Source organism: Pleurodeles waltl, chromosome 8 (assembly GCF_031143425.1).
Source record: "Pleurodeles waltl isolate 20211129_DDA chromosome 8, aPleWal1.hap1.20221129, whole genome shotgun sequence".
Taxonomy (NCBI): Eukaryota; Metazoa; Chordata; class Amphibia; order Caudata; family Salamandridae; genus Pleurodeles; species Pleurodeles waltl.
Window position 1 is genome coordinate 790,838,841 of NC_090447.1, and position 72,089 is coordinate 790,910,929.

The window sequence follows — 72,089 nt, forward strand, 5'->3', positions numbered from 1 at the left end:
TGTGAGAGAAGGAGCGTCCTCCACTTCTGCTTCGGTAGATGTGTGGAACATGGGCAAGTAAAAGGGAGTCAGAGCGTAGTCTTTTCAATGGTTGGTGAAGGTTCAGGTGGTGGTTAATGTACACCAGCCCTTGATTGTGTAAAGCCTTGTGTGTGTGGGTCAACAGCTTGAATTGGCATCTTTCTGTATGGGGAACCAGTGGAGTTGCCTGAGGTGGGGTGTGATGTGGGTTCATCAGGGAAGGCAGAGGATGAGTCTGGCTGTGGCGTTCTGTATTGTCTGAAGTCTCTGTAGGAGGTGTGCAGAGATTCCTACATAGAGGGTGTTGTCATAGTCCAGTCAGCTGGTGATGAGGGCCTGTGTAATGGTGCGCCTCGTGTGTAGGGGTAGCCACTTGTAGGTCTTATGTAGCATGCACAAAGTGAGGGAGCAGGTGGAGGAGTGGGCATTGATCTGTGATTGCATTATGAGCTTGCTGTCGATGATTCTGAGGTTTTTGGCATGGTCAGAGGGAGGCGGTGCGGGTCCTAGGCCTGATGTCCACTAGGAGTCCTTCCATTGATTGCTGCTTTTGCCAAAGACCAGTCCTTCCGTCTTGTCTGTGTACAGCTGCAGGCAGTTTTTCATCCAGTCAGCGATGCTTGTCATGCACCTGTAGAAGCTGGTTCTGATGGTGGAGGGGTCGTTGGTGAGTGAGAGGATGTGTTGGGCATTGTCTGTGTAGAAAATTAGGTTGAGAACGTGGCATCCGTTGATGTTGTCCAGCGGGGTCATATATGCGTTTAAGAGTGTGGGGCTGGGAGACACCGCAGGTGATCTCCTTGGGTTCAGAGGTGAAAGGTGGGAGGTGGATCCTCTGGATTCTTCTGGTGAGGAAGGAGGTGCTCCATCTGAGTGTGTCCCCTTGGATGCAGATGTGGTGGGGTTTTCCGAACAGCATGTGTTGGGAAACAGTCTCGAAGGCTGCAGAGAGTTCAAGAAGGATCAAAGCTGCTGTTTCTCCTCTGTCAAGGAGGGTTTGAATGTCATTGGTGGCTGGGATCAGGGCAGTTTTGATGCTGTGATTGCTGTGGAAACCAGATTGGATGGCGTTGAGTAGCTGTTTCTGCTCCAGGTATGTCATGAGTTGTTTGCTGATGATCTTTTCCAGTACCTCTGGTGGGAGTGGGAGCAGGGAAATTGGCTGGTAGTTTTTGAGTTTGCTAGGGTCGGCTGAGGGTTTTTTGAGCAGAGGTCTGACTTTGGCATGTTTCCAGGCGACTAGGAAATGTTGCGGTGATGAAAAAGGTGTTGAGCAGGGTGGTTGAAGATATAGTGAGGACGTGGGTCTGGGGTACTTCCAAAGTGGATGGATTTTATGGTGGAGGTCATGTCCTGGTTGGAGAGGATGTTCCAGGTGGTCAGTGTGTGGTTTGCATCGGGTATGGTGGTGACATAGCTGTCAAGGAAGCCCATGGGTGTGGGTTGGGGTTCGAAGTTTCTGTATATGGTTGTGATCTTGTCATGGAAGAATTGGGCGAGGTTGTCGCACAGCTCGTGTGAGGGTGTGATGTTTTCACAGGCAGCCAGGTTGGAGAATTCCTTAATGATGATGAACAGTTCCTTGGTGTTGTTAGTGCTGGATTTGATGTGTGCAGCAAGAGCTGTCTTCTTTGTTGCATTCAGCAGGTGGTGATAGATGTTGAGGGAGGTCTTGAAGGCTGCTCTGTCGGAGGCATCCTTGATGGTGTGGCACTTCCTCTCCAACTGTTTACTGTCTCATTTAGCTGTTCTGAATTCTTGGGTATACCATCTGGCCTTTTTGGAGGATTTTCTCTGGTTGTTGCTCTTGATGGGGACGAGGCTGCTGCAAAATTGGTGATCCATGCGTTTTTAACTCCCTGATTGCGGTTGGTGGCAGTAACAGGGTTTGGAGGTGCTGATGGTGTCTGCCCAGCTGGTTTCTTAGATTTTGTTCCACCTCTGGTGGGGGCGCTGGCCATCTTAGGGTGGAGGTGCAGGGGCTAGACATGCTGAAGTGAATGACAGAGTGATCCGTCCATGTGAGTTCTGTGACATGGCTGTAATTGACACGGTTGCTGGAGGTGAAAATGGGGTCCAATGTGTGTCCTGCGGAGTGTGTTGGGTCATGGATGATCTGGGTCAATCCGAGGCTCCTCATACTTTTGAGGAGGTGTGCAGTGTTGTGCAGTGTGCATTGTTGTTGTCGTTGGGAATGTCGATGTGGAAATTTAGATCGCCGAGGAAGATGTAGTCCTTGGAGTCTAAGGCTAGGGGCGCAATGAAGTCTGCGATGGGGTTGCAGAAGCTAAAACATTGGCCTGGGGGTCAGTATGCTAGGGTGTCTCTGAGGGTTGTTTTGTCTTTGGTGTGGAGCTTGAAGTTGAGATGTTCTATGGAGGTGGTGGTGTTGTCGGTGGAAGTGGTGCACTGATGGCTGTTTCTCTTCCCAGCTTGTTGGTGCACTCCTGGTGAGTGAATTTATCTTTGTTGAGGATCGCTGTGGCAAAGTCTAAGGCAGATGTGGGGTTGAGCAAGGTCTCAGTGAGGAAGATGATATTGGTGCAAGGGTGTCGATGAGGTCCCATATTTTAGTGGAATGCTTGCATAATGAGTCTGTATTGAGAAGGGCGCATGGAAGTTGATGTTTTTGTTTAGGTGGTGTCTGTGGTGTGTTTGGGTTGGGGCTGGTCGTGGGCTGGTGTGTGCTTCAGCAGGTGAAGTGGCAGTGGATGCAGGTGAAAGATCCTAAAGTGGAGGGTGGTTAGGCACACTGTTTGTTGGCACCGTTGAGTGTAGGTTGGCGCAGTATTTTTTGAGCGTCCGGGGTTGAGGGTCTAGAGCTTTGCTATGGTGTATCTTTGGGGGAGGAAGGACCATTGGTTGTGGTGCTGGGCGTGGTCCAGGCAGGGGATGGGCGCAGACGGGTGTGCCTTTGGTGCACCTTTGGTGTGCCAGTGGCGCTCCCTCTGTGAGCATCCACTGCACGGTCACGCTGCAGCCTGTATTAAGTAGGTCCTGGGGTGGGCGGGGCTTCTGTTGGCAGAAAGAACGGTGAGTGGAAAAACCCAGTTGGAAAAACCCAGGCAGCTATGGTGTCACTTGAACAGTATGGAACAAGCAGGAACTGGAAGCCACAGACAAGTGTCAGGCTAGGTGTCCCAGTGCCACCGGGTAGCTTTAGCACAACACAATTTAAGCAGGGAAGCCACAATTTATCCCTGTTTTCTAATTTAACTATGCACAAATCAGCCAGGAAATGGGTATTTGTCTTTCCTTAAGTTAAGGCTGTTTTTATTTCTTGGTGCATTTTTCTTCAGTTTTGATATAGCGTGAACTAGACCCAAAGGTATTGAAGCACTTTACATGATCACCACTTTTACATGGCACAAGGTCGCATTCATGGTTTATAGGCATGGAGAGATTAAGTGTTTACCCAGAATCAGAGGATGTTGAGCCAAGTCTGAGACTCAAACGTGGTTTCCCAGTTCCAAAGTCGGCAGGCCTGGCCCTAACGCCACATCCTGGGTAGAGGGGAGAAGGCAGGCAGAAGCCACATGAAATCTCAGCTAGTTATGGGCTTCAGATTCCAATTGGACCTTGAGCTAAGACAGACCCCGGCTTCAGGCTCAAGCCTGGCTCAAGATTTCAGTAGCTCGCCCACCTCTAGAATAGCTATATAATGTAAAAAAAAGGCAGTGATATTAGCATATGATGTCCTGTCTTCCCTTACCTTCATTATTTTGAGAGTCCTACAGCATGCCACTGACGAACTTGCCCTGAGCAAAGCAGACCTGGGTGAGTGGGGAGGCCCAGCAAAGGTATTGCAGAAAAATAGGATGTCTTCATGTTAGTTAGTTTATGGGTTCTAGTATGCTAAGACAAAACCGGGTGGTATAACAGTTAATGGCATTGGGTAGAATCGTCTGTAGGAAACAATGAGTAGTGCAGTAAGCCCTCCTTAAAGTCTTTACGGGTTAATCCCCGCTTATGCACGGGGAAGCCAGACAACCAATGAAACACTGATTGGAGCTCTGACGCTAAATAATGGCATTTTATGCCCAGAAACACTAAGCCACCCACAGTCACGGATAGCTTTAGAGTAGAAAAAGCTACCCGTGGTGCCCCAGTCCCCAAATTAGACGTGGAACATGTTGAGGTGTCTGAAGAAGGAAAGAGGGCTAAGCAGGTGACGATTTGCAGAATAATGCAATAACTGTGGTAGCACCTCCATCTTCACTAGTGCCACTCGGCCCATACTGAAAGTGAAAGAGAAGACCAAAAAGCAAACTGGGGTTGAAGGGGCTGAGTCGCTCTGCCCAGATTTCCATCCTGTAAATCAGTGGGATAATGGTAGATATGAATCCCTTGGTATCAAAAGGTAACTGATTCCAAGTTAAATATGGGCTCTAATTGTATATAAAGGGGGAATCACTACCATATTGTTAGACCTGACAGCCTTAGGGTTGTCATCCCCTAACTTTTTGCCTGCCTCCTTCCATTTTTTCTGACCCTGTTTTTGCTGGTTTTATGACTCTGCACACTTTACAACTGCTGGCAATTCTAAAGTGAGTGTGCCCTCTCCCCTAAACATGGTAACATTGGTTTCTCATCAATTGGCACATTTCATTTACCTGTAAGTCCCTAGTAAAGTGCACTACATGCACCCAGGGCCTGTAAATTAAATGCTACTAGTGGGACAGCAGCACTGATTGTGCCACCCACATAAGTAGCCCCTTAACCATGTCTCAGGCCTGCCATTGCAAGGCTTGTGTGTGCAGTCTCACTGTCACTTCGACCTGGCATTCAAAACTACTTGCCAAGCCATAAACTCCCTTTTTTCTGCATATGTCACCCCTAAGGTAGACCCTAGGTAACCCATAGGCAGGGTGCGTTGTGAGAAAAAAGGGCAGGACATGTACCTATGTGTTTACCATGTTCTGGTAGTGAAAAACTCATAAATTTGTTTTCCACCACTGTGAGGCCGCCTGCTCCACTCATAGACTAGCATTAGAACTGCCCTCATATACTTTTGAGTGGTAGATTCTGATCTGGAAGGAGTAGCCCTGTCGTGTTTGGTATTGCCAGAATGGTAATAGAAAATCCACTTACTGGTGAATTTGGATTTAATCTCATTATTTTAGAAATGCCACTTTTAGAAAGTGGCATTTCACTGCTCTTACTGCCATCCGTGCCCTACAGCCCTGTCTTTAAACCACATCTGGTCTGTGCTGGTTGACAGCTCCCCTTGTGCATTCCACCCAGACAACCATAAACACATGACACTCAGTAACATCTGCATTCATCTGCATACTAAATGGGTCTCTTTGGGCACCAAGAGTGGAGTGGCTCTCTCTTATACAAAGGACTGATAACACCCCACCGGGATCCTGGCAGACAGGACTGGGCTGAAATGGGAACTTGTGCACTTCAAAACCACTCTTTGAAGTTTCCCCCCCTTCAAGGCATTTTTGGGTATATAAACTGGGTCTCTGACCCCACCAAATCAGACACTTCTGGATCTACATCTAAACTCTGTTAGAGGAGCAGCCTGGCTGCCAAAGGACTCATCTGGACTGCTTTGCTGAGAAGGACTGCTGCCCTTCTGTTGCCCTGCTGGCCTATGACTGTGCTGGAGGGACTCGGCCTTCCCCAAAAGATCTCTCCAAAGGCTTGAATTGAGCTTGCCTCCTGTTCTAAAGTCTTAAGGACAGCAAAAACTTAATCTACCAGGTTTTAGCTAGCTTTCCGACTTCAGCGACGCCTGGAACTACTTCAGCGACGCTAGTGTTGAAGCTGCAGCCTGCCCCAGCCCCGTGGACCTCGTTATATGCAGCGACCGCGGCCTGCAATGCAAGTCTGACATTGCTGTGATGCCGCTGATGTCCAACAGTGTTATCGTGACACGATGAAGTCGACACATCATGTTTTGACCGGCTGGATCCATCGACCCCGCCGGGTCATAAGGAACCAACGCCTCACCACCGACGCCGCACCAGCTCCTTCTGCAACCAGACAGAACTGACACCTCACATCCCCTGCCTCGCAGTATGGAACTGACTTCTCATCTCCCCAGACGCCATAAGGGACTGACACCACATTGGCCCTAGCTACACCTCATCTCCACGACTCCGTGCAACATTTTGTTTCTTCGTTTTCAAAGGTACTCTACCTGGGGATCCATGCAACTCCATGACCAAAGCCTGTGGTTTTGAGCTATTGGGAACGACTCCATTAATGATACTGTGATAGCCCCAGTTGGAGCTATTGTGTTTCTAAGCACTTTAGTGGGATGTAATCCTTAAAAAGTCTTAACTTTGCTTTTGTACATTGGATTTTCATCGTTCCAACCTTATTTGATTCAGATACATATTATCTATTTTTCTAAACCTGTGTGATGTATTTTTGTGGTGTTTTCACTGTGTTACTGTATGAGTTATTGCACAAGTACTTTACACATTGCCTTCTAAGTTAAGCCTGACTGCTCAGTGCCAAGCTACCAGAGGGTAGGCACAGGATAATTTGGATTGTGTTGTTACTTACCCTGATTAAGATTGTGGTCCCTACTTGGACAAGGGTGTATACCTCTGTCAACTAGAAACCCAATTTCTAACATGACACTTCTTACATTATAAAATCTTTATCATGTTATTACATTTTGCTTGTGTAATTTGCATTCCAAATATCTTGATGAATCTGCATGTACTTTGGCACTTAGGGATGAGTCAGGTCACTGGTTCGGCCTTGGCTCAGAAGCAGAACCATTTTAGGACAGGGTGGGCAATTGCCCAGCACACCATCCAAAGGGTCAGGCCCTTGCTTACCCATCACAAGCATGACCAGCGGACATTTGTTCTAGCAGAGGTTGACAGAGTGGGTGGGTGCTGCTTGATCAACCACTTGACAATGCCTCTTCTGTTTCTCTCTCCTCTGCTGAGACAAATCCCCAAGTACTCAATACTTTCTGATACCCATTGGGGTCCCATCTTGTCTGATTTTATGAATTGTACCAACTCAATTTTATCCTGCTCTTTAATTCTATTTGTCTGGTATTCTGGGCTCCCAATTCGGAGCTAAATGTAGAGTTCTGGAAGCACACTCTAGTTCTATGAGACAACGGATAGGTTGAGGGTACCTCACATCCTCATATTAGGTTAGAGACTGTCGCCCACACCATATGCTCTGCCTCATTAAATCTTTTAAATTTAACGTTGACTGGAGGTTGAGGTGAGCCAGATGTTTTTGTTCTGTTTGTCTAAACTAACAGATTTTACTTACCTTAATGTTTACCAAACTGTTGGCAATACATTTTAAAATGTTTAGAAACATAATCAAAATTTTGCTGTTGCTTTCTGTCCAGGAAAGATTGGGTAAATCTGGATAGGGGTGATGCCCTTGACACAGTGCTCAAAGGCATACATTTTATATTGAAAAAGGACATAATGCGTTTCCTGAATGTAGCATACCTAGAGGCAATCACATAAAGACCATATTGAATAAATAATGCTATGTAGAAAATAGTGAATAAGTGCACTGATAAAGTAATGGGGTATGGCCTCTCTTTGGGTGAATTTGTAAAATTGACCTGGAGGCAATCACATAAAGACCATATTGAGTAAATAATGCTATGTAGAAAATAGTGAACAAGTTCTCTGATAAAGTAATGGGGTATGGCCTCTCTTTGGATGAATCTGTAAAATTGATCTTCTGCCTTGAATTTTTGTCTTGAATTTCGACACTCTGTCCTGAATTTTCATCCTGACGTTTGACCCTTTGGACACCCTTTTTTACAGTCTTGGCCAGAATTTGCCTCCATGTCAGGCTCCCATCTCGTCAGTTTCTATAAACGGCCTGATAACAACAGTGAAAGGTGCCAAAGGGCTCATTATTACACTTGCCACTTCCACCACCTCTGCCTATATTGCCTCTTCCCACTGCTCTTGCATGCGAAGCTCAAGGTCATTCCCCCAGTTGCTGCCATAACTGCCCCATTTTAAAGCAGCCACCCCTTTAAAGGCACAGTTAGTTCCTCTCATCCAGCCAGCTTTTCCCCCTTGCTCCTATTTTTTTGTGCCAGGCAACCCGGTATTATGACAGCTGAGGCTACTGGTAAGTCAGGATTGGTGCAAAGTGGGCTGGTGTTCGGTTTGGGCCTTTCTAGAGGTAGGGCCAAACCTGGGACATTTCTAGCTGCATTTTGGCTAATTTCTTGGTCTCCTCAAAGGGAATCCCTAGGATGTTGGAAAAAAAAGGACGCAAATTTGGCGTGGGTAGCTCATGTGGACAAAACGTTATGAGGGCCTAAGTGCGAACTACCCCAAATAGCCATAAAAAGGCTCAGCACCCAAGGGGGAAAAGGCTTGGCAGCGAAGGAGATAGTCACGTTTGGCTGTTTATTTCTTGGTGCCTTAGCATCTCTTTATCTCTGTCCTGTTATGCTTAAGGCCAATTTAAGTGTATTCTTTTAACTGTCGGAGTTTAGCTGGCAGTCATCATATCGATCAATTGTTTGCTACCGTCATCACAACGGACAAGTTCCCTGGCATATCTAATTTGCCCCTGCTCGATCATGTTTCTTCATTTTCTTCCTTTAGTTTATCTTCAGTCCTAAAATAACTATGACGGCTAAGAATCTATGCTCTGTGTGGTTAGTTTATCTATGAGCTTGTAAGAAAACTAAATCAAACCCCATGAGAAACAAATCCTTGCATATAAATGCTCTCAAGGGTTTTATTGCTAGTTCAACATTCTTTTCTAATTGCGATTTTGGAGACAAAGGACTGGCCTTAATAGAGGCAATCTTGTAGGTAGCATTGGAATTTGTAACTACTCAATGTGCTCTTATGCCACTGGTTCCAGATGGCAAGTGTGTGTACGCAGTCTAAGTGTCCAGTGACTGTGGAAAAGCACCTCCTGTTGAAGATTTCACCCTACCACACTTGGATATTGACCTTAAGCAGCACCAATTGGTATCCACAGTATTCCCCCTTCCTGGGAAAGGCTCCACTTAGTGCTCCACCCTGCAACGTAGGATGCAAATCTTCAGCAGTACTCCTAGTGATAATCTTTCCATCACTTTCAGAAAATCTATCACGCCAGAGTTGGATTTAAATCTACATTCATTATGTAATCTCTCTTGGAATTATGTACAAGCCCAGAGAGTTCATGTTGGAGAATGGGTGAAAATAAAATGTCCAGGGGTGTGTGCCAGAAGATCAGAATTCTCACAAGTCATGAGAGTAATAAAGTTGTTCTGTGGTGCTGTTAAAACAGAGGAGGGCAGAATATAGAATCTGGGGAGGGTAGCGAAGATCAAATGCTCTGTGGCCAATGATAATTCAAGCCAGCATCTAGTTAGGGGAAGCAATAACAATAACAGTAAGCTAGATAATTAAACTCACGTGATGAGTGAAGGCACAAATGAACATTCATTAATTGAAATCCTGTTTAGAGCATGGGCACGACTTTTTAGACCACCTGAGTACTTAAAGGACAGTGTCAGGGAATGTACGCCCCCTTATAATTAGGCATTCCTTAGGTCTACATGGTAGATTCTGGGTTAAATTAACTGTTGGTGGACCAGCTTCTTTCATCTCCATGCCACTCATTATTAATTTCCTTGTTGTACTCATGTAATGTTAAATGCAAAATATATATTCAGTAAGGGTATAAACTGTTTGAAAATTTAGCATGTTCTCCATATGATTTCAAAAGTTTATCCTCCTCCTTCCCCTTTTCATGTGATACCTATCCCTGCCTTCCTCATCTGTTTTATGAAGAAAGGGGAATGTGTGGTGTCTCCCGTGGTTTCCTCCCTAAGCACTTCCCCCCATCCATGTACAATTGACTGTCCGTTCCTAGGGGTTCCATGCGCCGTCATATACAATTGCATTCTGTCAGCTGTGGCTGTGCTGTTTTTGTAGTACACTTCTTCCTCACACGTTGGGCTCCTTTTGATGATTTCAGCCCACATTTCCACAATATGGTTCAAAGTAGTGATATTTCCCCAGTATAAATCAAAAGCTCAGGGCCAGATACTAGGGCCAGAGTAGCTTTTAATTTCAAAAGCTGTATCAAATCTAATCCTACTAAATAATGACAAGCTATGCAGTTGAGGCATTGATGTAATCACCCTGTGGGAAGAGAAGGAGAGAAATGTTTCCACTTAAAAAAACATGAATGATGTGTTTTAACTTTGTGAACGTGGGGGGAAGACAGGATGGTATCTCTGCTTAGCAGGATTGGGAAGGGGAATGATTCAGATCCAGATGATGAGACTTGGAGTTGGAGCTGTGTAGTAGGTATCCTTAACTCTAAGGGTGCCATTGGCTTCAACAGCAGCAGAAGAGAAGTAATGGCCTCAAAGTGGTTTCCTGGAATACAGCAAGGTTATTGACAGATGATAATAAAATGTTTCAGAATAGTCTGTTTGCCAATATAAAATGTATCCAGGAAACCAGGTATATAAATGATTTTGTGATACTTTTTTCTAAGTTTTGCTGCAATCCCCTCTAGAAGAAGGTATGCAATAAGGGAGTGTTGTGATTCTATGAAGTAATAATTACAGCTGGACCAATGCTCATGATTCGAATTTAATTCAGAGAATAAAAGTATTTCTGAAGGGAGATCAGGATATTACCAAATCACTTCTGGTAGTGAGACATATATCCCTCCTGACTCTGTCCATGGGCAATTGGTAAATGAAACTTTCTCTTTTATCTCTGGAATTAGGAAGGGAGAAAAATGTAAATATACATCATTTTTAGGCAATTTGAATTCTAAAATTTCTAATCATGCTTTATAGTTATTTGCAAATGAGGTCAAAGAAGAAGCATTCAAATTCCTCCCCTCAATCGTCCCTCCCAATAGTAAAACAAAAAAAAGAGGTATCCCCTTGTTGGACGTTCTAAGGAATAAAGAATTCCTAATAGTTAATGGAAGAATTGAGTACAATACTTCAGCAAATTGTACATATAAATCTTCTGTTAGCTGTTCAATCATTGAGTATGTGATTGTTCCTTTCACTACTTTTTTTATGATCTCAGAAATGAATATCAACGATAATTACTTTAGTGATCGTAGAGCGCTTGCCTTCTTGATCAACTTGGTTCAAAAGCAAGCAGGGTTCTGTAACCTCTAAGAAACAACAATAAGCTTTGATAGATCAAATGGTAGAACACACTGGAATTCTAAATTTACAGCTAAATTGAAAGAATCATTGACAGCACTAATCACTGAGCCACTGTTTCATACCCCAGAGCCATTACTTAAGTGTTAGAAATTGGGTCTCTAGTTGCAGCAGTGTGCACTCTCTCCAAATAGGGACCACAATCCTAGTCAGGGTAAGTCACAACACAACCTAAATTATTCTATGCTTACCCTCCAGTATCTTGGCACAGAGCAGGCAGTCTTAACTTAGAAGGCAATGTGTAAAGTATTTGTGCGTACTCATACAGTAACACAGTGAAATCACCACAAAAAGATTGAGAATTACATTAGACAAATAGGTTGTGAATTTATAAATAAGTCAATACCAAAATTACAAAAATCCAAAATGTAGATCCTGAGATCAGCAATTTTAAAGATTTAGGTGAAAATAGCGCATAGAAACGCAAAGCGAAAACTGTTGTTATCTGCTTGTGCTTGACCGGGAAAGAGTCACAAGTTCAGGCCGACCACGATGGAGCACTGGCTGACTACAGGGACTCACTTGGCCCCGTTGAACACCATACCTTAAATACTGGTGCCTCGGTCTACATGGCATTGCTTTGTGAGGCTTCACATCGGTCGGTGTCGGTTTCGAGAATCTGTCCGGCGAGGCTTTGTGGGGCTTGGTGTCACTTTGCATTAATCCTAGGGAGCTGTGCAGCGAGGCTTTGCAGGGCTTGGCATCACTTTGCCTTGATGCTGGAGAGCTGTGCGGTGAGGTTCTGCTGAGATTGGCATCTCTGTGCACCAGTTCTGATGGGCTGGCAGCTGTGCGGCGAGGCTTTTCGGGTCTTTGCACTGCCTGGCATTGAGTCTGGTGAGGTTGGCAGCTGCACAGTAAGGCTTTGCGAGGCACTGCATTGTTTTGCGGCAGTTCTGTTGAACCCCACAGAAAGTTGAGCGCCTTAGGTCCACTTTCAAGGCAGGGCAAACTCACAGCTTGTAGAGTCCAGGTGCAGATGGTTCAAGTCTTTGATGTCCTGGAGACTTTGGAGCAAGAGGCAAGCTAACAAGCCCTTGGAGATCACTTGTGGTGGGAAGGCAGAGTCCTTCCAGCAGACTCAGGAGCAGGGCAACAAGCAGAAAATCAGTCCTTCCAGAAAAGCAGTCCAGTTGAGTCCTTTGGGCAGAACCACAGTCATTCTGACAGAGTCCAGTTACAGGTCCAGAAGTGTCTGATTTGATGGAGTGAGAGGCCCAGTATTATACCCAAATGTGCCTTTGAAGTGAGGAAGACTTCAAAGAGTGGTTTTGAAGTGCACCAGTTCCCCTTTCAGCCAAGTCCTGTCTGCCAGGAGATCTGTGCAAGGTTACCAGTATAGTGCATGGGGTCAGGCCACTACCCTTTGAAATGTAAGTGAGAGCCCATCCACTCTCCCTGTCCAGGAAGACACATCAGTTTGCAGATGAGTGTTCTGTGTTCATGGCTGTCTGGATGGAACGTACAAGGGGAGATGTCACCCGGCACAGATCAGATGTGGAATGGAGACAGGCACAGAAAGCAGTAAAACAGAGAAATTCTTACATTCTAAAAGTGGCATTTCAAAAATAGTAATGTTAAATCCAACTTTACCAGTAAGCAGGATGTCTCAGTCTCATTCCAAACATATCAAACATGACAATGCCAGTCCTTGCAGATCAGAAATTACCACTTAAAAGTATGTAAGGGAATTCCCAATGCTAGCCTATGAGAGGAAAAGCCCTCACAGTAATGAAAAAGGAAATAGGCTGTTTCTCACTACCAGGACATGTAAGACTTAAAAGTACATTTCCTACCTTTTAAATATACTGCACACTGCCCTGTGGGTCACATAGGCCTACCTTAGTGGTGGCTTATATGTAATAAAAGGAGAGTTTTCAGGCTTGACAAGTCATTTTAAATGCCAAGTTGAAGTATCAGTAAAACTTCACACACAGGCCTTGCAGTGGTAGGCCTGAGACATGGTTAAGGGGCTACTAATGTAGGTGGCACAAGCACTGCTGCAGGTCCAGTAGTAGCACTTAATGTACAGGCCCTGGCCACATGTAGTGCACTTTACTAAGGACTTATAAGTAAATTAAATATGCTAATAGAGTATGAGTCAATACTACCATGTTTTAAGAAGAGAGCACAAGCACCTTAGCACTGGTCAGAAGTCCTAAATCTAGCAAAAATGAGGTCAGAAAAAGAGGAGGAGGAACACAAAACGTCTGGGGATGACCCAGCACAATGGGCCAGCTCCAACATTAAGGGGGTCATTATGACCCCTGCGGACAGCGGTAAAATGGGAAAAGTACTGCCAACAGGCTGGCGGTACTTTTCCCCATATTAAGACATTGGCGGTTTGGCTGAAGCCAAACCGCCAATGTACCACACCGTCTGCCATGGTGGTAACGGCCGCCGGACCAGAGACTTCAGTCTCCAGCCCGGCAGTTGTCTCTAGACCACCTGCAGGATAATGACCCCACCTACCGCCAGGGTTTTCGTGGCAACCCTACCGCCACATAAACCATGGTGGTAGGCACTATCAGTGACAGGCAATTCCTTCCCTGTCACTGATAGGGGTCTTTCCCGCCTCCCTCCATCTCCCCTGGTTTCCCCCCCACCCCTTCCTTCTCCAGACCCCACTTTATTCATGCACCTTCATGCACACACACACATTCACACACATTCTCACATTCAAGCATGCATGCAGACATCCATTCACACACACATCCACACACACTTACATTCATACAGGCACACACGCATACACACACACACAACACGCAACACACACCCGCATTCACGCATGCACAGACATAAACACACACACAGCCCCACACACACACAGCCCCACACACAACACCCCCCACCCACCTCCCCTGTCGGAGCACCCGACTTACCTTTTGTGAGTGGGTCCTCCGGCAGGAGACTGGATGGGGCGCTGCTGCCAGCAGCAGCAACCACCAGCAGAACACCGACAGGCTGTATCATGTGTCATGATATGGTCTGCAGCGGTCTACTGGTGTGGCGCTGCTGCTGGCAGAAGCGCCACCTTACTGCCATCCGCCAGCATGGCCACATCCAGATTTCTGCCATCCTTCTGGCGGAAATCCGGCTGTGGTCATAATCCGGCTGACTGCTGGTAACCGTGGCGACGGTCTTTTGGTGGGCGTCGCCGCGGTGGCAGGCGGTATATACCGCCAATGTTAAAATGAGGCCCTAAGTATGAAAATTAAACTAAGACGTGGTGGCTAAATCTAATTTAAATAATGGGGTTTCTTTAAGGAACCCATATTTCAATCCTGTCACCTCCTTAACTAGAGAGATAAAAAGCCTAGTGAGAAGTCAGTTCATCATCCCCCAAAAATAAGGAGAGAGAGAATTATAATTGGTGTATAGCTAAAAGAAGCTCCCTCCTATAAGGATAAAAACAAGATTTGGGGCAAATTACATCCAATTGCTGTGGTTGTAGAATAAAATCCCTTCCAATTCTAATAAAGGAAGAAGAATGGAACACTTACATTGGTGACCTTTATTCATACAATACTGGCACGGAGTTGCCCTCGATTCCCCTGGCTTCCCTCACATTTTTACTTTCTGTATTTGGCCCTCCTTCCAACAAAAGAGATCAAACTATAGGTCAGGGAATGAGAGATCCCAGGGCGATGGAGCCAGATGATATTCCCATCTCCGTAATTAAGAAAGAGGCCTTGTTTTGGGCTAATTTTCTTCAATTTTCTTTGCATATTGTTATCAGCATGGAGTAATTCCCCTTTCCTGGTCAAGGAGTACTTTAATTCCTTTACATAAAAAGAGCCCCAGGAATCTCCTGTCTAATTTTTGCCAAATTGCCCTACCAGATGCAGTATGAAAACATTTGCTCAGAGTATTCTTGACCATCTTTCAGTATGGGTTGAAGAGGGAAAGATTCTTCCTGCAGAACAAGCGAGTTTTGGGAAGAAACATTGTATGTTAGACAACATCTTCATGCTGTAACTAAGAGTGGAAAGGTATGTGTCTCGTTGTGGGCTTAATGTATATGCTTTGTTTATAGATTTTATTACATCATTCAATAGGATGGATCGCCCAACCTTACGGAACAAATTGAAGAAATTAGGCATGCCTGAAATCCTTCTTACATTAGTTATTGCCCTTCATTCCTTTGTGTGGTGTCAGGTGTTATTGGGCAGTGATCGGGGTCTCTCTTCTATAATTCCAACTGAAAATGGTCTGAAACAAGTTTTCGTGTGGCTCCCCTTTTTTCTCTCTTTATGTCTCAGACCTTCCTGAAAGTTTATTGACTAGTAAGGGGGATTCTCCCAGTATTGCCGGCCATCCTTTTCCATGTCTGATGTATGCTGATGAAAATGTCATTTTGGACTACCCAAGGGTCTGCCTCACTCCGGCAGTTTGTTTCTCCTCATTTTGAAAAAAATAATGTCTCAAAAAGTAATGATTTTTAAATTTTAAAGGTAGCAAAGTTAGGACGTCTCCCAAATATCACTGGTGTTTGGGTTCAGAGAAGCTAAAGTTAGTAAAATCATACCACTACCTCGGGAAAATTATGTTTGGCAATAGCAACGAAAGAGATCACATGTTCATCTAAGGCCTTATTGCATGCCAACGGTCTAAGAGCATTTTATGGTGCAGTGGGTCACAGGAACGTTTTACACTTGCTATCTGTAAATAAGTTAATGGTTTCCCTGATGCTACTGTATGACGTGGAATCAATCAACCTAAATGAGATTTTCGTGTGAAATGGAAGGCCAACTCTTGTGTAAGTTGTGTAAATTTAATTTATCCACCCCTGTACCTGCTTTAAGACTAGAATTTTGGCTTATTAAGCTGTCATGTGCAAGGCTTTGGCTAGTATGATCAAGCAGGGCCACCATCTCATGAAGGGCAAGGAGGATTCATTGAGGGTATTTCTGCGTTCAGAAATGTTTGATTCAGTGTTAGGAAAATATTCTTTCCCTAGGGATATTAACTATACGTACAATCTCAGCTGGTTCTGTCTATGCTGTAAGAAAGACATATCACTTTGTATAATATAAAATGCGGATGACATGATATTATTCAAAGAATACATTTGATTGACAGAGTAGTCCTACTGTTGTCTACAACAGACAAAGTCTTTTTTGAGTTTTCCCTATCAATCTGTCACAATCATTTAGCAGCATCTTGCTGGGAAATTTTCCAAATGTCATTGTATGTAGCATATAAGTGGCGTTTCGTACTAAAACTCTTGTAAATCCATGGTGTCATATAGGAGAGCTAGGTGTTCTTTTACTGCAGCTAATGTGGACTGTTGTAATCAATGTTGCCATAATTTCCCCACAATGTAAGTGGTCACTACCCCTGAATGTTGTGTCTGGAAGTATTGGGGGTCTGGTCTGCTAGCTTTAAAACCCAAAGTTGAGTTCAGAAACGAGCAGGACAACCATTAGTGTCCACTGGCCACACTAACCAAGCATTATATGCATCATGCTGTATCATGTCACCTAATTCATCTTCAGAATAGTTTGCAAAGTGTTCCCAATTTTAAAAACTTGCAATAAAGGGAATGCTAGAAGAAGTCATGTCCTTAATTTTAGCCGTTGCCATGGATCTGCAAATCCTCTGCAGATTTGCTGCAAAATAAAAAAATAATTTGGCCCCAGATGGGGTCCCTGTGGGATCCCACTACCTGGTCTAGGGGGTCAGGGTATTCCCAACCTGCCCCCTTGCATTGCTGTTGGTTTTTATATGGGACTCAGGCCAAGTCCCAGGGTGGCTGCCACCACTTGCTAGTTGAAGTGGTGGCAGCCAATCACAACATTGCTGTTGGCACATGGATTTACGGATCCACCACAGTAAATCCACAGTGGATCCACGTCTCTAGATATACAAAAATATATCTTCTTTAATACCTCCAAAACTACTTAACAGATTTACTCCATTTTTCAAAAAGAGATCTTCCTAGACCAAGATTAGCTTTCTGATCTAGCGTTTAGTGGTTTGGGCTGTAGTTGTGTCTAAATTCCTGTTACTTTTCCTTCTGACCTCCTGTTTTTGGATCCTGTGCTGTAATTTGTTTTTTCTGGTTTTGATACAATATTGGTAATTGGCTTTTCCAGTATTGGCACATTTGATTTACTAGCAAGTCCCTAGTTAAATGTACTAATGGTGCCCAGGTCCTGTAAATCAAATGCTACTAGTGGGCCTGCAGCACTTATCGCGCCACCCACATGAGTAGCCCTGTAAACATGTCTTAGACCTGCCACTGCAGTGTCTGTGGGTGCAACTTTAACTGCCAGTTCGACTTGGCAAGTGTACACATTTGCCAGGCCCAAAACTTCCCTTTAACTATATGTAAGTCACCCCTAAGGTAGGCCCAAGGTACCCGCATGGGCAGGGTGTAGTGTATTTGAAAGGTAGGACATGTACTGGTGTGTTTTACATGTCCTAATGGCGAAATGCTACTAAATTTGTTTTTTCACTCTTGCAAGGCCTATCTCTCTCATAGGTTAACATGGGTATTTCCTAGAAATACCTTCTAAGTGTGATTTCCCATTGGGAGTAGATAGAGATGTAGAGTTTGGGGTCTCTGAACCTCACAATTTAAAAATACATATTTAGTAAAGTTGTTTTTTAGATTATAAGTTTTGAAAATGTCACTTTTCGAAAGTGTGAATTTCTTGCTTGATCATTGTGTGCTTCCGCCTGGCTAATGAATCCCTGTCTGGGTCAGACTGACAGTTGGGTTGTATGTGAATTCACTCTAGACAAAGGGAGTTGAGGTGTGTCCTGCATATCCTGATGACTCTTCCTGGGCTAGAGTGGGAGAGAGGCACTGACACCTGCACTTGAAGGGCTCCAACCCCCTAGTGGGTGTCTGGGGCACGGCAAGGAAGAGGCAGGGTCTTGTGCACTATAAAGACTTTCCTTTGAAGTTTACCTACTTCAAAGGCAGAAAGGGGTATACGTATTGGACCTCAAACCGTAGACTTTTAGATTACTTCTGGATCAGGAGGAACCTATGCCAAGGAGAAGGGCTTGATGCTTAAGGAAGACCTGCTACTCTGCCTGCTGCTTTGCTGTGTTGGTCTGCCGCTTCTGCCTTGGAAGTGAAATGACTGGACTTTGCTTTCTGAAATCCTGCTTGTGAAGTTTCTCCAAGAGCTTGGACTGAGCTTACCCCCTGTTCTGAAGTCCCAGGGGCATCAAAGACTTTATCTGCCTGCAGCTGGGCTGTCTTGCTGAGACCCCTCACCTGCCAAGTGGTGCCACATCCAGACCCTGGTCACTTGAAAGGAGGAGTTGGTGAACCTAAGGTGAAAATCCATGCACCGGAGCCGAACGGCAGACAATCAATGCACACCGCTGCTGTAAAATTGACGCAGCACCTGCCTCGTAGCTGGAGAAATCGACGCATTGCCCGGTCAGTGCAAATTCATCATTGCCATGTGCCTCGATTTTTCACGCATCATGGCTGGGCATCAAAAAACTACAGCCTCACCGCACAGACCTGAGGCTGTGGGCCCAGAAATCAATGCATTGCTCTTGTGCGGGAAAAAGATCTATGCATCGCCTACCCGGCGGGGAAAGAATTTGCCTCTCTTGCGAGTAAGGAATCAATGCATTGCTTGCTTTTCCGACGCATCACCTCGCCCACAGCTTTATTTTTAACACTCACACAGTACTTTGTGTTAAAACAATGCATCCATTGATTTCTATGGATTAAGACTCTTTACATACTTTTTTTTAATCTCTTTTGTATATGTTGGATCTTTGTCATTTTGTTTGATTTAGATAAATATCAGCTATTTATCTAAACTGGTGTGGTGTCCTTTTGTGGTGTTTTCACTGTGTTACTGTGTGTGGTTGTACAAATACTTTACACATTGCCTCAGAGATAAGCCTGACTGCTTGTGCCAAGCACGCAAGGGGGTGAGCAGGGGTTATCTTAGGTGTGAGACTCCCTTACCCTGACTAGAGTGAGGGTCCCTACTTGGACAGGATGTATACCGACTGCCAACTAGAGACCCCATTTCTAACAAATCCCCTCATTTTTCCCAGATCCCCCTTGATGAATCACCCCAAATCTTTCCAAACAATACCTGAAGTGAGTGGCAAACTAGTTTTGAACATTTTATGAAGATTTGCCAAATGGCACCAAAGTTATTAGCAAAACAAAAAAAATGCTTCTCTTATGAAAACTAGGTCCTAATTATATTATATGTGTGTATATATATATATATATATATATATACATATATATATATATATATATATATATATATACACACACACACACACATGATCAAGGCTGTGTATTTCAGGCGAAACATGGTGTGGCATTGCTTAAACTTTCCACTTTTTTGCAATTCCTGATGTCCTGAGTGTGCATTATACTTTTTGCGCTGTTTTGATATGTGGCTTCAGCCAAGTCCCACAATTTTTTTTTTTTTTAAAGGAAAAGGGGTCAGGGTAATGACACCCTGACCCTTAGCTCTGGTGTTGGGATCCCAGAGGGACCATCCCCAGAGCTAAAAAGCAATCTAAAAAAAACAAGTGCGGGCTCCTGAGCTTGTTTCTGTGAGGCCCTTGGGTGGGCCAAGTCCCGGGGGCATTGTTATTTTAATGCAGGGGGCCGCCACCTCCCCCTATTAACAAATTCAATGAGGGGGGGCCTCACAGCTCCCCTGCAGCCCTGGGGACCACCACCTTCCCTGGGCTTTCATCAAATGGAGTGCGGTGGGGCTGCCCCACCCTGCCCCCCCTGCAGCCCTGGGGGACTAATAACAAATTCAATGAAGGGCTGTCCCAGGGACCACCACCTCCCCGGGGCAAACATTAAAAAAAGAAAAAGGGGGTCCGTTTCGGACCCCTGCATCCCTAAAGACCATCACCTCACGGGGCTATATAGATTGTAGGAGGGGGGCATGTAGCCCCCCTCAAGGAGCCATTAATGGCCCTGGAAACCTCCACCCCCCAAGTGTCGGATCCTGCTATGTCCCGGGTGCCCACCTACAGCTTTACAGATGCCATCAAGTCACAGCAAACACTCTGCTCACAGTGAGGAAGAGCTGTCAATCAGCTCTCCCTCACTGCAAGCAGAAGCAGAAGCTTCCTCTGTTTCCCTGTCTGCAGAGATGCAGGCAGGGATACAGAGGAAATATTGTTCTCACTGAGAGGGAGCTGCCTTAGCATCTGTGACAACAATACTGACTCCTGCAGGAGGCGGGGAACCAGCTGGGACCGTGGGAGCCTTTAGACTCCCTCACGGTCCCCAACATTGAGATTGGGTGCCCTCTCTTCCCCCAAAAATAAATATTTAGGCTGCACACCGGGGGATGGTGTCCCCAAGGGCCGAGTTTGACCTGTGAAGGGGGGCCATGGGGACCTCCTCTTCCCACAAAAATGTAATATTTAGGCTGGGTCCAGGGGATAGGGTCCCTGGGGCCAAGATCGGCCTGGGAAGGTGGGCCCTGGGGCCAAAGGTTACAGGGACGTTATAGTTAGGAAATAAAATTTTAAATAAAATAAATCTTTACAAACATAGAAATTTACTTAAAAAAACTAAATTACAGGGATGTTATAGTTAGACTCACATTTTAAATGTACAAAACCATAGAAATTCACCTGTTATAGTTAGAATCTTAGAGTTATCTCAAGTAACTATAACTCGTTTCCTAAGGTATCTATAACTCGCGCCCTTGCCATGCATGCTAGTTACTCCAAAAATTACAGCACTCATGAAATCTTTGATAAAATCATTGATAATATCAATTTACTGTAATATTCACAGTAACATTTTTGATGAAAAATCTGTGCATGGCGGGGGCGCGAGTCATAGTCACCTTAGGCCATGGCTGAAGTCGAGTCCCAACATGGCTGCCAAAACTTCCTTGTTGAAGTGTTGGCGGCCAATCAGATCGCACCACGAGATCACGAGGGGTCCCAAATTCTTCAAGTCCCTATATGTACAAATTTGGATTTTCTTTAATTGCTCTAAAACTACTGAACGAAGAGAAACAGCTGTGCACCCGGGGGGATCGTTCCCCGGCAACAGACTTTGTTTGTTTGAGGGCGGAGTCAAGCCCTCGCTGATGCGCATAAAGCGCCGCCTGCACTCCCGCAGCGTGGGAAGAGAAACAGCCGTGCACCCGGGGGGGATCGTGCCCCGGCAACAGATTTTGTTTGTTTGAGGGCGGAGACAAGCTGTAGCTGATGCGCATAAAGCACCGCCTGCACTCCCTCAGCGCGGGCCAAGGGCGGCCCCGTCCTTCACCTGTCATCGCCCAGAAAAGGCTGGGCAGGGCCAGCCCCCTAAGAAAATGTATTTCTTTCATCGGGAACAAAAAAGGCGAGGTCAGGGCTGTCGTACTCAGCCGGAACCCAGGCAGGTACTTTGTTCTTTCGTGGCCCGTAGAACAGTTGTTTGACTACGGGCTAACACTAGTAACCTGCCTATTGTTGGAACCTAGTGAAACTCACCAGAGCGGAATTTTGCTGCTTGGAGCTCTCTTACCTCGAATCATTCATATTATATCATTATTTTTTCCTTTTTTCTTTCTCGTGATAGGTTGTATAATTTTATGTAAAAAGTATTACTTTGTGCAGATTGATTTCCTTGTCACTCCCAAACAGACATCGAAACTGGCAAAACGTGTCCTAGAGTAGTATTATTTTGACCCCTTGAGTGCAGGGCTGAAAGGTAGAAAAGGGTAAGAGGAAGCAACCAAGTACAAAATACATATCTCTTTATAAAGATCATACTTCAATATTAAAATACATTTCAGGAGCAATGGGCGCCATTGCCAAGCAGATCACAAATGCTGAGGAAAGGATATTAACACAGAGGGGCTCCCTGGAGACCTTATCCTCTCACAAAAATCCCCCACCCACCGAACTAATCTCTCCACAGCAGCAAAGTGTGCCAGAAAGTAGGGACCAGAAAAAGGGCCCAAATGGATGCATCCAACACTTAAATGAGACAATATCAGAGATTGAAGACTCCTCACCTCCACACAAACGCAAAAGGAAACCAAAAGTAGCCCACAAGGAAAGAGTCTTAAGTCACAATACATCTGAAATATGTAATCAGGATAACACGGGAACCCAATGCTTGGGCTTAAGCCAAATTAACACTGCTAATACGAAACTCAGTCAGAAGATCACACGAATTACAGCAAAGGCAAAAGCCTACACCCCAGACATCTCAGGCATTTTAATAGCCTTAGTACACTTAATTAAAACGTCCTTTGAGTCACTGACAAAGCGTCTAATCCAAGTGGAGAGAAATGGGGAGTCGATATTTAATCTAGTGAAAGCATGGTCGTCAGATTTAAACCCTATAGCTCCCCATATTAGTGGTGAAACTGATTTAAATACAAATCTACACTCGCCTAAAGAGCGACAACATTCAATAATTACCACCTTGCCTAATCATTGCCATCTAGGATCATGTATACACGTAAACGGCCCAAGTAGTGTTCAACTAGCATACGCAAACACAAGTGGTCTGGAAATACATAAAACACAGAGACTCCCTTTGGACACAACATCACTACCAAGTGTTACTCTACATCTCCCTCCTGCAGTGACCCCTTATGTAGTGGTCCTTGCAAACCTCCCCACTATACCTACGGAAACCCAGGAAACATGGGCGGCATTGTGAAACAAATCCCTGAATTGGATAGGAACCCTCCTCAAACCTGCCATGATAGGTACACTATTTGAAGATATTAAATTGGTTAGGAGAGTCAAATGGGTGGGAAGGAGCCAGAAAACACTAGTGGGAGATTGCGTGGTACTTTTGTTTAAAACCCCAAAACTAGTCGAAGATATTTTTAGAAATATAAGTTCACGACAGGTCCTTAATCACGGCATCTCATTACTCTCTCATAGGCTATTTTTATCAGAGTAATAGGACTCATGATCAACAGAGAAAAGAGACTTCAATCCAACAAAATAGAACTGAAATTAATTATACTGTTCCCATTAAGAACTGAATTTCAAGACCTCCCTATGGTGGAAGTGGACTGACTGTCGGCTGACCACACTGAGGGTAGATTGAGACTGATAACAGTGAAAGCTATACCTGACCCACAAAATAATAAAAACGGCCAAGTAGGGAGTGAAGGAGAGGCATTGATGGTATGGAAAAAAAGAGAACAACAAGATCCTACATTTGAATGACTAGTAGGAGGAGTGCCCGCCCACTTGATAACCTCAATACCCACTCCCCGTAAGGAGATTGAGACAACAATACCCAAATTAATAAAAAAGGCAGGGCAAGTTGATTCTCAGGGTTCTGGATTAATTACATCAGGAGTAAAATTCCTGTTCTGGAATGTGGCAGGCCTGCGTAGTAAAATTGAGAACTAGGATTGGCTAAGCTTCATTAGACCCTTTCCTTGTGTGTCTCTATAGGAGACCTGGTCTATAGAGCCTATCCATATAAATGGATATAGGACATTCCATACTCCCGCTATTTCCTCTGCATGTGGAAGGTCAAAGGGAGGTCTGTGTACATACATCTCCAACAAACTTGACTCAATAAAGGTGATTAGCTTGACCTCCAACACTTTTTATCAGCTGATTTTATGCAAACTAAAGAAAGTAGCGCAGTTAGCTATTATCAATTTCTATAACAATGCTCCACCACACAAAATTCCACACATAATTAAACAACTACAGGATGACGTGGAACGTGCTTATAACTCTACACACAAAGAGATTCTGATCGTATGGGGGGGGGTGATTTCAACACACTTCTATGCACACAACTAGCCGAGAAAGTCTGCTGCCTTTATGCAGGAGAAAATAACTACCAATTTCATTCTATTCATAATCCCTATGGTAGTTTATTGAATGATACAATATTCAAATTTAATCTACTTCTCTGCAACGGATTAGATGACAGCAAATCACAGATTAAACCTACTTTTAATGGCAGATGTGCAAATACAACAATAGACTTTATATTAATATCTAACAACCTCGTCTATAGCGCATCTGAGTACCAAATCAATGATATTGTATTTACAAAGTATACACCTTGCATTGACTCAAACCATTAATAAAGGAGCTATAGAAAATGTTCCCAATATTAATTGGGTGCAAGAAATGGATATTCCCTACAATGGTTCCAGATTGAACCAACAGGCCTCACGAAACAGCTGTTGAGCGATTATGATAAAGAGGTTGAAATCTGCCTCACACAGAATACAAGCCCACAGGACTGTATTAGAGCTTTTACAGCAATTACCACGGGAATCAAAAAGTTACTCACTGTTAGTGCAAAAAAGCCCAGAACCCGTGGAAAAAAGGGTGGTTTGATATCGAATGCACACGGGCTCATAAGAAACTCAAACAGTATTTACACACGAAAAATCCAAACAAGAATGAGATTACTGTTCTTAGACATGAGGATAAGAAGGCCATAAAAAATAGGAAAAAATTTATAAAAGAAGAAGCCTGGAACACTCTGTATGACTCAAGCCTCCAAAATAATAATGCCTTATTCTGGAAATTGTAAACTCTCCATTGATGGGAGAAAGTACATCACCAAGCATTGAAATAGCTATCACGGAAGAGGAATGGATTACCCATTTCTTTAAAATATACTGTTCGGAAAAGGCAACCCTAGACTTAGAAGATCATAGAGTTAATCCCCTGTCTATTACTCCACCATTCACTTTAAACAAGGTCATTGACGCTATGAATGACAGCAAGAGTGGAAAAGCTCCAGGTCCAGACGGAGTCCCAGCTGATATTTATAAGTCCAATACTGTGCTCTGGGGCCCCTTATTGACACAAGTTCTACGAGCATGCTGCACCAAAGGCTTTATTCCTACCTTGGCGTAGTCCATCATAGTCCCAATATTCAAAAAAGGCAATCGTCAAAATCCTGCATGCTACAGACCAATTTCATTTCTCGATTCCCTTGCAAAGATGGCAGGACGTGTTATCTTGAATAGCTTGCGGGAGTGGATGGAAGTAAATAACATATTAATGGACACACAATATGGCTTCAGATCAGGGATAGGGACGGTAGAACAGGCCTTGAATTTAGACATCTTGCGTGGCAAAACGAAGGCCAAGATAGGAAATCTAAATCCTGTTTTTGTAGATCTGACCTAGGCGTTCGACTGCGTAATTCATAGTAAACTATGGTGCATTCTGTTACAAATAGGGGTAGACAAAACAATAGTCTATTTTATCAGGGAACTATATTCTGGCAGTAAAGCAAGGGTGTGATTTGGGACACAGGGAGAATGCACTACTTCCTTTGCCATAAAACAGGGGGTACGACAAGGTTGCATTCTAGCACCTCTTCTGTTCTCTCGATACATAAACAAACTAGAGTCTGTTTCATCTACAGCATGCAGAGATTTACCACAAGTCGGCTGTCGACCAATTCCAGCTCTTATGTACTCCGATGACGCCATTCTTATGGCGCGAACCTCAGTAGCTTTGCAGCGTTTACTGGTAACCTTTGCTAATTATATGGAAGATCTAGGCCTCAAAAGTAACCGTTCTAAAACATACACAATGAAATGTGGTATACAATCGGCTAAAAAACTCCCTGTTACAATAAAGGGTGGTAAATTAGACGACACAGAAACATTTACATATCTGGGAATCATGTTTGATAATAAGGGCAAGCAATTAGCTCAAGGAAACTATACTTTGCAAAAACTATTATGGCTATAAAAAGTATTTCCCAAAAAGTTGGAAGGGTCACTCTAAAAGACATGATGAAAATGTACACTGTGAAATGCATCTCTGTTGCATTGTATGGGGAAGGCCAATGGGTACATAGAAAATGTAACGCCTTGCAGACAGTAGAAAATGACTTCTTAAAGACTACCTTAAGTGTTCCAAAGTCTACTTCAACCTTTGCATGCCATTTAGATATGGGAGTCACATATATCAGACTTAGTAAGATTGCAACCGATATTACTATGGCACAAAGTTTGGACTTCAGAATTTGCAAGTTTGAACAGGGCGATTATAGCAGACTCTCAATCATTAACCTATTCATTGCAAATTCCATGGCTGGAGTATATAAAGATTTTTTTACGGTCCTGGGTCATCCAGAGTATTATTTTACACCAGCAAAAATGGAATCACTTTTCAAGAAAGATTTGTAATCCTGGTCCGATTTAAGCTGGATGGCCATGAACAAGACACCAAGACACAAAATACATGGATGATTGAACTTTTATTCACGAGTGCCTTGACATCTGTTTGCCAAGGTTTTTTGTTTCTCTGCAGAAACATAGAAGGAGTGTGAAGGATCCTCCTGCCAGGAGCACCGTGCATACGCTAACTTGTTGTTATTATTGCGAATTTGGTGATTCACTGTGAGTACTGATTCCTATGTCTTTCTTCCTTTCCGCAATTCTCTACAATGCATACAGTCCTATTTTGCACATTATACAACGAACCGAGGAAAGCTTTTGTGATACCACTCTTAAAACCCCTGCAAATACAACAGTGCCGCCTGGCCTTTCTTTATTTGTTGACGTTGCCATCAGTACAGATCTGTAATGGCCTCGCAGCCTACCTGTGTGCAGTTTTGAAGACCAGAAAAGACTTTTAGACAAATACGAAGAGGCTTTATCTAAAAAAACAACATTAGCTAAGCTACAAGACCTCAATTTTTAACAAAATGCATGTTAACATGTCTCTTTCAATTTTGTTTTTTCTGTCATTTTTAGGAATAATTGATTTTAGCTCCTTGCACTGAATTCCATGACATAGATGATAGCTGTTAGAAAGATCTTATTAATATATTTATATTTTATTTAAATGATGCTAATCCCTTGTAGTTTGAAAGAACAATACAATATAGTTCTCTGTACTGAATCTCACGATATAGGATATAGGGCCATATTTATACTTTTCGACACACAACTGCGCCAATGCAGTTGTGCGTCAAAATATCTAACGACGGCTAACGCCATTCTGAAGCGCCATGCGGGCGGCGTATTTATTCAATGACGTTAGCCGGCGTTAGCCGGCGGCGCTGCCTGGTGTGCGTAAAAAAAAATGACGTACACCAGGCAGCGCCGGCGTAGGGGAATATGGAGCTTGGGCGCCAAAAAATGGGGCAAGTGAGGCTGAGGCAAAATTATCGCCTCAACCCGATTTGCGCCATTTTTTTCGACTCCCAACCCCCATTGAAATGACTCCTGTCTTAGCAAAGACAGGAGTCATGCCCCCTTGCCCAATGGCCATGCCCAGGGGACTTCTGTCCCCTGGGCATGGTCATTGGGCATAGTGGCATGTAGGGGGGCACAAATCAGGCCCCCCTGTGCCACAAAAAAAAAAAAACAATTAATACTTACCTGAACTTACCTTATGTTCCCTGGGATGGGTCCCTCCATCCTTAGGCGTCCTCCTGGGGTGGGCAAGGGTGACAGGGGGGGTCCCTGGGGGCATGGGAGGGCACCTCTGGGCTCCTTCCGAGCCCACAGGTCCCTTAACGCCTTCCCTGACCAGGCGCTAAAAAACTACGCAAAAGCGGCTGGACGTCATTTTTTTTGACCCGCCCACTCCCGGGCGACATTTTTGCCCGGGAGTGTAAATACGGCGCACATGCCTCGGAGTCACTTTTTTAGACGGGAACGCCTACCTTGCATATCATTAACGCAAAGTAGGTGTCCACGCTAAAAAATGACGCAAACTCCATGGACTTTGGCGCTAGACGCGTCTAACGCCAAAGTATAAATATGGAGTTAGTTTTGCGTCGGAATTGCGTCAAAAGAAACAACGCAATTCCGGCGCAAACAGAGTATAAATATGCCCCATAGTGTTTTAGGAAGATTTTATGAATATATGTCTTATCTTATTGTAATTGATTGACGTGAATTGGTGATATATGCATTATTTTTATTGCTTTTATGGTTGTTGATATACAACTGAATAAAATATTTTTCATTCATTCATTGAACTACTGAACAGATTTACATCAAATAACAAAAAAGGTTCTTTCTGGACCAAGAGCTACCTTTCTGCCAAATTTGGTCTAAATATAGAAAAATTAATTGGGAAATGCATTTTGGGACCCCTCTTCTACAGAGGCCCTGCTTGACAGATCACCTCAAAACCTTCCAGACAGACGCTGAAGTGAGTGTCATATTTTCTTGGAACATTTTGTGAAGATTCATCAAACTGTGCCAAAAAGACAGAGGCAAGTCAAAAAATGCTTTTCTGATGGTCTTAAGCGCTCAGGCTCCCACCAGTATGTTAAAGACAATCTGTTTTTCTTATTGGTACTGGTACAGAAACAAGATGTTGATTGTGCGTGTGGTCTATTTTGTAACAATCACAGTCCTTCTGTGTTGTTACGGCATGAAGTTATTAAAAAAATGTTAAGAGTGCAATATTTTGGAATAGAAAGTCACGTGTTTATGTTAGTGATAGTTAAACGTATTCTGTTCCAGCCTGTTCAGAACATACGTAGAGTTTTAAAAATACACTGGATGATTGTATGCAGGTCAGGTGATTGGTTAAAGGGCACAGCAAAATGGAAGTGAGTAAGTTGAGAAAGTCAACAAGTTTGCAGAAAGGCATTCTTCCTTGTGTCATTTTTTCTGCCAATACGGAGTTAAATTGGATATTTGCACAGCTACACTGAGTGCCTTTCCTTTATTTATTGTATGAAGGTGGTGGATAGAAAAGCTGAGGTGACGCGGCATCGGTAAAGGCACCACTGGCGATTTGGTGCGGGAGGGCAGAGTCACAAAGCAGCAGTGAAATAAATCTGAATATATATAAATATATTTATTTCACTGCTGCTTTGTGACGCTGCCCTCCTGCACCTAGTCGCCATATATATATATATATATATATTACCTTCTAGCTGTCGCCATTAGGTAGTTATAGTTAAGACCATGTTTCCTTAGGAATTTTTTTTTTGACTTGCCTATATCTTTGGCATCGTTTGACGAATCTTCACAAAATTTCCCAAAAAAGTGTGCTGATGATTCTTGTTGCGCGTGGAAAGTTCCGGGGTAATCTGTCAAGCGGGAGCCAAGAAAAAAGGGGAGGGTGGCGTCAGACAAAGTGCCATGTTTATTCCAATAGGAGTTTTGAAGATGACTGCAGCCTGAACCGCTGGACAGAATTACACCAATTTAGGCAGAAAGCTAGATTTTGTTCAGCAGATTGTGCTTTTTTATTCAGTGTAAATCTTTTCAGTAACTTTTGAGATATTAAAGGGAAAATAAATTTGCATATCTTGGCAGAGCCTCAGCTCAGTTCATCTGATGAGATCTGATTGGCTGTCTGCACTTTAACCAGAAAGTGATGGCAGCCATCTTGGGACAAATATTCATGAAAGCACCCCATTGAAGTGCATTGTAGTGAATGGCAGGTTTTGAGGGTGACAAAAAGGAGAACGTGTAAAGGGTGATTTTAGTTACAATATAAATCATTTGTTGTTGGTACCATGCTAATTTTAGGAATTGTGGTGTGCTTTAAGGTGATTTTACCCAGCTGGGATTTCAAGAATCATGTTTGAGAGAGAACTGTTTTGTCACGATTCTCCCACAGAGGTGATGGAATGTGCTCCAGAAGCTAAAATGAGAGCATATTTTCTGTAAATTCACACTATCTCTCTCAGCCATATGAGAATGAAGTCTGACATTCTCAGGTAAACATGTACTTCCAACAGGAGCAGCCTGGCAGTTGATTCCCTGTGCTCTACTGCAGCCTCCTAGAGAGCTAACAGTCTTACTTATGACAAATGTCTATTGATTGCATCAAAATAGTAAAACTAAAAACATTTAGGGCCTGATTAAGACCTTGGTGGATGGGATACTCCTTCACAAACATGACAGTTATCCTGTCCGCCATATTACAAGTTCCATTATGCAACAGAGTATCCCACCCACCAAGGTCGTAATCAGGCCCTCAATTTAGAAAGGAACAAAATGAGGAGATAATTTTCTCAAAGAAATTATGGTTAGTGTTGTGAAAAAAATTAAGACACTTTTTAAGAGAGTTTTAAAATATCTTCCTGTTCTACTTCTAATAGGAGCAACCTGTCAGATGATTCTCTTGAGTTTTACTGCTGCCTTCCAGAGTGTTCTAAAGAACAACTAGAGAGCTAACAGTCCTACTTACGACAAAAGTGTGGCACACCTGAAGCCATCTTGATTGAATCAAACTAGTAAAACTTAAAACATTTAATTCAGAAAGGAACAACATGAGGGGGTTCATTTTGCCATTGAAGTTATGGATAATGCTGTAGAAAGAAATATTAGAACCTGTTTTAAGTGAGCTCTCAAATAGCTTTCTCTTTTACTTTATTAAAACATTATGACATGCGAACTGACCGATGCACTTTCAACACCAGCAGCAGACTGTCAGATAACTCCCTGGAGATCAGCAGCTTACAGTATTCTAATGAGCAACTAGAGGGCTAACATTCTGAATTTATGCCAAAAGTGTGGCACATCTGAATGCCATCATGATGGAATCGAAGTGGAAAACAGAAGCATTTTCTTCTGAGAATACTGCAGTAAATAAGGATATTGGGGAGCCAGGCGTAACCCCCCCACCGTGCATTGCAATGGGCATCTTACTTAGCGTTTAAAAAAAACTTGAAATTCACTGAAAGGAACAAAATGTTAAAGGGATGCTATAGTTAGGAATTAGAATTAATAATAAATTTGCATTAATTTGTAATCAAAAATTGATATGAATTATGCTAATATAGAGAAATCGAGTGTTTTGAAAATGTGCCCACCTAGGTGGCAACCATTACATGTAAGACATTGATGAAGAAATATTATTAACTGCTTAGGAATAATATGCACATACAGAACTATATGTACTAGTGGACCATATTAACCTGTTAATGAAATGTATTTGCCTAATTTTAGTAGGCATAGAGTAATTTTGAAATGATGGGCCTAGTTAACAAGGCCTCATGTTAAGCTTCATGGCATAAATAAATGTTCGTAATTGTTTTCTGTCTGAGCAGAATTCACACTTGTTCTTTGTTCACACAGTGCTGACCAAATATATTTGTAATGTTGCAATGTTAAACTAGTTGATGTCTTAAACTTTCTTGTGAGAACCGGACAGCTGGGGGGAGCTGTGGAGGGCGTTTATAAAGAAAAAAAAAAAAAAAAACGTACCTGTTTCTGTCACCTCCCCCTGCTGCTTCGGTCCTCTGCTCTTCTTCTGGTGTACCAGCATTCACTGGGACACCAGCACAGGCTCCCCAGCAATCATGGGGCTGCTCTCATGCTAGACCTAGCATGAGAGCAGCCCCAGGATTGGTCTGAGTGGCTTGTCCTGATGCTCAGACAGTGCCCTGGGGTCGGTGCAGTTTCTCCAGCCCGGATGTCAAGCACAGCCGGGTTGGAGAAACCTAAGTGCGCATGTGTGTTTGGCCGGTCTGAGACAGCCGGCCAAACACACATGTGCACACAGTGCACAGACTACACTCTCCCTCCGCTCACCCCCTTCCCGTGGCCCAGCCCCGCCCTGCACTTGCTGCTGGCTAAGCCAACAGCTGTAAAATAAAACAATTATGAAATATCATTTTATTTTACAGCTCCTGGCTCTTAGCCAGGAGGGCGATGCTGCTTCGCCATTGTGAAGGTGCCACCCCTGGATCCTTGGCCATAAACCGATAGAGATGGTAGTGTATTGGGGCAACATACCAACATGGAGGATGCAAACTGTGATGATTGAAGATGCAGCCCTTAGGCATACCATAGGAACATGTATGGAACCTTTCTTCCATGATAACACAGGTGGGGCATCCTCACCGGTAATAGAATGGGAAGCTTTTAAACCACAATCAGGGGTTTATGTATTCAGACCTCTATCGGCATGTAGAACATAGAAGAAGCAATCCGTGCCACAGAGACTCACCTGGCACAATGCACTGAGTAATGTGCAGCACTTACTGATCATGTAGATCACACAGAAAAATTAGGATGTTTAGATTATGCAATTTACGTGGAGAGGGCACATAGCACTGGGGATAAAAACAGGCAGGCTCAGTCGATCAAACCACCTTAGTCCTACAGCATGCTTATGTTTGTTAAAGACAAACATGGCTAGCTGGTATACATGCAAAGTGAAATTAGCAAAGCCTTTTTCCATTTTTATTAGACTTTATATAAGAATAATGATGACTGCCAGGTAGAATTAAAAGAGACCTGCCTAGGACAGGTATGAATCCCCAGGACAGCACATGACCCTTGCGAGAGGATAGATGTATCCATTACTGACGGGCTGGTTTTAGTGCTGGTGGCACCCGGTGCAACAATCTTTTTTGGCACTCCGTCCCCCATGACCTCCTCCTCGGATTCCCTTACTACCACTAGACAAGAATGATTCTCATCTCTCCAAAGCCCATCTCATGCATACATTCCATTTGATTTAAAGTGCTGGTACATCCTGGCTTTTCTTATCCACTCAGCTAGCCACATTTAATACAGATCTGTTCTTTGCAGCAGGCGTATTAATCCTCAGTATTAGACAAAACACTGATCTCACTCTCTAGCAGTAACATTAATCACAAGAGTTATCTCAACCTTTTATTGCTGCCTGAAAGCTAGATGCACAAGAAATTCTGCAGCAGGTGTTTTTAAGTTGAAAGTCATTGCTCAACAGAGCGCCCCATCTAAGGTTAGTGCCCCCCCCACCAGGTCAGCGCCCAGTGTGGCTGCACCAGTCGTACCACCTTAAAGCCCGCCCTAATTACCGAACACAAACTTAGAGGACCATTCCATGATTTGACTACAGGCAAGACCAGACGGCGTTTATGGGATTCTGACGATGTTTTAATTTATGTTCATGCCTCAATTATCACCCATATTGATACCATTATGAAAATGCACATAGAAAGAGGGAAAGTGCCCTCTACTACCAGATAAGCTATTATTACCTCTATACCTCAACTGGGGCTTGATACAACAGACATAGCTTCGTATGGGCGTCTATCAATCCTTAATTTGGGCTATACGCTAACGACCCTTGAACTCCAAGACAGTCACCTCCATTTTGTGAGCCCAGCTTTTTCTCTGCGCTCTAATACAGCCCAGTGATCAAGGATTCCTAGGAGACCTAGGGAAGGAGCCCCAGACTTTTCTGGGAAATCTTATTATTTGTTTAAAAGTGTTTTCGACTGCTACCCGTGCCTGCTTACTGTAGACTCTCTGTGTTTCAGGCAGCATGGCCTTTTAAAAGTGCTGTTTTTTAGCCATGACTTGGGCAAATTTCCCTCCTAGTTTGTGGCAAAAGACTGCATAACACAACCCCCTTCTTTTTAAAGTAAAAAAGGCTACATACACCTCAGTGGCTAACTAGAGTGTGTTTAGGGAACTGCTTAATCTGTTTCTTTGATTTAAATTGTGTTTAGGAACTGTCTGCATCACCTGTTTTGCTTTGAAAAAGCCAAATTTCTGAGTGCGCGCCAAGCAGTATTTCAGTGTTTTTTTACAATCTCTCCCTTACCTGGAAAGTAGACTCTGCTAGCTTGGAAGTGTGGATTCAGCCTGTATGTATCCAAAGAGAGTCTGAATAGAGCAGAAGCTCCCTCCTCCCTTCCCACAGGGGCTGGGGCTTCAGTTAACTTGGCCCTCGCATAGGTTTCTATTGGTTGTTGCATATGGTGTGATAGGTTGTTGGGGTTGGTCTTTCTATTGGCTTAGGGATTAGGGTTGGGTTTGTGGTTGGGTCTAGGGTTGAGGTTCCTATTGGCTCCTGGTTTTTAGGGTTGGGTTTGTGATTGGTAGAGGGTTGAGATCCCGATTGGCTCCTGGTTTTTAGGGTTGGGTTTGTGATTGGTAGTAGGATTGAGATTCATATTGGCTCTTGGTTTTTAGAGTTGGGTTTTTGATTGGTAGTAGGGTTGAGATTCCTATTGGCTCTTGGTTTTCAGGGTTGGTTTGTGATTGGTAGTAGGGTTGAGATTTCTATTGGCTGTTGGTTTTTAGGATTGGGTTTGTGATTGGTAGTAGGGTTGAGCTTTCTATTGGCTCTTGGTTTTTAGGGTTGGGTTTGTGATTTGTAGTAGGGTTGCGATTCCCATTGCTTTCTAGTTTGAGGGTTGGGGTTGTGATTGGTTGTCAGGAATACGGGTATGATTGATAAATAGGGTTGGGTTTCCCATTGGTTGTGAGATTTAGGGTTTCAAATTTGATTGATTAGGGTTAGGACTAGGTTTCTATGGGCCAGTAGAGATATTTAGGCCTAGGGCTCAGGGTGTCTCAGCCCGGGCGTTGAGGCTAAAGGTGGAGAGGACAGCGGCGGTTGCCTGTTTGGACCTTTTTGGGACTGGTGGGGCCTAGGGCCAGAAATGCCACCCAATTTACCATTTACCAGAAATAAATTTACTTCCAACACATCCATCATCAGGCAAACACATAATCAACAAAGATATCCAACTCCTGCATCACAAACTTATCTCATACAGATTGCAATGTCTCATCAACCAACACAAAACCCCATATACCGCACCTATACACATATCCACCACAACTACAACAGTAAAACACCTTCATTCTCACAGCAAACACAACTCGGTCCATTCCCACTAACACAACCTGCCATCACCCACACAACACAAAACCACAATATACATTACTTTCAGCCTTCCAGGGACACACTCCCTGTTCATACAAACCAACAGCACAATCCTCTATTTGCTCCATAACGACCCCCTTTTATCATGACAGTACCTAAACCCAGTATTCCAACACCATCTACAAACACCCTTCCCCTCTCTTCACCAATTACACACAACCATACAATCCTCACACTCCACTCCACCACACATATTACCTCTTCCAGTCATCACAACTAACACAAACTCCCCTGACACACATCCTTCCCCTCTTATACACATCATACACTCATCACCAAAACACATCAACACCCCCTGTAATACTCTAATACCACTCACCAGCACTAACTCCCATACAAATCCTTCACAGAAAACCACTACATCAATATCCCCTCTCACTATCCCACAAAAACAATACAGACCACACACATCAGCACATTAACATAACACAAACTTTCATTATACTTTCCGTCACACCCACTCCCACCCTCATGACTGCACAAAAAATACAAATCATGACCTATCTTTACCCCTACTTCACAAACATCTACCACAAACACCCCAACATAGCAACATTCATTCACCTGCCTCTCATCTTTTGCACAATTTAGAGCTTTACATTATGATCCACATGCTCCTGCACCACCCCTAACCCATACTCCTTCCACACTAAACGGACGCAAACAATATAAACAACATGCCACTCTTAACAACTTTGCATCCCCTTGTCTATTACATAATAAGGCTAACCTTCAAAAACATGTACACTCTTCATGTCTCTCTCAGCCACCAAGTCCACCACTGACACACACAGACCCAACAAAATGCCTCCTGAGCATGCTGGAAGAGGAGCACTATACTGAAAAACAGGACTATTGTGACCCTCACACAGTTATCACAACTAACAACACACCTGCTACAAGCTCAAAATATACTGCTCACCCTTCTCCTAAACAAAACACGACCACCACTAACACACTTTTTCTAAACTGCAAGCTTATAGATGTTTGATCACTCTAAAAAAACAAACAACACATCCACGACCTGCTCACAGACACACAACCTGACTTACTATTCATAACGGAATCATGGTTAGGAGATGACATAGCCCCAGTGTTGCATGAAGCCATTCCTCTGGGCTATCAAACCATCACACAAAACCATATAGGCAAGAGAGGAGGTGGACTAGCAATAATCTTCAAACAAGCAATACATTTCAGTAAAACAGACAACATTTCCATACAAGGTTGTGATGCCCTCCTCACCAGATGCCACCCTCCTCTAACTTCCTCCTGTAACTTTCTCCTCCTTTACAGACCTCCACTTAACAACTCAACATTCCCAGACGCTTTCCTAGATACAGTCTCAAACCTTATTACATTATACTCAAACCTATGCATTCTTGGGGACCTAAATATTTGGTTTGACAAACCCAATATGCCCCATCCCAACGCTATCACTACTGGCCTAGTCACATTGAACGTACATCAGATTGTACACAATCCCAAACACATCCCTGGACACATCCTAGATGTCATTTTTGCTAAGCCTGAACTAGTTACTGTTCATAGCATCACACCAATCACATGGTCAGACCACCATTTGATAACTTTATGACATAAAACACCGCAAATCAACAAACTCCACAACTACTTACATACATGTACCTATCGACCATGGAGCAAACTCAATTTTGATGAGTTAGAAACACAACTAACAGCCAACACAAATCTAGATACAATTAATTCTGTTCCAAAACTTTCTGAGTGGGTATAGGAATCTTTTGATATCCTAATACCACTCAGAAATACTAAACAGGATAAAAAAGAACACCAACATCTTGGAGAAACATAGAACTTAAAAAGATAAAACAACAAATCAGAATGTTGCAGCGGACCTGGCTCAAAACAAACAACATTCAAGACAAACTGCAGCTACACAACCTTAACAGAATATACAAATCATCAATCAAAAAAGCTAAAAAAGCTACTACTCAGACAGAATACAAAATGCCAAATCCGCAACCAAAGAATTTTATAAAATTCTCAATGAATTTCAAAAAACCGAAATGCATGGAAGGAAGTCATCCCACTCCTCAAGATTTCACAAACAAACTGGCAACTCATTACACAACCAAGGCAGACACATTGGACACCTATTTAAAGCAGAAAAAACCATGAGCGCCAACCCCTTTCCTAAAATCCCCTCTAAGAATAAACCAACTCAGCCTCTACAGTCCTTCAAACAAATATCACAAGGTGAATTTATGGATTTGGTCAAAGCAAGCAGGCCTTCCGGTTGTTCTTCTGACCCTTGTCCACCACACATCTTCAAGAACATTCTTTTATCTACTTCTGCTGCCACACCTGTAAGAAGAATCATCACCAACTCTTTAACTGCAGGAGCTTTTCTTGAAGACAACTTTTCTTGAAGACCTGAAAAAGGCATACATACATCCGTTATTAAAGAAAACACACCTAGACATGCGGGACCCCAACAACTACAGACCAATCAGAAATGGACCTTTCCTGGGCAAACTGATGGAAAAATCAGCATTTTCCCAGATGTCACAATTCATTGAAGATAATTCCATACTTTCAGACTACCAAACTGGATTCCGCCCAGGAAGAGGCACTGAATCGGCACTCATAGCAATCTGGGATGATCTTAAATACACAGTCGACCGCAATGGAGTTGCTGCACTGCTTCTCTTGAACCTCTCGGCTGCCTTTGATACGGTTGACCATGACACCCTAATTCAAAGACTCCACGAAGCCGGCATAGAAGGGACTGCTCGCGACTGGATTACATCCTACCTTAAAAACAGAACTAATATTATCTATTCTCCCTCTTCTCATCCAAACCCTATCTCACAAAAGCAGGGGTCCCCCGAGGATTAATCATCTCACCTTTGATTTTCAACATCTACATGATATCATTACCAGAACTGATCAATGATTTCCAACTCACATGCTACAACTATGCAGATGACACACAAAAAATACTTAAATTGGAATGCCCCAAAGACATTGAAAACTCACAAATCTTCAGTTGCCTCAGAGCTTTTGATCAGTAGATGACTTGGAGCCATCTCAAACTAAGTGCCTGCAAAACGGAAATACTCATATGTGGTGACTGGAAGAATTATGACCCACTGTGCACCTGGCCTGATGATCTCGGACCACCTCCTCAATTATCCAAGGAAGCTAAATACCTCGGAATTACCATGGACTCAAAGATAACTATGAATCCCCAAGTGGACAAATTAGCACGAACAAGCTTCATCACCTTGAAGACTCTGCAACACATCTTCCCCCACCTCAAATTTCACCACAAGGTGCAATCTACTATCTCTCTTGTACTATCTAAGCTGGATTATGTCAATGGCCTCTACCATGGAACATATCTATCTATTATGACAAAATTACAATGTATTCAAAACTCCGCTGCCAGGCTACTATTACATGTAAAGCCACAAGCCCACATCTCCCCTGCCTTGAGAGCACTACACTGGTTACCTGTTGCCAGAAGATCCACCTTAAAGCTGCTTTGTATCACCCACAAAGCTATACATGGAACAGGACCACTTTTTATCAGAAACAAAATAGCCAAATACATTCAACAAAGAAACCTCCGCTCAAGATTGGCACCCCGCCTTAGAACACCACCATACAAAAAAAAGACTATAGGTGGTACATCCTTCTCCATTCAAGCAGCCAAACTATAGAATTCATTACCTCCAAATATAAGATCCACGGATAACCATCTTGTCTTCAGAAGACAACTTAAAAGTTGGCTCTTTCCTTCATGACCACCATATCCAAACAACAATGGACTACGTATGCCTGTGTTGATAAATATTTTTAATCTGACTATGTGTATATTCCAGAGATGTATAGTTCTTTAGGAAATATGTATCTCTACCATGTCATAACAATAAATTACACACATACCCTTTTACCCCTTAGCTGCTGCGCTTCACCCCCCCCCAGTGCTGAGCCCTTTTTTGGCTATTTGGGGTAGTTCGCACTTAGGCCTTCATAACTTTTTTGTCAACATAAGCTATCTACTCCAAATTTACGTCCTTTTTTTCCAACATCCTAGGGATTCTGAAGGTACCCAGAGTTTGTGGGTTTCCTTGGAGGAGACCAATAAATTAGCCAAAATACAGCAAAAAGTTCATTTAAAAAAAGAAATTGGAAAAAAGGGCTGCCGAAGAAGGCTTGTGGTTATGGAAAATGGCATCAACAAAGGGTTTGTGGTGCTACAATAATCATCTTCAGGAACAGGCAGATTTGAATCAGAAAACCACATTTTTCAACACAAATTTGGCATTTTACTGGGATATACCCCATTTTAACTATTTTTTGTGCTTTCAGCCTCCTTCCAGTGAGTGACAGGAATGGGTATGAAACCAATGCTGGATCCTGGAAAGCTAAACCTTTCTGAGAAGTAGACAGAATTCTTAATTCAGCAAGGGGTCATTTGTGTAGATCCTACAAGGTTTTCCTACAGAAAATAACAGCTGAAATAAAGAAATAAATATTGAAATTGAGCTGAAAAAAACAGCCATTTTTCTCCATGTTTTACTCTGTAACTTTTTCCTGTGATGTCAGATTTTTGAAAGCAATATACCGTTACGTCTGCTGGACTCTTTTGGTTGTGGGGATATATAGGGCTTTTAGGTTCATCAAGATCCCTAGGTACCCAGAGCCAATAAATGAGCTGCACCTTGCAATAGGTTTTCATTTTATACCGGGTAAACAGCAATTCATTTGCTGAAATATAAAGAATGAAAAAAGGTATTAAGGAAAACTTTGTATTTCAAAAAATGGACACAAGTTAAGGTGTTGAGAAGCAGTGGTTATTTGAACATCTCTGAATTCTGGGGTGCCCATACTAGCATGTGAATTAAAGGGCATTTCTCAAATAGATGTCTTTTTTACATACTCACTTACATTTGGAAGGAAAAAATGTAAAGAAAGACGAGGGGCAATAACACTTGTTCTGCTATTCTGTGTTCCCCCACTTCTCCTGCTAAATATGGTACCTCACTTGCATGGGTAAGCCTAATGCCCACAACAGGAAATGCAACATGGACACATCACATTTTCACATTGAAAACTGACATGGAAAGTGCCTAGCTGTGGATTTTGGCCTCTAGCTCAGCCGGCACTTAAGGAAGCCTACCAAACCTGTGCATTTTTGAAAAACTAGACACCTAGTGGAATCCATGATTGGGTGCCTTGTGCGGCACTCACCAGGTTCTGTTACCCAGAATCCTTTGCAAACCTCAAGATTTGGCAAAAAAACACTTTTTCCTCATATTTCGATGACAGAAAGTTCAGGAATCTGAGAGGAGCCATGAATTTCCTTCCACACAGCATACCCCCAAGTCTCCTGATGAAAATGGTACCTCACTTGTGTGGGTAGGCCTAGTGCCTGCAACAGGAAATGCTCCAAAACACAACATGGACACATCACATTTTCCTAAAGAAAACAGAGCTGTTTTTTGCAAAGTGCCTAGCTGTGGTTTTTGGTCTCTAGCTCAGCCGGCACCTAAGGAAACCTACAAAACCTGTGTGTTTTTTAAAACTAGACACCTAGGGGAATCCAAGATGGGGTGACTTGTGGGGCTCTCACCAGGTTCTGTTACCCAGAATCCTTTGCAAACCTCAAACTTTGGCCAAAAAAACACTTTTTCCTCACATTTCGGTGACAGAAAGTTCTGGAATCTGGGTGGAGCCACAAATTTCCTTCCACCCAGCCTTCTCCCAAGTCTCCCGATAAAAATGGTACCTCACTTCTTCTGTGGGTAGGCCTAGTACCCGGGACAGGAAATGCCCATAAACACAACATGGACCCATCACATTTTCCCAAAGAAAACAGATCTGTTTTTTGCAAAGTGCCTAGCTGTGGATTTTGGCCTCTAGCTCAGCCGGCACCTAGGGAAACCTACCAAACCTGTGCATTTTTTTTAAAAACTAGACACCAAGGGGAATCCAAGCTGGGGTGACTTGTGGGGCTCTCACCAGGTTCTGTTACCCAGAATCCTTTGCAAACCTCAATATTTGGGAAAAAAAAAACGTTTTCCTCACATTTTGGTGATAGAAAGTTCTGGAATCTGAGAGAAGCCATAAATTTCCTTCCACCAAGCATTCCCCCAAGTCTTTTGATTGAAATGGTACCTCACTTGTGTGGTTAGGCGTAGTGCCCGCGACAGGAATAGATCACACTATGGTCAATGTTGGCTCTTACATGAGGGCAACTATTGACCCTGGGGTGATCCATTCCTGACGCAGGCACTAGGTACAGGCACTCACTATGCTTGTGAAGGGACAGCAGGACTGTCCTCATCACTTCCCTCATAATCACTGGGAGGGGAGTTATGGGACTCCTCCGACTGAAAAATCACTCCCATTGTCCTATCCCTCAGATGCTGTCTCAGTATCTGCTGTCTCAGTCTCTGATCCTACATCAGAGCTGTCCTCTATAACCCGAATGAGGGCTTGAGCAGCAGTCATTCAACGAGATGCCATCTTTGCTACTGGTTAAACTGTTGCTTTAAAACACTAGCCTCTGTAGAGAGTCACAAAATTGATGGTGGGTGTGTGTGTGATACGTGCAACAGTACAGTAGAGGTCAGCTTACCTTCGCTTCTTCGCTCAATCAGCACGTTCTTTTAAGACACTCAAAAAAAGACACACTATTACTTCACCTTGTCACATACCAATCGTCACAGTCTTTAGCACCTCTAGCGCCCAGTCCTACAAACATTATTGGTGCTCCCATGACCTTCTCCTCGGATTCCCGCACTACCACCCAGCAAAAGTGCCCTTCATCTCTCCATAGCCTCCCGCACATACATTTCATTTGTATTATAGCGCAGGTGATGGCTGACTTTACTAATGCTCTCAGCTATTTACATAAAATACAGATTTGATCTTTGCAGTAGGCATATAAACCTTCTCCGCTACATTTTAGCATCAAAGCTGCCACTAGACAAAAGTCTGATCCTTTTGTAGCAGAAAACATCACAAGACTTACTTGACTTTTTTATTGCTGCCTAAAAGCTACAGTTGAAACGCATCAGTTGAAGTATGTGCAGTGCTTTGAAGACACAAGATGCAACTCCAAGACAACTGGTGGCGAATACATATATATATCTCAACACAGCAGCATCGTCTACTTCCGAAATTAGATTGGAAGATATAGACCACGTACTGCGGCTCACATAAACACAGTGTTTTATTTCAATACAGGTGACACTCCTTGCTCACGGGTACAGATTCATGTTTAGGGTTCACCACCCTACCGTGGGCTCACAGCATATGTATATATCTATCACATTTATATGTGGGTCCTGTTTTCATAGGGGCCGATCGCAGCCCCCAGGGAAACCACACATGCATTGACAAAAGTGATGTGTATGTATATGTATATATATATATATATATATATATATATATATATATATATATATATATATATATATATATATATATATATATATATATATAGTGAGAGCTATATATATATATACATATCTATCTAGATAGACAGATATATCTATCTACATAGATAGATATATCTATATATATATAGATATATATATATATATAGAGATCTATATATTTTTAGTAGCTGTGTGGTTTCCTTGGGGGCCATAGTGGCCCCCAGAGAAACCATACAACTACTACAAAATGATTGCCCCCAGAGGGGGTCGCCCTGCTCACGGGCGACCTACTGACAATTTCTTTTTTTTTCTTTTAAATTTAGCCCCTGGGGGTGCGATCGCACCCCCCAGGGGACCCCCACCTTTTTTTTTTTTTTAAATGCCCAGTGGGGCGACCGGCCCCCCAAGTGAAATCCCTGGTGTCTAGTGGTGCTGCGATCGAGGGCCAGGAAACTGGTTCGGAAAGGCCTCATTTGAAAGGGGAGAGTCTCCCCTTTCAAACGAGGCCTTCCCGAATTTCAGGAAGGCCGTTTGGGGCTGTTTTCCCCATTGGAGCAGGAAGCGGCTTCCTGCTCTGATGCGGATGGAGAAAACAATATGGTGACGTTAGCGTGCCTTGCGGCGCGCTGACGTCACAAAGGGGCGGGTAGAGGTTCAAGGGGAGACACTGAAGATCTTCTGTGTCTCCTGGGCAATTTTTAGATTTAAAAAAATCCTCAGGTGCGATGCACCCGAGGATTTTTTAACCTCCTCCCTGGTGTCGGCCACTGGTTGTGATCCGCACGAAGGAGGTAGTGTGGGCCTCGTCAGTGGCTGACACCCTCACTAAAGAGGTTAAACCTGTTTAACAAATGTACATTTACTCACAGTTAAATATATATGTGAATATATACATCCCAAGTCTCATCCTATTACTATAAACTCCCAATTAACACTTTTGGATTCTTCCCTCCTCTATCCCTCCATTAATCTAGTCAATCCAACTAATAAGCTCACATATCCTCTGCTCAAATTAACTCATAAAAATACTAAAAGTGAACTCATATTTCCCTATACTAATCCACCACTAATTCCTCTCAGGTTCCGGAGTAGCGGGCTACTCGCCGAAAAGCGCTTTGACGCCTCGTCAGGGGTAGTAAGCGCTATATAAATACTATTACAATACAATACAATACACAACTCAACACTTCCTTGGCCTTAGTTGTGGAAATGGCTTTTAATCCCCTCAATGGCACGGCAGGTGCTTTTGGGGAAATATGGGTTTGGAAGTCATATGATCAACTGGATCAGGATACTATACACTAAGTAAAGTGCTATTGTTTCTCTTTTGATAATGCATTTATGAAACTGATGTAAGTCTTTGTTGACTTTGCCAATTATTTTACGTGAAAGTGTTGTGACATTGTGTATTGTCTAGCTCTATTGTCTTTTAACTTTATTTTGCAACCTGCTATTGGTTTGTAATACTTGCCTTGTGAATTTTGCAAGTTTATTTTAGATGAAATAAAGTTATCATTACTTACAATACACTAACTCGAAGCCAGAGTAAAAACAGAGCACAGTGTATCAGCACTATTCAAATTCTATAGGGGGGATGTCAGGGGCGCCATCTCTCCCCCCTGCTGTTTGTGCTTCATCACATTGTATCGCTCTATGCTGATGACTTGATATACATTAAGGATGCAACAGCTAATCTGAGTATAATAGAAGGTGCACTCCAGCAATTCCACCTGGTTTCTGGGATAAACATGAAGGGATGTGAGTTGTGTTTTCCCCCTGGGTCTCCTGGTGACTCTCGAAACAATTACATGAGACTGGAACCTTGAGATGAGTGGCAGATTCTTTTAAATATCTTGGAATGAAGATCTATCACTCGAGGGCTGATATCCAGATGTTAATTTGCGAGCTGCTTAGGGAAAGTGAAGGTTACATTTTGGAGTACTACCACGTTCAATGACGGGTTGAGCTGCAGTCACAAAAATGGTAATGTTGACTCGAGTGCTATATTATGTTACTAATCTACCCCTGATATTACCAAGGTTCTTCTTTATGCAGTTGGAGCAGCTTTTGGGATAACAGATTTGAGAAACTGGGAGCTATAATCCATACTCAAGTTGCCCACGGAGCACGGAGGCCTAAAAGTGCCTGACTTCAACAAATACGTTGCTGCCCAGCTCAAGTGGCCCACCTGATGGTTGGCAGGTCACTCACTGATGGAAACTGGAATGTCCCCTTTCTCCACAGGCATTCCTTTTCCCCCGAGAGTCAATGAATAGTACAATGTTCGAGCTTGCTGCGCAAGTTAATTTCAGTTCTGAACCACGGTATCTCCATGACACCAATATGAGCATCTTACACACCAGCCCTCCCACTGACTGTCCTTTCCATATGTACAGGACAACTTACGCCCAGACCTTTCGCCCATTGGTCAGAGATGAATATTACACTGGTGGGAGAATTTTTCCAAGACGGAAATCTGCTTCCCTTTCAAACATCAGTAGATGTTTATAGAATCCATAAAGGGCAATGTATAGTGTAAGGGCAGATGATTACTTTACTTCATGAGAAATGGCAAATAGTCCAACATGAGCCCCCAACGCATTACCTACTTCAAACTTTGCATGCCATGGTGGAGGGTGTAAATTCGTGCATTGGCTATATTGACCTCAGTTGCAACGACCTGCCACTGGACTGTTGGTACTCAGAAATAGGAAACTGGCATGAGGAGAGTGATGATCGGTAAAGAACGGGATAGGGTAATCCAATACCCACATAAAATCTCCTGTAATGGAAGACTCAAGGTAAAACAGTTCGATATACTACATAGAGTCAACTTCACTGCAGCCAAATAAAGGGCCTGACTTAGAGGTCAGAGTAATCGTACTCTGAATTGAGACATGTCTACTAGCCCAGGACATCTCATAACATTGGAAGGAACCTTCGTCATGGCATTGCCTGTCAGCGTATTAAAGGTTGGATGTGAGGTTCCAATACATTGAGGCTATCGTCCATCAAACATTTTACATGTTTTTGTTTTTTCAACAACAAAATCCTAAACTGGGATTTTCATTTTCAAAAATCAAAACTAATGAACCCCACACCCTGGGAGTTCTTGCTCATAGTGTGGGGGTCATTTAACATCTTAATGTTCATTCTTGTTACATTTTCCATGACAGTAAGAGAGAATAAAAACTGGCCAATCGACCTCCAACTCTACAGTAAATCGGGTGGGCGGTCGAAGGGCCACACCTATGACGTCCCTTACTCCATTGGGCCATCGGAGGAGTATGTCAGTGGAGAGCGATTAGCCTCTGTCGCTGCCATAACGTAGGTGTGCTCATCAGTAAATCAGGCAAGTGGACCTTCAGTTTGACACAGACTGTACTTTGTTGAAGTTGGACGGAGTACTCTAAATCCGCCTTTATGTAAGGTATACCCTCCTTCTCCCTTACAATGTCCCAGATATCACACCTAAGAGGCTGGCTAACATTAATGCATTATTGGGACGATATCACTCAGGTCACTTCATGGATCAGTGGTGTTACACAACTACTGAGTATGGGGTAGTGCTTGTTGGGAATCGTAAAACAGCCTAACATAGATAAAGCTGCAGCAAAGGTCTCTATGATTAACTAGAAGAAACATCACTATAGTGTGGAAAAGCATCCACCCCTCATCAGTTAATGGTATTTCACATTTAATCACTGGGCGGCAGCGGAGAGCCATTTACACCATAAAAAAGAAAGTCAAGGAATACAGAAATTCCCCATAACATATAGGTGGAATGAATTATCCGTACACTTTCAAGCAGAAAAAAAATCTGCAAGATAGCCTTGTGATATGTGCAATACAGATAAAGTCATCTTCAGGGACAACCCTGCTTGTAAACAGAGAACACAATACTAAAGTGTAACATAATACTGTTGATTTGGGCATGTTTTCTATCACAACTTTGCTTGGCACATTGCACGACCTGCCCAAATGCCATGTATTGTGTTGTGTTAATTAAATTGCCAAAGGGTTTAGAATATGTGGATTCTAGTAGTGATATATCATATACTGCTGAACAGAATGCAGTCCGTATATAGAGTATGATGACCCAAACAAAGTAATGACTTATGGAATGTGTGTTTTCTGCTTCCCCCATTTTTTCTAATTGAGTGAGGATAAAGAGTATATATGAGTTCCGTTGAGCCCACCTTTTCTGATGCCACATGTTCTTTGTTTGTGGTTGTTCTAGGGGCTTGTGAAAATCTGGATTAAGTGAATGGTGTTCATGAACAAAATGTAAGAGGGCTCCACAACTAGATGGACAGGAAATAATACCTTTAATAATATTATTGCATAAGCTGTGACTCGCATGAACTTTGTTGTTAAACAAGAAGTATGAAGCCCATAAAGATTTTTTTTAAATATAAGACGCCTATCCTTTTTGCCATTCATGTTTCCTGTGAGCAAACTATATCAACTTTCAAATTTTTGTTTAACCCACTGCTGTTTCACTGTAGAACAGGGATCTCCAACCTTTTCTATAACAGGGACTACTTCTGATGACTGGAAATATGCCCGCGATTCTAATGGCTTTGGCTATTGCAAAAGGCATTATTGCCATTATGCTGAGGTTAGTTCAAGGATATAATTATGCCAGGCATTATACTAGAAATTACCTCTTTATATTGAGAGCATCATATACATTTGTTGTTCCCTGACACCAGGAACAGCTTTAACGGTGAGCCAATATCTTTAAGTAAGGGACAAAACACCAGACACATGCACAAGACATACCTAACAGAACACCATTGCATACATGTGGACTGTGAAACATGTACACACATACACATTCATACATGCACACACCATTCCCACCATCTGAAACAAAGAAAACCACTACCCATTTCCTTTAACCATCCAGCCTCTTCTCTCCTTGGCCACAGGGTTGCTAATGCACATACATAATCACATACTTCCACTCGCTGGCAATCACACACACTACTGATTCCACATTAGCTATTGCTGGTACTTCTTTTCCGGTCCAGTTATAATAGGTACTGTATGATCGATAGAGGCTTTTAAAGTGACCAATCTCAATGTGACTTTGCTAAATTGAGAGTGCAGACAGGTGGTTATGTTGCAAGTACTGCGGGCTGCTACAGTGTGTGTCTGTGTGTGTGGCCCTGTCATTGGTTTGGCTGAATGGGCACTTTAAGAATACTGAGATGTGTATTGATTCCACCTTCAAAAGGGCTAGAGCCTCTGAATTGCGTATTGGACTGCACTTCAACGAGATACTTCCACTGTACTGGCAAGCTACCAGTAGGCTACTTGTTAGAAACCCCTGCTTTAGAATTCCTTTCCCTTTACATGCCCTTTGACATCTAGAGTGACTATTTGAATTTGCAACATTCAGGATAGAAAGATCAACCTCATCCTTATGTTTTGGTTGTATAATTGTCTGCCTATTTTCCTTTGTTCTATGTCCTTCCAACCAGGTGCTCTCTTGGCACCTTCTTCCTGACCCCCAATACCTCATTGAATCTGCCTAGCAGACGGAAAGGCTCCTCCTGCCCTCCTACTAGTAAATGCTTGGAAGCGGATCCTAGAAACAATGCCTCATCTCCCACCACCCAGCTTCCTTAACCAATCATCTTGCACTTTTGAACATAGGATCCTTCTGCTTGATTTACAAGTCATGTTTGGAACGTGTCTGACTCAATGAATGGGATTTTCCACTGCAGAATAAATTGATGAACTTCTCAAGTGTCCATGAAGTCCTGGTAAACCCTGTGACAATTCTTTCTCAAGTTAGTGCCTTTCTTTGTTGCAGGGGTGGATAATGTTTTAAAACTTATGTTAGAAATGGGGTCTCTAGTTCGCATAGGTATACACCCTTGTTCAAGTAGGAACCACAAGCCTAGTCTGGGTAAGTCACAACAAAATCCAAATTATCATGTACCCACCCTTTGGTAGCTTGGCACTGAGCAGTCAGGCTTAACTAAGAAGGCAATGTTTAATGTATTTGTGCAATACATCATACAGTAACACAGTGAAAACACCACAAAAATACACCACACAGGTTTAGCAAAATATAAAGACATTTATATGGTTAAATTAAGGTCAAAACAATAAAGATTCAATAAGCACCAGTTGAGATATCAATTTTGCAAGATTAAAAAGTGTCTTAAATCTTAGAAATCAAAGGTTGTCTCTCGGGTTCACAAAGTACCTGGTTTGCGTAAAAAATTACATGCACGGAGACAGCAGAGGAGGAGATGCGTGGAAACATAAGGTGTGCATCGGAATTTCCATGTGGCACAGACAATGCGTTGCTTTTTTCCATGCAAAACTTTGTTTGCTGAGTGGAATGCACAAAGGGAGCTGTCAACCAGCACAGACCAGGCATGGATTGGAGACAGGCTGTTATGCACAGATGGTAGTGAGTGCAGAGAAATTCCCACTTTCTAAAAGTGGCATTTCTAAAATAGTAATATTAAATCTAACTTCACTGGTAAGCAGGATTTTCTATTACCAGCCTTGCAATACCAAACAAGACATGGCTACTCCTTCCAGATCAGAATCTATCACTTCAGAGTATATGAGGGCAGTTCTAAGGCTAGTCTATGAGATGAGGGGAGCAGGCCTACAGTAGTGAAAAACAAATGTGGGAGCCTTATACTACCAGGACATGTTAAACACATAAGTACATGTCCTACCTTTTACCTACACAGCACCCTGTCATATGGGTTACCAAGGGCCTACCTTATGGGCGACCTATATGCAGAAAAAGTTGAGTTTAAGGCTTGGCAAGTAGTTTTAAATGCCAAGTCGAAAGTGGAAGTAAAACTGCACACATGGGCCTTGCAATGGCAGGTCTGAGACATGGTTAGGGGGCTACTTGTGTGGGTGGCACAATCAGTGCTGCAGGCCCACTAGTAGCACCTAATTTACAGGCCCTGTGCAGAAGTGGTGAACTTTGATAGGGACTTAAAAATAAATTAAACATGCCAATTGGGTATGAGCCAATGTTTCCATATTTAAGGGAGAGAGCACATGTACTTTAGCACTGGTTAGCAGTGGTAAAGTGTCCAGAGTCCTAAAGCCATCAACAACTAGGTAGGAGAAAGAAGAGGGGGAAGGCAAAAAGTTTGGGGTGACCCTTTAGAGAGGCCATTTTCCAACAACCTACAATTAAGATGCACAGCTTTAGTTGTCTCTTGGCTGTTTCCCAAGCAGGATCTGGGAATATTAAAAAAAGAGAATCCTTGCTTATTTACAAATAATCTTGTTTGTCTGGTGGAGCTGAGGAATAGTTATTAAAAAAAATTCCAGTACTGAAAATTACCAATGATAGTTCTTTGTTTCCAGTTTTGGTACTCCAGCGGGTACTCTGTATACTTTCACATTTGATAGATCTGTGATTGTTTGGGCATCCATTAAATCTTCACCAAATTTTCTATCAATAGTTGGCCGACCCAGGTTGGTTGCCATGTCAGTCTTTCCTGCCTCGATCCTTCCAGAATCCAATTATCCCTATGCTGAAGCACCTATATTTATTCTGAAGGTCCTCGCGTTTCCGAATCAAGGTGCAGATCTGGAGGTCTTATCAGGTTGCTATTATTTTTATTTGTTTCTCTAATAGGATACTCTGCTAGCCATTTCTCTGTGATTTTCCATGAATAACCTAACCTCTCATCTAAAGTGTCCACTTTTGTTGTCAGTGCTTCAATGTTGGGGTCTTGTTCTATTTGTACCTTTTTACTACTTTTTATTTAATTCAGTATGCTTTTAAGTTGATACAGCTTGTCTCATTAGAAGTAATTTACAACTCTAGTGCTTTGCAGCCTGACTCCAGTCCATGTCTAGGGCAGCGTGACAGCTACACTTGGTGCATACTTTCCAGACATTCATAACACATGAGGGTCTGGGTGTGACAGAAGAGACATCTGCATACTGATAGTCATCCTGGGCTGTGGAAAGGGAGGGTCGTTCACACCTTACATGCCAATAGGCTGTGTCCTGCCCTTACAAAATGGGCTGATTACACCCTACTGATGCCTGGAGACAGGGCTATGTTGGAAGGGGGTTGTGCTTCACGTGAAAGGGTTCCCTTCAAGTCACCCCTTTCTTCAAAGACATTTATGAGTATAAGTACAGGGGCTCTGACCCCATGATGTTTTAGCACTTTTGGGACAAGGAAGGAGGACTGCTGTGCTGCCAAGGGGACTACTATCCTGTGCTGCATTTCTGTGCTGGCTTACTGCAGCTGGGTGCTGGCCTGTAGGAGGAACAGCCAATTTGCAACTTCTCCATTGTGCTGGCCTGCTGCCACCAGCTCCTGACTTCATTGGCACTACAAGGACAGCGATGAGAAATCACGATTTCAACCCCTTGCTTGTTGTGTGCTGGTCTGCCTGCCCCTGTTGTACCCTCTACAAGTCCATCCCAAGTGGCCCAGCCACTAAGTTTAGTCTGACTGCTTTTTTTGCCTAGCTACCCAGGGTCAAGCACATGTTAATTTGGTGACGTTTTGTGGTTCACTGTGCAAGGGACTATGGCTGTTGCTTGACCAGGGTTCATACCCCAGTCAACCAACAACCCATTTTTTCTCAAAGAACATCTGTGTCATTGAATTTGTGACCTGAAGTTGTCATAAGACATGCTGTCAGCTAAGAATCTTCTGCCTCAGACCTAAACAAATCCAACTTAAATCCCCTGTGCAGGTTATATTAGCATTCCATTACAGACCATGAAACACACACAGGACCGAAGATGTACACACTGACGGGAAACCAGTCATGAGTCCCATGACATGCAATATTATCAACATGGCCACAGCTCAAAAAGAAAATTTGCAGGCAAGTTATTTATATCCAATAAATGTCTGTATTGGTTTAGCAATGTGATTGTGAGAGTGTATTAAATAGAACCAGGAGCTCTGGTAAACATTAACCAATATATTAATTTTCTGGTTAACACACTTTGCCATCCTGAATGGAATGCTGGGAGCAGGCTGAGAAGGAAAAAAAGAAGAAAATGTAAATAGACATTTTATCAAATTTTTTAATGGATAGATTTCTTGGCTGATTGGGCTTCTTTTTTGATGGAGTTGTTCTAGTAGTCTTATTGGCCTTACCTGCAGGGCAATAAGAGCGGTTTATTGTTCCTTGTTATGTACCCTCGGTTGTGGCTCTATCCCATAACTCCAGGGAGGGTAATAGCAATTATTGCCTGTAAGTGCACACAGTAACTTAATATTTTTTTTAAGAAACACATCAGAACCTCCTCTGCACATTAATTGAGCTCTCTGTTTAAGGGACTCATTTTGAGTGCCTTGGCATTGTGTCTGCTATTTCCACCAAACCTAGAGTCACCAGTGTTGGTGGTGTAGGCAACTAGGAGGTGTGTAATCATTGTGTATTATGGGGTATTATAAGGTGTACGTTGAGGATATTCCAAGATTTGGGGAATTATTGGGATGTTGGACTTGGCCCACTCTGCAGGGTCATTGTCAAACATTTTGCCTTCACCCATCTGTTTGTGTTGGCTTTTAGGACTCTGCATGCCTTACCACTGCCAACCAGTACTAAAGTGCTTGTGACTTTTCCTTCAATCATGGTGAAAATGGCTTACATCCAATTGTCACATTTCGGCCCATATTTATACTTTTTTAGTGCCACATATAGTTGTATTTTGTAAGTTTGCGCTGCTTTTGCGTCAAAAAATGACACAAATGCGGCGCTAAAAAAAGTAGAAATAGGGGCCTTAGTTCTAAGTCCCTAGTGAAGAAGTACTACATGAACCCAGGGCTTGTAAATGAAATGCTACTAGAGGGCTTGCAGCACTTATTGTGCAAGCAACTTAAGTAAAAACATGTCTCTGGCCTGCCACTGCAGCCTGTGTGTTCAGTTTTAAACTGTTATTTTGACAAGGCAAAACAGTCATTTTTAATACATATAGGTCATCCCTATGATAGGCCTTAAACACCCAAAAGGCAGGGTGAAGTGTATTTTAAAAGTTGGACTTTTACATGACCTGGTAGTGAAAAAACTCTTAAATTCGTTTTTCACAACTGCAAGGCCTACCTCTCCCACTGTATAACATTGGATTGCCCTATTCTATTTAATAAGGGATAACCTTTAATTGAGAGCAGGAGGGTGTATCTAGTTTGGTGTCTAAAGCATTGTACTTCAAAACTCTCTTTAATTGTAAAGTTGGATTTTAAGTCACAATTCTGAAAGTTCCACTTTTAGAAAGTTTTTTTTTCTTTATTGGCATTTACGCAGTAGACAAACAAGCATTTTCGAGCCATGGCCCATAACAGTAACTAAGAACACTCCTGCAGCATAGGTCTCCCCAATCTCCAAAGCATCTCGTAATGAGTAAGTGTGCAACGTCCTGGGTCTGGATTGTGGTGTGTAATATTGAGTAACATACTATTGGGCGAAAGTCCTTGGGTAAGGAGGGGCGCATATAACCTTCATCCCACGTGACCCCCAAGTCAAAGTTCTGGTGACATCCCATGGGAGAGGGGTCCCAAACTGTTCTGGGTCACATCCCGACTGTCTTCCAACCCCCACCACCCGGGCTGCCATATTGACCACAGATGAAACTGGAAATGCATCATCTTCCACCTCTCCCCTGCTCTCTCCCAGGTGGCCCACCATTGAGACCCACATCTCCAAATCCCTCTGTGCATTTTTGTCTGTGCATACCTTTTCAGGCCTAGATTCTTCAGCTACTGCCCACTTCAGGATGTCAGCCCTCCATTTCCATTATATTGGCGGCACCGGGCTGGACCAATGAGTTGCAATTTGACGCTTGGCCAGCACCAGGCCTAATTTGGCAAACTTATATCCCATCCTCCCACCATCTCCGGGAGTGGCACGGGGCCCAGGATACAGTGGCGTATTGTCAGCTCTTCTCTAACTCTTGTTATCCGTTTCACTCCTGTACCTCTCCCGTCTAGTAGGAGTGCACCTTGCAGTGTTCTCATGTGACATGTAAAACATTGACTGGGAGCTCGTCACAACATGCACAGCCTGTTGGCTTTGCTAGGAAAATCCTATGTAGCAGCTGTGGTGTCATATAGGCCCTATGAAGGTAGCAGAAATGTGCCAATTTAAACTTGGCATTACTGGTGGTTATTTGCACTTGTGCTCTAGCTTGCTTCCCTTCTTCCTCCGTAAGGGGTACCTCAAGGTCCTTATTCCAGTTATCATGGTCATTCATTACGTCCGTCTGCCTGTCCTCCTTTGGGGGTGTGTATAACTGGGAAATAAGGCCTCTGCTGGAACCTGAATCCAATATTTCTGACAGAAGATGGGATTTCCCAGGTTCCTCACAGATATGTATCCATATTTCTCGTGCCATGGGGGAATTGCTTGCATAAAGCAGAAAGTGCCCCGGTCCGAGTCCAAAAAGTGTTCCTGCCTCTGCTAGCATTATAAAGGAGTCATTGAGAAACATGTCACCTCCCCTCTGACAACCCCAGTTCAACCATTGACAGATGTCCTAGGAGGCTCCGATGTGCATGAAAAGGTGCAGCCACCATATGAGGAGCAGCCTGGCATATGGTGCATGTTTTGGAACAGGGGTTGCCACCTTTTCTGTGCTTGTGCAACCTGTTTCACTGTAAAGGGGGTGCCTACCAGTATGCTTCAAGCCACCCCAGAAGCAGTCTGGGGAGGTCTTTCTCTGATGCCAGCCCCTCCAGGAGTTTCTTTTACAGTTGGGCTATCGTCACACCGCAGCACTGCTTATTGTAGGAGACCTCCTAAAGAGAATACCTGGAGGTCCGGGAGCCCCAGTCCATCTTCAGTCCAATCCAATGTTAAGATTTAGGCGGTCATTACGAACGTGGCCCACAAATGCCGGCAATGGAGGGTAAGCCTGCCAGCCGGCATGGGGGGGCCACACGCCACAGAAAGAACCTCATGAGGGCCACCATCGGCAGCCCTCACTCACCGCCAGGCTGCCTCCATCAGGCAGCCTGGTGGCGGTCAGAAACATTATCCAACAGGGCAGCAGTTCTGCCCCTCGGATAATGTTTCCTCAGCCACCAGCCTTTCCCTGGCGGGTTTCCCCGCCAGGGAAAGGCTGGCGGAAGGGGTGGACCGGGGCACCCCTGGGGGTCCCTGCACTGCCCATGCACTTGGCATGGGCAGTGCAGGGGCCCCTGTGCAGTGCCCCATCGTGCAGGTCACTGCCCGAATATCAGGCAGTGATCTGTGCAACAGGTGCAGCAGCACCTGCCGCACAGAGGAATTGGCGGCGGCTCCATGTGGAGCTGCCGTCAATTTCCTGGCCAGGCCTTCCTGTGGGTCAGGGGCAGAAACAATGTTTCTGCCCTATGGCCCACAGCAATGTTCTGTATGCGGCCGGTGTTTGACCGCCAGCATGAACACAGCGGTTTTTACTGCTGTGTTCATAATGAGGGCCTTAGTCTAACTCTGTTGTGCTTCCCTGCCCACACCAGGGACACCAACAACCTTTTGAGCTGCCGGGATAGGAAGTCAGAAGATTACATAACTAATTCTGCATAGCAGAGAGACACATGGGCAGCAATACCATCTGGTTTAACTCTACTCTCCCCATAATGGACAGGGGCAGAGTATTCAAGATTTTTCCAATACAGCTAAACCCTCTACTATCCATCCCATATTGAACTCAAACTGCTCCTGCGGATCATGAACTATGTGTGTCCACAGGTAGCAAAATTCCACCATCTCCCAGGGTAGTAATACCTCCGGGAGATCACCTACCTGTCTGTGTAGTAAGGGCACAAGGGGGAAGAGCACTGTTTTGTTTGTTGACATGTATTCCCAACAGCCCCCAGAAGTCAGCCATGAGTCCTAGGAGGAGAGGCACCAAACTTTCCAGTTTATTCATATATACAAGGGTATCATCCACATACACCCCCAAACGTTCCATGGCCAGTGCAAAGAGGAGTGGGGATAGTGGGCCTCCCTACTTCATTCCTCTTCCTACAGTGAGGATGTCTGATACCACCTGCCCAGTTCTCATTCTTGCCCCGGGCTCCATGTATAATATACAAACCCATGACAAGAACTCCGGCAGCACCCCAATAGATATCCCCATGACAGAGTATCAAGTGAGTTTTGATGTCTAAGGCCACTAATGCAGCCTCCTCAGCTGTTCCCTGGGTGGCGTGCATTACATGTGAGAGTCACCGAAGGTTCACATGGGTGCCCCTCCCCGGCATACATCTGCACTGGACATCATTCACTTAGTCGGTAAGTATGCAACCCAAGCGCATCACAAGTACTTTGTAAGCAGTTTAACATTGACATTCAGCATGGATAATGGACGGTGGGATCCGGGGTCCCTTGGGTCCTTGTCTGGCTTTGGGAGCTTTACTCCCACATGTGTCTCAGCAATATACCTCTCAAGTTTGCTTCCTGGAGAGTTTCCAGTAGATTGGGGAGCAAGTCGTCAGAATATGTCTGGTACTACTCTACTGGGAGGCCATCTGATTCCTGACACTTCCCACAAGCCATGTCCTGGATGGGCCTTTTGGAGTTCCTCCAGTTATATATCCTTCTGTAGTCTTTCCCTTTGAGCTGCTGATAGTCTGGGAACCGTTATTCTATTCAGGAAATCCTCCACTCCATTGTCTGTGTTTCCTAAAGGGGCAGTATATACTATCGCTGGGTGATCCCGTAGTGCCAAACTTATTGCAGTCTGTTTCCCCACTGTCCCGCAGTCCACCTGAGTCAAAGAGAGAATCACCAGTGGGAGTCGCTCCTGCTTAACCAATGAGGCTAGTAAACTGCCAGACCTATTTCCCTCCCTCTGTAATCTCTGCCAGTAGTCCGCTGTACATGGCAGTCCAATCTGTCCTATATGCCTGCTACCTTCAATGTGGTTCGGCAAGTTTCACCTCCCCTGCTGCCTGTCCTACCATTTACCTCTGCAGGCAGGTCAGGAGGTCCTCACCCCCTCCTGCAGCTCCTGTTCTAATTTCCTTCTGGTTCCACATGTCCTGCTGAGGCTCGCACCGTCACAACCACTTTTAAGGTGCCCCACTCTGTTCCTCGTGCCTCTGTGGTGTTTCACTTGTTGTCAAAGAAGCCCTGTAGCACCATTCACGTGGCTGTTTTATCTTTGGGGTCCCCCAGAGACTCAGGCTTGGGCAACCACAGTGGGAGGATTGACCAATGGTCCCCTAGCGCACATTCAAAAAAGAAAGGGGGGGTAGTCTGACAGAAAGCGCACCTAGTATCACACTCCTTGAGTATTCAGCGCACCTTTATTGAATAATAGGAACCAGTCTAATCGACTATGCTATGTGTGTAGGTGGGTAATAATAGAATTCCCAAGTTGTCAGGTTAAGTTCCCTTCATATGTCCATGCACTGTAACTGTGTTATTGTCGTCTGTATCCTTGACATCATGTTTGGCTTTTTTCCATGCTTGGATGGGTGTCTGTCCAGGCTCCCTTCCAGGATGCAATTGAAGTCCCCCGCCTAGAGTATTGGCATCCCCACATATGGCAAGAGCTCAGCCGCCGACACTCCAAAGAACCCACTGTCATCTATGTTTGGTGCGTATATGTTAAGAAGACACAATGCCATACCAACTAGTACACCTCCCTTCTATGTATGCTGTATGACTACACTGCTGAAATGGGACTGCAGGTGCCACCTAAATAGAAACCCCCCTGGTATATGATGAACACACATTCATTTTATCTGTAATTTCTGTGCCTCCCCAACCATCAGGTGTGCTTCCAGTAGCATTGTGATGTGGACCACCACCCTCCTTAGGTAGGTGTGTGTCCTGTATCATATAATGAAGGAGATCAGGCCCCTCTCATTCCATGTGAGGAAGTGTGTAGGTCCCCCCAACATGAACTGTCAATCGTCACAGGTCTACAGGCCCATCTCAGCACCTGTCCCCCATCTCCTCTGCCATCCTCCACCCCTGCCCACACTTCTCCATGCCACCAGTAGAAGTAGGAGCCACATCATGCTGCAGTAAAATAAACACTACCCAACAGTCTCCATTTCATCTCCCTTCCCGAGTAAACGCATTCTAATCTAACTTGTGTCTCCCCATCCATGTTCTGTACCCACCCTCCCTTAAGTGTAACTACAACAACTTGTGACTGTATGATGTGTGCCTGAACCCACTCTCCCTTCCCTAACTAGTTGAAGATATCCCAGGAGTGGGGTGTGGCCCGGAGTCAACGTAACAGTCGACCTGAGTCGCAATCCAACCGATGTAGTGTCCCTATGGGTCCTACACACACTCCTCACAGACTACAGCCACTGCCTTAGAAAAGAAATAGTGTGTGAGGGGTTCTCAGCAGTATTCCATGTCCGCCCTGTGGTTCCCTCCCCGTGTCTCCCGCAGTGCCCCTTCCAAGACGAGTATCCACATGTGTGGCCTTCCAAGTATGGAGTCCAAACTGTCTCTTTCAGTGCGCCTGAGCCATTTCTGACCTACATATAGTATCTTATCCGCTGTGTGTCCATCTGGGGGGCGGCTCCTCACCCATATTGCTGCAGGAAAGTGGGGATAATCTGGCTCAGGCTGTCAACCCGAGCTCTGTGCTATTTCAGAAATTGTCATCCTACTTGTCTGAACCACTCCTGGCAAATGCAGTGGAGGTGACCGTCTCCACCAGTTCACTGGCCTCCTCCCTTTCTTGGTGTTGTTGTTTCATCCCCAGTGTGCCATCTTGGTGTACCACCACCCTTGTGCTTGATGTTGATTGTTTCCTTCATCTGCTTCTCTTCCTCACCACCGATCCCACCCAGTGCCCCTCTTGGGTCCACCCTCAGGAGCCTTCTGGGGACAGAGCTGGGATTTGGCCATTTCCCCAGATCTCCAGCTAATCACAGACATCTTCTGCTTTAGTAAAGAAATGCAAATGTTTTACTTTCAATTTGGCAAGGTAGAGCAATGTGTGTTTGGGGGCTGTTGCTTTCAGTTTTTGCTTGACCCTGCTGAATGCCTGTCTCTGCTGTTGGACACTTAGGGCCAGATGTAGCAAGCCGTTTGTATGTCGCAAACTGCAAAAATCGCAGTTTGCGGCATGCAAACGGCTGACTGCGATGCACATTCACAAATAGGAAGGGGTGTTCCCTTCCTGTTTGCGACTCGCATCGCAATTCAGACTTGCTTTGTGACTGCGAATGTGGTCGCAAAGCAACTCACAGTTACCACCCGTGTTACACTGGTGGTAACACATTCGCAAAAGGGAAGGGGTCCCCATGGGACCCCTTCCCCTTTGTGAATGTCGAGAAAAATATTTTTTCAGAGCAGGCAGTGGTCCTATGGACCACTGCCTACTCTGAAAAAACTAAACCAAATGGTTTCGGTATTTTTTTCATTTTGCAACTCGTTTTCCTTTAAGGAAAACGGGCTGCAAAATGAAAAAAAAAACTGCTTTATTTAAAAAGCAGTCACAGACATGGAGGTCTGCTGACTTCAGCACGCCACCATCCCTGTGAGTGCAGGGACTCGCCATGGGGTCGCAAAATGCGACCCACCTCATGAATATTGATGAGGTGGGTCTTTGCGACCCCATAGCGAGTCGCAGAAGGTGTCTGAGACACCATTCTGCATCCGTTTTTGGGACTTGCAAATTGCGAGTCGCTCAGACTCGCAATTTGCAAGTCACAAAAACGGATTTTGCTACATCTGGCCCTTTGTGTATAGTCTGCGAATATGCTTATGACATGGTTCTCAAAAGAGGGGTCACTACTTCAATGTATCTCCTGCAGGATGGCATCTCTATAGCTAAGAATGTTTGCTATCAAACATCTGTGATAGGCTGGTTTCGGGAATTTTCTTCCTTAGTCAGAGCTCTAGGAACAGCTCTGCGCATTGCCTTCAACCTTTTCAATGAACCCATCAAATTGCAGAATTCATCTTTGGGATCGTCCCTCCTCATCTTTTACCTGCACTTCCTGATCTGGGCTATGAGTTTGGCAACCGTGGCCTTGAGTGTTGACATCTCTTCTCGTACTTTGGATATCTGCTGCTCCATAATGACAGACCTTTCAGCCACTTACCAGACATCTGCCCGCAGCAGATGAGGTCTAGTGCGATAGCTTCAATCTTTGCTTGCACTGTTGTGCTTGATGCTTCAATTGCTGCCAGGATTTGGTGGGTTGGGCATAGCGGCTCTTGTAGTCCTCCCTTTCCGTGTGTCAGTGGGCCCCACCTGCTCTGGATTCTGTACGTTGGTCTATTTTTGTTTGCTGTGAACCCCTAGGCACTCTGTTCTTGCCTATTGCCCGTGTCAGTGCTGCCACACTCGTGTCTCTTTTGCTGTGTGGCTCTAGGAATGTTTGTGTGGGCAAGGGGTGAACTTAATGTCCACTTTGTCCACTTTACCCTAGCGCAGAGCAAAGGCCCACAAGGCATTCAGGTCTCCATTCTGTCACATATTCCTGAGTCCTGGGATCATGCTTGCTGGGACTGATCACCAGTAAGGTGGGGGGAGAAGAGGTCTGGGGGGCATACAACTTTTCCCCCCTTCTTCCTACTGTTCTCACTATGGGCCCACTTCCATCTCTCCTATGTGGGGGTCTCCTCTCTGCTGCCTCCTGGTCCGCAACATTATCCCTACAGAATTCAGGGAGGGATATCTCTAGGCCTCACTTTGCAATCAATACAAGTTCTGTTGCCATGCCCAGGAGTCACTGGTTTTGGATACAACTCCTCTACTTCAGACTGTAGGCGATTGTCATCCTTCCTTGATAGGGAGGGTGTCTGAGCAGGTGTGTAGCAGCCAATGTGTGCAGATTGCTGAGCCCAGACTGACCGCTTCTTCCTGGCCTCTGACTTCTTGTCTCCCCTTGTCACCAGGGAAGCCACAGTTCAATTAATTCATCTCCTCAGGCACCCAGCCACGCCTTCAGACAGTGGACCTTACATTCAGTATTCTTCAGTTGGCCAGGCAGGTGCCTCAGCCCTTGCTACACAAGACCCCTTAGGGTGGAGGCGTGTCCACCAGCTTAGCAGTCTTTGTGGCTCAACAGTTGAGGTATGATGGTACTGCCAGGCCGCCCGTGTCCGTGGAGCTCCATCGCTGGTGCTGCCTGACACAGGAGCCCCCTCTCACAGTGCATCCGCATGTTCTCTGCAGGCTTCTGTGTCCTTGCCACCACAACTGCAGTCCATAGCATGGGGCCCCTCCAGCAAGGATGCAGTAGTTGAACGTTGGCTGGGTGATGCTGCCGGTCAGCCATCTTGGTGGCCATGACACCTCACTTTTAAAAAGTTACCAATTGTTTGTCCCAGCCATTTGATGCCCCCAGTCTGTATGCTGGAACACATGACTAGGTATAGCTGGCAATTGGTCTTTGTGTACTACTTTCAGGCAGTGAGAAAAACGGGAAAAGGTGTTGGTTTGGTAGGCCATCAATGACTTGGTAGGGGTTGGAGCTGTCACCTTGCACACCTACACAGCGCACAGAATGTGCCTCAGCACACTCACAAAGGGTTTCACATTAGTCTTTTTTGGCCCCAGGCAAGCTGGGGCTAGGTCAGGGAGGCATGAAATTCCAAACACCTCTGGGGGTAAAAACCTCCAGAAACTTCTCCTACTTCGAAGTTGGCACCAAGGATAAATAGTGGACCCTCAGACCCAACTCTTCAGTACAACTCTGGATCTTTGAAGACTCAGAATGACTGCTGTGCTGCTCTGCTGCAAAAAGGACTGCCACTCTGCTGCCCTGCTGCTTCAGTGAGAAGCACTGGATCTGCATCTTGAACCCAGGAACACTAGAGTGCTAGTTGACTGGCCTCCTTATCAGAGTCTCAGGAACAGAAACCTTGAACCCAGCACCTGGACTCTGTCTGCTGTGAGTCTTGCTGCCAGGAGGTGACACCCCATTTTTGGACCCTTCGAAGGGAGGCTGGAGGTGCTCTGCCAGCCCAGATTTGGTCTCTTGGGCAGAACCGACGTAGCACAACACATCTCCTCACAGCTCCACTTTGGAACTGCTGCTGCATAATGCATCTCTGACCCAGGAGCTTGTATTGCATCGTGCAGCTTCTTCACCACCTCCACTGGGCAATGCATCACCTACACAGGACTTCACATCACAAGCCTTTGCCTATTGCATCCTTGAGGATGACGCAGAACCTGGCATTTCAGGCCTCACTGGCGGCTTCATCAGAACTCCCACTGGGTGAAACATCTCCAGTGCAGGACCTTGTTTCACAAGCCTCGTTGATGGCAATATCGGAACCGGCATTGCACAACACGCCATCAGCATGGGATCGCGTACCTATCTGCAACCAGGATCTCAAGGTACTTTATTCAGCAGGCCTACATTGTCCCTGTATCCGGCCCGCTCCCCATTGCAGTCACCTGAACATATGACTTTGTCGCCATACAGCATGACCAAATAATCAAAATTGGTGCTTTGTGCACTGTTTTTACTTAAATCATTAAAACTTCAGGTCTACAGGTCTACTGTTCTACGGATTGGATTTTTGTTGCTTTGGTCTCATGTAATTTATTAACTTTGACTCTATTTTTCTAAATTGGTATGGAATTTTTCTAGTGCTGTGTTTTCACTTTATTGCTGTTTGAAGTGCTGCATAAATACTTTTCACATTGCCTCCAAGCTAAGACTGTCTGCTTAGTGCCAAGCTACTGTAAGATTAAGCACAAGTTAATTTGGGGTCTTCTTGTATTTAACCCTGACAAGAATTTTGGTTTCTGCTTGAGTAGGGTCCCCCCCCCAACCAGTAACCCATTTTACTACATGGGGAAATTGAGAATACCACACCCTTCTTCCCTAGGCAATTCGTCATTTCTCTGTGGGGTTTCACTATGACATTTCAACTACACTCAGCTGAAATGTCCAGGTGAAATGCACTGAATTTTTGGTGCTTGTATGGATTTTGCAATTCTCCTGTTACTGCCCCACAGGAATTACAGGGGCACTCCTAATGAGACCTATTCCAGTATTCGCTCTACTTCCTATGAAGTAAGAGATAAAGTTAATGCATGGTGATTGATTCATTGAGCAAGAGTGGCTGGGTAGTTCAAGAAGCTGTCTGTTTCTGTTCTTACTTTCTTCCCATAGACACTCTTTTGGGATGGGGATATCCCCTGCAATGTCAATTGGTACGAACATCAGCTCAGAGGGCCTGACTGCATGTAAAACCGGTATGCTGACTCTTTCTTAGGCCCTGGCACCACGCTGATCTAGCATATGCACAGCGACCAAGACTTTTCTTTGGTATTGTGAGGTCCAGGCCCTGATCTGTAACCCAGAGGGGCACATAAGGCATACCCACATAGAAAGCATAAGAATATCAAGATTTTTGTTAATCATTAGAATGACCAGACTTTTCTCTCTTTGTCAAGTAGAGGGTGGCCTGCTGACCTATCTTTCATGTGAAGTTCTCCTGTTATGCGAATCCTTGCACTGATATTCCATGTGCGTGTTGAGTGTATTTATGTGCTGTGATTGCGTAGCATGTGTATGACAGTAGAATTCCTTGAGTAATGAGAGTCTGAGCACTGGGATCAGTGAAATCCATTTTGGATGGGCTTTGGTTCAGCATGCACAAGATGGAGGGTGGCTATATCTTTTGCAACAGTATACATGTATCATCTGCATTCTTTTGGCTAAAGGGTAGAGATGACAGCACTGAAGTGAACAGACACAGGGCTACCTTTAGAAATTCAGTAAAGACCTTATTAACAAAGGTCTGCTGTTATTATTTCTTCTTGAGCACTACCATTTGGTGGATGGTAAGGGTAAGAGGTGGGATTGCAGTATGTATTGCTCAATGTGTAGAAGTTTGTAAGCTGGGCTTGGCCTTTGATCTATTCCTGATTACTACTTCAATGATGGCACACAGGTGCAGAGAATTCACATTTCATTGTGCTCTTGGTTTGCAAACTCCTGCTTGGAGCCAGCAGCATGCTACCTTTTGTGAGAGTTATGAACTTTCACAAAGTCTTCGTTTGAGGAACAGCCAGAAGATGTAATTTGAAAGATAACCCATGCAAACTGGTTCTGAACCCTTAGAAAGTGGATACACTCCCCCTATCTTGAATATGTATTTTAAAACTGGGATTCAAACCACACCATGTGGTTCCAGGTCCAAGGTCTTCATAACCAAGGAAGAGAGTGCATCTAAGAGTACTCAAAGGACTGGTGTGTCATGAGGGTTGGTGGCTGCATAACAGCCCACCTGCAAGAGGTGAGAGGACATCACATGCAGCCTGCACTTTCTGCTGGAGAAGTTGAGGACCTCCTTAGAGACTAGAAGCCTGCCTGCCCACCTGCTAAGAACAGGAAGGAGTTAGTGAGAAAAGCCAAGAGTGACATATGTGTGACTGGGTCCTCTGGTCTTCCTGAACAGTTCTTGCTGTGAACTTAGCCAAGACTTTGAATTGAAAAACATCATTGTATAATTGGCTTCCTGCCTTGTACCAAGAGACTTCTGTTGCCACTTCTGACATTAGTATCAGAAGCTCCTCATCACTGCTGTTGTGTAAGCCCTGATCAGCTCGGAGGCAGCAACTACCATAGACATCACCCACTGATGATCTTCCCAGACATTGCAGTTGCCCATCCAAACACTCCTTCTGCACCTGTCCTTGAGAAGCCTCTACTGCTCAAGATGAGTGATGTTGTATGAGACTGTGGCGCTGTTCCTGCTCGACCATCAATTCCAAGTGAGGTTACCACTATGCCCTAACAGTGTTAGAACAGTGTTAGAACTACCACCATAGGGGGCAATTTGTTGAACAAATCCATTCCACACCACCGCAGCTGCATCTACAGTCCCACAGGTTACAACGAGGCTGACATTGCAAGTGGAATGAGAGACTGAGGAGGCAGACAAATTCTGCCATGTGAACGTGAGACTTTTATAAGAAAGATTTGAGTTGGTTGAACTGTTGAGCACATCTGAACATTGTATTACTTCTGAGGGAACTACATCTGTGCCTAATCCATGCCTAGTTCAGTGTTATACACTGGTGGGTGATGAAACCAAGAGAATCAAGTCATCAGATAATGGGAGTGTAAGAAATTGGGTTGTTTGTTGGTTGTTGGTTGACTGGGGTGTGATCCCTGATCAAGCAACAGCCACAATCCCTTGCGGGGTGAACCACAAAAAAAATCACTAAATTTAACTGTGCTTACCCCATGGGTAGCTTGCCATAAAAGACTTTAGGCTTAACTTAGAGGCAATGTGTAAAGTATCTATGCAGCAAACAAACAATAATAAAGTGAAAACACGGCATAAGAAAAAATTCCAAACCAATTTAGAAAATAAAGTAAATTTAAAAACAATATTTGACTCCAAAACTACAAAAATCCAATCAGTAGAAGCTGAATTATGAATTTTTAAAGTTCAAAATACAGCCTAAAAGATAAAAGCACCAACCTCAGACATCTGGTTGTGTGCGACCAGGCCAAAGTCAAAAGTTGAGGCTGACTGCGATGGATTGCGGTTTGGATATAAGAAGTGGATTAAGCCCCATCAGTGATTACCTTAGGACTTAGAAACAATTTGAAATTAAAAAAAAATTCAGTGAGACAAGACTATAGGAGTGTCTAAGGAGAGAGCTTTGTCATCGGAAGGCTGTGGTGCACAGCTGCAGTGAAGATTTTTTACTTTTGAACTTAGTGGCCAAAATGGAAGTCCAAAGTCTCCAGTGGGGCTAAACAGAAGGATATAGCGGATGACAGTTCCACAAGCGAGCAAGTTGGCCCTGGTCTCCTCCTAAATCTCAGAAAGCTTTTTTCGCCAAACTTTGTCTAAGTCCTCATTTTTTGAAAATGGCCATCTGGTCACCTTTACCTGAGTAACCAAGGGTCTAGAAGTGGATGGAGACCTCCTCTGGCTTAAGGACTCACTCAGGCTGGGTCCAGGTGTGGGTTCAAGATGGTGGGAGCCTGTTATGTCCCTCTGGCTCTGAATAGGAGGCCAGCAAACCAGCCTGTAGAGTCACTTCTGGAAGTTCTGGGTGCAGGTGTAAATGCAGGGCACAACAGCAGGGCTGGCCTCTGAGGGTTCAAGGCAGGCTCCAGGCAGCAAAGCACTCCTTCCATGTACAGCAGCAGTCTGGCAGAGTGCATATTAGGTTACAGCAGCAGGCAATCCTCTGACAGTCCTTCTGCAGGTTCAGTAATGAATTGAAAACTGGGTATGAGAGTCCCATTTTTACACCCTGGTGCTCTGCTCCTAGAAGGTGGGAAAGGTTTCTGCAAAGGTTCTTTAAAATTCTTGAAATTTCCTGACTCGTCTGTCCTGGCTCCAAGCACGCTACAGTGACAATACAGGGTTGTTAAGCCTATTGTGAGGAGACAGGACACAGCCTATTCAGGTGCAAGTAGGGCTGTGCTCAGTTCCCCCATGCTGCCAGTTGATGGCCCATTAAGGCTCAGCTAATCCCTCTATTGTGTGACTGTCTGGTAGGAATTCTCAAAGTCTGTCAGCTACACCTAGTCATGTGTCCCAGGACAGGCTGGCAGCACAAAGGGCTAAGGGCATGAAAATGCCAACTTTCTGAAAGTGGCATTTTCAAAATTGTAATGATAAATCTGACTTTATCATTAATGAGAGCTTACCATTAAAGTTCCATAGGGACCAAACGTGATATATCTACCTCCTCTCAATTATGAATTACAGTTTATTAGATGTAATAAGAAATCCCCATGTTATCCTATCTGAGGGGTAGGTCTCACAGTAGTGATACATGAATTTGGGAGTTGTTCACTACCAGGACATGTAAATTTAAATTACTGAAGAGTGCACTGAAGTGGATGAAGTCACTACCTGAAGATTGCGAACAGGATTTTATGAGCACGGTACCTGTATGCCCTAATTACAATGAGCAGTATTTCATTTTTCTATGTGATTATAATGCTTTCTTCTAACTAAAAGATAAGCACTGGAATGGACAAGAAACTACTGTGTGTGTTGTTTCTTGTCTGTTGCTACCACACTACCTCCCTGAGGAGCTTTGAAGGCACACCTTCCCTACCTCGGGAGCCAAGTGCAGAAATGGTGCACTTGGTTCAGTTTACAGATCCATAGTAGGATTGCCCCCAGGGCATGAGTGGCAAAAAACCTCAACCACCAGGGGGCCCCAGCAACCCAATTCTGGATTTTAGCCCTTTGAACTGCTTATTAAATATGCTATAGGGCAGCATTTTTACAATTAATATATATTACAATTAATATAAAACAACAGAAACAAAGGACAATATTTAACAATACAAACACCATATCTTGTGACATGACCTACTCAAAAGCACACTTGCCAAAGAAAATTTGACAAATGCACCGCACTCCCTTGTTGGCAAATTCTGAAGTGAAACAAGTGTCAGCTTTTCATTTAAAAACAATACAAACAGAGAATCATAAACAAACAAAGTGAGTGAACTATCGCAGTTTTAGCAGCATCAGCAAAGGATTCATTAAAATTCCAATGGCGGTATGTGTTGAGGTATGCATAATCAGTGTTACGCTCCTGCGAGGTGCTTTTCAATTTGTAATAACATTTTAATGAATGCTCAATTTATTTTCTTTCATCTCCACTGAACCTGACGTGAGCTTAAAATAGAATACTTTTATAACTACAGGCATCTACTATATTTGCTTTTCATTGAAAATGTTGTTTGCAATTTCTCATGTGGATTTCGGTATTGCATTCATACTCACTCTATAAAACTGCACAATACAATTAAAGTTGCACAATCTGATCGGATTAATACTTAACGCTGGCCATATATATCTGCAGATAAAAAACAAGCATAAAAAATGTAAATAAAAAAAGAACAGAGAAAGGGATATGAAAGGTTTTGTGAACGCATGGTTTGCAATTCTATATTAACTGCACAGGTAACAGGGGACGTGGTGATATGGCCAGAGCTGCTCACTTCAGAAGTGGGGAACAGGTTTGAGTCTTGGCGGCAACTTTGGAAATAATCCCGATCCCCTGATATACTTTTGTAAAAAAACTAAATTGTTGTCCAGAGATTTTTTTTTTGATTTGTGTATTTGGATCATTAGAGAATTAATTTAGCTTGAGTAGACATTTCCGATCTATCCGGACCAAATTTTTTTGAACTACATTTTTAAAAAGGGCGGATGTATTGCAGTGATGATGTAATATTTCAGGAACTCTGAGACCTATATATTTCCTTTTGGTGTCCAAACATAGCTTTTGGGGGTCAAGTAGTCTTATAGAGACATGAAATACCTCCTCCTTCCGCAACTTTCCAAAATGGTGGCTATAATAGAGGAAGAAGAGACATATATATAAATGAAACAAATACTAATGTTTTTAAATCCTTTTATGTATACACCAAACAATGTTTATGATCTGAATATGAAAAAATGATATTTATCACTTCTGTTTTAGAAACATTTTCATAGTTCACTTTATGTATTTGTTTCGGTAATCACTTGTGGTACATTTGTAGAATGTTGAACATTTGAGGAGAACATATCAACAGGGACATCTTTTTGTAGCACAGGTTTTAGAAGTACATGTACGTATAATTTCTGTGAATAGAGGCTTTAGAAACTTTGTAGGTTTTAGCACCCCATCGATATCTTCCCAACTAAATTCACACAGTTCTTTCTCTACATATGTAGGAGCCGAAACATGAACACACCTTCTGACCAAGTAGAAAGCTCTTTTAATGTGTCCATGCACAGAATATGACATTGGTAGAAGGTCACTTAGCGGAACTGATCTCTTGAACTCACTGGACCGAAGATTGTCAAATATGTGACAGTCAGAACTTGTTTTCCACACATGTACAAGGTATTTTGTCTGTGTATTTAAAGTCACAGCCTGGCTCTGTCTCAGAAAATCGGCTTAGAAACTTCACAGGTTCAGCAATTAAAGCCCCAAGCTTTGTTTCAATTTTGCTCATAGTGTCATCACCCATGGGAATATGCGCCTTGAGATGAACATTGGGCATCTCTGGGTCAAGTTTCTTGCACAGAATATGAAACAGGATTAAGGGCCATATTTATACTTTTTGAGGCAAAACTGCGCCAGCGCAGTTTTGCGTCAAAAATATTACTGCAGGCTAACGCCATTTCGGTGCGCTGTGCGGGCCTCAAACCACAGGTGTAAGTCTTTTTTTTTACGCACACCGTAGCGTCAAGTCATAAAGCAAAATAACATTAACGCGGCGGAAATGACTGTGGGTCGATTTACGACACCACAAACCGGATATGCGTTTTTTTTTTACGCAATAGCGTCAAAATTCCCTGCAAACACAGCCATTTCAGCAGAGGAGAGCCAAAATGGATCCCAGATGCCTGTACAGACCCCAGGACGATGACAACAGACCAGGAACCAGCCAGGAGGACCCACACAAGACCCAGGACAGTTTGAAGAAGAAAAGAAAGTGTCGCTTCAGTGCAGAGGAGCAGGAAATTCTGGTGACGGAACACCAGCACCAACTGTTTGTCACCTCAAAGTTGCCAATCAGTAGGAGAGAGGCAATATGGCAACAAATTGTTGACAAGATTAAACGTGTGGCAGAAGTATGCAGAACAGTCATCGAGTGCAAGAAACGCTGGCATGACTGCAAGCGCAGGACCAAGGAAAAGATGGCCAGGAACAGGAAGGCAGCACTGCAGACTGGAGGTGGGAGTCCAGCACACCAGGAGGCCCTGGACCACATGGAGGAGATGGTCGCAGCCGTCATCCCTGAGAAGATCGTCAAGGGATTCAAGGACAGGACAGCACAGACTACCAGGAGACAACACACATGCAGGGTAACTCGCATGGGGAATTAAAATGCACTAATGTTAACTCCAACCGGGGGGGATCCCGACTACAAAATGCATGGAAGTCATCATATACATGGAGTGGCATGGGTAAAGGGGTACGGCACGGGGGCATGGCCTGTACAGAGAGAAGCTGGGGCACACCATAACACAACACCAACAACAATTCCATGGGGGTATGCTGCCATGCCAACGATGTAGCAAAGGTAAAGCCACACCAGGAGGGAAGGGCACAACGTCAAACTGACATCCTGTCACACGTCAGCCACTATACCCCCTACATTAACTAGGGCCCAATTAACAACCTCTAGCCATACCGACAACTGGAATGTAACAGTGACAACAGTTGCCACTACCACCTCCGCTGTGTGTGCTGGTCAAGTAGCCAATGGCAGTAACGTCCCCATGGATAATACACACCTAAATTAGTGGGTTGAGGATGACAACTTTAACAATCCCCTGAAACAAGACAAATGTTCCAGTCCTGTCAATTGTGAATGCCCATAGTTGCCGCAAACATCAGCCAGTTTCATCAACATTAGGAGCTACACAGCACTAAGGTCACACCCATGCAGCATATGCCAGGGTCCATCCTGTGCCTTGGTCACAATGCAACATCCCAAATGTCATACTGCTCAGACAACAGCATTGAGGTGGGGGGCACATGTAAATGGTCACTGAAATACACCTGCACAGTCAGAGGAGGAAATAGGACACTGCTACGACTATCAGGGCAATCCAATCTCCACACATTCCCCAACATCAGCTGTACACATAACCAATGCTAACATCCATATCGTGCCATAACAATGCTATGCATAGGATACGCTACATTTCAACTACATGTAAGATGATGTGAAAGATCAGAGACTAGGGCAGGTCCAGATTGTTAAGTGTGCTGCTAGTGCCATCAGAGCACCCACAGCCAGTGAAAGGTCTCACCATGAGAATGGATGTAGACGGAGGGTTGAGTAGGACAAGAAGGTGGCAATTCACTATTTGGCCTAAACCAACACCTAGAGGAGATGATGACGACAAGCCAAAAAACGTACCACAATACATGTGACGTGCAGGTGGGGCGTAGGCTGGGAGAATGCCCATCTGAAAGACTGGAGCAATTAACAGGAACCAAGATCACAATGTGAAAATCATCACAAGGCAGGCATGTCACATCACAAATGCCACAACACAGATACACTAAATGTACCCTATTTCATTGCAGAGGACGATGGATCTCCTGCAGATATGCCTGCCCAGGACTACCCTGATGACATGGATGACAAGCTGACAAACATCAGCCACCAGACCCTCCAAGATGTCCTTGGAACCCTCCAGACCCCACCTTCAGTCACAAGGAGGAGCACAGAACAAGCAGCCTTCACAGAGGACCCACCCACAACCCCAATTGTAAGACCTGCCAGCTCCAACACAGCTGAAGACTCAGATGACACAGGCACCAGCTTTGAGAGAACTGTAGTCGGAGTACAGCGGGAGCTGGCCAATGAGGTGCGGGTGAGGATGCAAAATATGGCAGCTAGCCTAGAGGGGGTGCGTTTGTGCATGATGTCATCTGCAGATCAGGCAGCAGGAATTCACCACTGCAGTAAGGGAGTTGCCAAAACACCTCGTACCCCAAACCTTCCACTGCATGCACGAATGCAATCATGACCCCCTCAGGGCCGACCTCGATGCCTACCATCGTGATGTGGCTGCTATTCTTAAGAACCAGCAGATCCTCCTTGCAGCAGTACTGCCCTTAAGACCCTCACAGGTAGCAGCAACCGGGATGTCTGTCTCCACGTCTTCAAACACTGAGGTGTGTGTTGCCCCTTCACAACCACCACCACCAAGGACAGAGGAGGCAACACACACATCAGAAGAAGAAGACATGGAACAGATCACCTTCACACGTAAAAGTACCCGGAATCACTAGTCCCTGCCAAATGGCCACCTATTACTGAGGTCCTGCGCTTTGTAACATGCCAGTCTGGCAACAACTGTACTCAAGCACTGTTCTGCAAACCACTGTCTATCTTGTCAGCCTGCCTTGTGATTGTCTTTCACTTACTCATTGGCAAATCCTGTCCCTCTGCACTGTCTGACACATCACCCCAGCATGTAAAATGCATTTTCCTGTAGCACTTGTGTAGGATCACAATGGAAGATGTCACTAGAATGGACTCACAATCAAGGACAATGTACATATAGCACTACAGCACTTTTCAATAAATAGCACTTACACAACCACTTTGTCTCTGTGTAATGTGACACATCAACCGTGCAGTGGATCACAGAATTTTGCCTCCTGTCAAATTACATAGCTTGTCAATACAACTGTCCTGAAATAATGTAGTCTGATAACCATGCACAGTGGCCTGGATTGCACCATACTCTGCCCTTCCTGAGGGTAATATCTGATGAAAAGAGAAACCATACACCATAATGCTGTGTTGGACAGAATAATGCTTCCTCACGAGATATCTAAGCCATTAAATAGTGGCAGCAAAATGTTGCCTCCATGCAATACTAACACATATAACATTGCTCCCAAATTTAAGCAAACAATCAACAAACTACATGAATGAAGCTGTCTGAGTTTACATCCAAATAAGTAATCACGATGAACAGTGTCACAAATGATCTATGTGAGTCATGAACACGATACTACAAGAGTGCTTACTACCACTCAGCTAATAAGGGTTTCCTTGAACATCACACTGCAGTCAGACATAACACCCTGTCCCCAATACCAAATCTGGAAGCACAATATGTGACATTGAAAACATACTTATTGAAAAAAACACGTTGGGATCCATAGTAACTGTGATTGGTGGTTGCAATGAATGGTCAAATCTTTGCAAGGTAGCTTTGTGGTAGCTGCCAATGTTACCGCTAATTTGGGATTTGTTTGTAGCATAGGACACAAATGTAATACAAAAGAAATCATGTACACTCATGCCAAGGCCCTGATCTACAAGCATTTCACACATACTGTAAAGGGTTTACTACATATTTATTAAACTGTAAAAACAGAAGAGAAAACTCTGGGAAAAGCCTTACCTACCCTAATCTACCCTAACTACTCATTACCCACAACTGTCC